This window comes from Ambystoma mexicanum, unplaced genomic scaffold, assembly GCF_040938575.1.
Source record: "Ambystoma mexicanum isolate Mex_15411 unplaced genomic scaffold, UKY_AmexF1_1 Mex_scaf90, whole genome shotgun sequence".
In the NCBI taxonomy this organism is placed as follows: domain Eukaryota; kingdom Metazoa; phylum Chordata; class Amphibia; order Caudata; family Ambystomatidae; genus Ambystoma; species Ambystoma mexicanum.
The window spans coordinates 834572-906660 of NW_027182511.1; the positions used below are offsets into that span (position 1 = coordinate 834572).

Genomic DNA, 72089 nt, shown 5'->3' on the forward strand with positions numbered 1-72089 from the left:
CAGGCCTCTTGTGTGGAGACGACTGGTGTGTGCACCCCATACCTCCAGGGATGCGTCCGTTCTGACCGTCTCCTGATGAGGGGGCTCTGGAAATATGCGCCTGCCTACAGATGCGGACACCCCACCAGCGAATCGCTTGATGGAACCTCTCGTTGATGGTGATCTTGTCCTCGAAGCTTCCAGATACCTGGATCCAACGGGCGTCGAGGAACTCTGCAAGCGGTCGCATCCGCAGCCTGCACAGGCGTACGAGGTATATGCATAATGACATCATGCCGAGGAGGGACTTGATGGACCTCACCCTTGTGATCTTCAGGGTAAACAGCTGTTGTACCTTGCCCAGGATGGCTGCTATTCTCTCCTCCGACAGGGACGCCAGGCACGACACTGTGTTGAGCCGGGACCCCAGAAACAGCGCATCCTGCGATAGCACCAAGCAGGACTTCGCAAAGTTTATCAAGAAACCCAGTTCCATGAGTAGCCAGACGGTCCCCACCGTGCGCTCGATGTCGGTCTCCCTAGACTTCGCTCAGATGAGCCAGTCGTCCAAGTAGGGGTAGACGTGAATCCCTTGCAGGCGCAACCACGCCGCCACTGTCGCCAGACACTTAGTGAAAACCCTTGGTGCAGACTTCAATCTGAAGGGAAGGGCCTTGAATTGGGAATGCTGCCCTTCAAAGCGCGGAAACTTGCGGTGTCCCTTGTGAATGGAGATGTGGAAATAGGCATCCTCCATGTCCAGTGACGATAGGAAATACCCTTCTTCCAGTTGATCCTGCACGTGCTGAAGGGTGACCATCCAAAACTTCTGGGACCTGATGTACTTGTTGAAGCAGCGGAGGTCTAGTATGGGTCTCCAACCGCCCGTCTTCTTTCTGACGAGGAAGTACTGGGAGTACACTCCGGAGCCTTTTTGTGATGAGTTCTATCGCGCCCTTCTTCAGCATGGCCCGTACCTGCAGCAGAAGTTGAGGGACGTGGTTTTCCTTCCTGGCCACTGGTGGAATGCTTGGGCACTTCCGTTGAAATTCCAGGGTGTGCTCGTGGGCCAGGGCATCCAGCACCCAATGGTCGGTGGAGATGGACTTCCACACACTGACGAAAATCGCCAGCCGGCCTCCCACCAGGATGCACGGGTGGGGGCCCGACGTCATGGCCGGTTCAATCCTGCTTTACTGTGGGGGCGCCATATCCAGCTCAGTCTATAAAATGCTGAGTCTAACAGTAATCCAGTCCCATGGCATGGTAAATGAACTGGATGCATGCATGTCATTTCGCCAGGCCAGCAGTGGCCTGGATGTTGTATTATGGTATGACGTCTGAGAAAAAATGTGTAGCCAATAAAGGAAAGCTGCATTGTAATTAACGTATGAAAAACACCAAGGGTGCATGCAGCAACATACATATAGCAAGTGAATTCCTGCTGCATGCACACAAATGCACACGTTTGTGTAATCATCCTACCCTCCACCCCAGTGTTTGAGAGAGGTATAATCGAGGTTTTCCTTTTGCCCTAGCACACATGAGGTCTGGATGCAATGCAAATTCACAAAAACAAAACTTGGTCAGATTGAAAGAGGAGGAATAGGATAGGAGTTCTGCCTGGCCACTGTGCTGCTTATAGGCTGGACTGGAGCCTAGGATGGCCGTGCTGGGGGGAGACAACAGGTGTGCATAATAAAGGCTGCCAAAGTGGTTTGAGTGTGCTATACAGGACCACCTTACATTGCACTGCATTGAGGATATACAGTCACTAGTGGTTACTTACCCACAGGGATGGGCTCGCCTGGCTGGCTGTTGCCGGTAGCTCCGCGCTAAGGCCTGACTAGAATGGATACTTGAACAGCGACCTGCCTGCAAAAAGAAACAAGGTAAAGATGACGAAAACCCAATAAACACAGTATATATCATATACATACAGTGCATGGCTTGCAATAAAGATATGATGGGCGCCGAAGCATCTTCCAATAGCTAAAGGGCTAAACCATAGATAGTTTCTCACAAAAAAAGGAGTCGAGCATCCAGGTCCATAAAGGCTGTATACAAATTGACAAATTGAGCTAAAAAACAATAGAGAATGATTTGTGATGTGTTGATGTATTCCTTGTTTCTTTGGAGGTTGATGTATTCCTTGTTTCATCTCTGGGGTTAGACGGCCAAAGGGTGGTGTTCAACGCCCTACCAAATGAAAAACAAACATTGGCAATGCCAACAGTTTGGCCTTTTGTTTATAAATGGGAAAGACATTTGCCAGATGGTTTTAACTGCCCATTGATGATAGCAGGTGCAAAATGGTGCGAGTACTCGGGCAACTAATAGCACCGCCAGGCAAATGCCACATTTTTTCTATACAAGCCAAAACTATTGGCTTTGCCAATGCTTGTTTTTAAGAAGACTTCAGTGAAGGACATGCATAGAGTGGCTGAAGGCAGACCTGGCTAAGACATTTGTATGACACTAGTAGCACTTTACTGCTTCATTTAAGTAATTAACTCTTATAAAACTGCTTTGCAAAAATACTGGCAGGAACTTTGAGTGCAAAGTTTGAAGGTAACGCTTGATTAAAGCGAGCTGAAAGAGTTCCCATTAGGTGGTATTTTGGGCGTGGAGGGCCAGGAACTATGTGGGAATGGCCATAGGGATGAGTGTGGCCATGGGCACTCAATGGGTGGGCAAATAACTAAACCACACCTACAAGCTTTGTGTCCCTCCTCATGCCATTTTTCCCTAGCTGTACTCTAATGCAATAGTTTCAGCTTATAGGTGGTGCAATAGCCAAACTAACAAGAGGACCCTGGATAAATATAAGACAATTACCAAGTGGCACTAAAAAGAGTAACAAAGCACTTTTAATTGAAAGGCAACATACTCAAGCACCGTCAGCTATTCCACAAGTGCCTGCAAAAAGCAGGTCAAACTGTGGCTGACTTTGTGAAGTGACATACTCAAGCACCATCTGCTATACCACAGCAATTGCCTTAAAAAACCAGGTCAGACTATGGATGACTTTGTGAAGTGACATACTCAAGAACCATCTGCTATACCACAAAAATTGCCTAAAAAACCAGGTCAGACTGTGGATGACTTTGTGAAGTGACATACTCAAGCACCTGTCAATCATGCCCTTGTGAGTGGCAATCACTTTACTCACTCCTCCAAACGCCAACGCACTCAAGAACAACGTTCGAGTTATCCGTTTTTTTTATATAATAAAGTGTGAATGTTCCACTCGCCCCTGCAATTTCCCCGTGGCTCCCCTTTCTGCTATCGGCCCCCCTTTCCTTTCCACCCCCAGGCATATCTGGTGAAGGCCACCACCCTTGAAAGTGGCTGGTGTAGCCTAGTGGGGCTCCTGTGTTCTCTTGAGAGAGGAGGTAAGGTTCGCCAAATTATCCCTGGGGCTCAGAGGAAATCATGGCTTTGGAAAATGCCACTCAAATGGCAGAACAGGGCCACAGGCAATTTTGCTTGCAATGTGGTTCACTTTAAGACAGGCTGTGTTACTAACATCATGGACGTCATTTGGGGTTGCCACGGGTCGCAACTTGATGTTGGGCTATTTCCAAAAAGGGTGCTTTCTATTTGTGTTTTTATTTGTGTTTCTTGTTTTTGTGAGCACTCAATACTGCCAGCTGCGTCGTGCTCCCTCACAAAGCATTCTGAGGGAAAGATAGAGGGCTGCTCCCTCACAAAGCATTCTGAGGGAAGGATGGAGGGCAGATTCCGCTTAAAGCATTGCCATTGCTTTCAGCGCAGTCTAAGGGCCACACCGGTCTAGTTCTTTTGCATAATGAAGGACACAGGTCCTCAAAGGTATCCTCGTTTATGACTGAATAGCAGGATGAGGGTAAAGTGCCTCTTCTGAACATAGTTGGGAGGAGCAATATGATGGTGAATGTCAATGGAGAAAGACAAATGCAATCAGGTTAATTAAAAAACACCAGGTCCAACGAATTACTCAAAGGTGTTATAATTAGCAGAGGAATAACCACTAATGGAAAAAGGCAGGTCCAGACAAGGAGACCGTTTTTCGAACAATCATAAGGGCTAGGGTGGACCACACAGCATGAGGAAGATCAATGAAGCAGGTGGTCAATGAGCCATCGTTCTGGCTTATTTTCATGAACGCCCATGCAGTGGAGCTCCATGCAGGTCATTTCATGGGAGTACGTCAGTAGGGCAGGTCTGCTGATTGCTGCAGCTGAACATGCAATGGAGCTCCATGCAGGTCATCTCATGGGAGTACGTCAGTAGGGCAGGTCTGCTGATTGCTGCAGCTGAACATGCAATGGAGCTCCATGCAGGTTAACTCATGGGAGTACGTCAGTAGGGCAGGTCTGCTGACTGCTGCAGCTGAAAATGCAATGGAGCTCCATGCAGGTAATTTCATGGGAGTACGTCAGTAGGGCAGGTCTGCTGATTGCTGCAGCTGAACATGCAATGGAGGTCCATGCAGGTCATTTCATGGGTGTACGTCAGTAGGGCAGGTCTGCTGCTTGCTGCAGCTGAACGTGGAAACCTCTATACTTTTCTGGGTGGGAATGTTCTCCCTCGGGAATCTACATGACATGGTTATACTTCATGCGTTCAAGTGCAAAAACCGTTTCTGTGTGGACCTTTGAAGATTATGGGGGTCATTACATGTACGGAGGTAGGGGGTTAATGGCACCGGTAAGGATGCCAGTGCCGTTAACCCCCTCCTGCCGCATTCCAAGGTCCCATAGCGGGTCCCTATAAGGCTGGCTGGTTTTACCAGCCGCCCTTAGCGGGACCCGCTAAGGGACCAGGGAGCTAATAACGGGCCAGCTATTTGTAGACCCGTTATTAGCTCCTTCCCCATTCCCATTCGAGCCCTATGGGGGCTCGAATGGGAATGGGGAATGGTTTTCAGAATGGGGACTTACCGGGTCCTCCAAGGTTGCAATGACCCGGTACGTCCCCATTCTGAGAACCCGGACCCGGACACGAGTCTGGAGGCAGCCGTGGCACTAATAGCACCATGGCTATCTCCAAACTCGTAATGAGGCACTATGTCTTGGGACTCGATTTGTTGGGTTTTAGGACTTCAAGTTGTCTTTAAACCTCATCGTATCACATAGGCCAGGGGTACAAATTTGAAGTTTCAAGCTAGTAGTCAGACACCAAAGGCTATTCACCTCCCACCTCTCTACATGCACAGCATTTCCTACTCACCAGGAGTCAATTACCACTTGCCAATGTCTAGTTGTGTGTGCACATTTTGAGGCCTGATGTACATGTTGGTGAGCTTTCGTGTATATGCACAACAATCATCTTTAGGTGCTTGATCTTTTTTTGTGGACACCTACAATCATTGAGGCTAAGTGGATTTGTTTCTACAGTGAATGATGTGCACCAAATCCAGGTTTTTAGTATGTTTTCCTTTGTACCCCCACACCTACCAGGTCTTGGAGCTAGTGAGATTTCTAGTATAAGCACTGTGAATGTTCTCCAGGGGTTTGAATTGATTTTCTTGTATAGTCCAATGCACACCCAATCACGTATAAGACCTTGAGAGGTTATTTGTGCATGACACACCAAATCACGTTTAGGAGATTACATTTTCTTGTATAGTGCCCACAAATTGCCTATAGGTCGTTGTGCGGTTTTCTGGTATAGTGGACATTGCAGACCGGGTCCTCTTTAGGCACTCAATTGATTTGTTTTGTACCACATATAGTGATTAATACTTTTGCTGCTTTTGAGATTTCTTTTATGGTGTCCACTGGGTCACTCCTAGGAGCATGTGTTTCTTGTTCAAGGCTCATTCCATAGTAAGGACTCACTGAGGACTTGAGTGGGGTTGTGTGGGGTTTCAGGTACAGCACAAGCTCAACTAAATATAACAAAGGCATTTGTGAACTCTACAATGTTGGTTAGATGTTTGCTAAGTGTGCCAAGGTGAATGAACTAGAGTGCAAAGGGGACTGAGGGCGCTTCCTAGAGCAAGAGTCTCTGTTCCTGAGGACTCACTCCACCCTGTACTAGCAGTACAGTTCATTATTAAGGGAGTATGATTGACCTTGCACAAAGCAGAAGGTCTAGTTTTGTAGTGTGAGTGACTAATCCAGTTATCTCCCTATATGCTGGAGCGTTTGATCTTGTTCCTCCGTTATTAGGAAATCGTGGATTCTCGGGGTAAGAATGTTCTCGCTTCTCACACAGAGCTTCATACTCTGTTCACAAATATCAGGTGTTCAAGTGGTTGTCAATCATAAGAGCGAAACAAGTTGGTGTTTATTAAATGCAATCACGAGGGAAGCAAAGAAATCCACTGTCCTCATGCTCCCTCACAAAGAAGCATCGTTCAGTTTGTTTTATACACCTGCATAACTGTCAAATAATGACCATGAGCAAGTGACTTCATCACAAGTTTATTTGTATTTTGATTCTTGGGAGTACAGTAGTAAAAGCAAAAGCAGATGTAGGACTGCATTCAAAGTTTGGAGGTGTTTGCAGTACTAATCCCTTCGAACAGAATTAAATTACCACCAGTAGTACCTAGTGAATCTCCACCTGATTGAGCGAGTGGGTCCCATATGACTTCATTGGAGCATGGAAGAATTACCTCCAGAGGAAATAACTCAACCCATAATCAGGCGTGCTGAAAAAAGGAGGTTGTTTTATTGCTTCTTATTTTCAGTTTCCTTCAAATTCGTAATTATGACCTTAGTCTCATATCGCTGTGCATAGTGATACTTCCACTCTTCCACTTAAAATAGAAAAACAAAGCTTCAACCACTTTCTTTTTGAGTAACTTGCATCTCTATACATTTTTATTTTTTTACAAAATATATATGTACATTTAGTTAGGTGGATGTATTTTTGGTTCATCATAAAGTGTGTCTACATTGCAAGTCATCACTATGAAACAGATAATATGTTCAGATCTTCAAACCCACATATTCACACGAATGTTTATCTTGCTGTGCAAATTAAGATGCAGAATAGTGTGGCCAGGTGTGCAAATTGGAGAAGGGGTCATATTCAGGTTTCAACATTTAACCAAAGTGTGTGATCCTCTGTAACTCATTTAATCTCACTGTGCCTTCCATTCCAAAATTGCTGGTCCCTAGAGATGATTTATTTTAGATGGTATGCTATACAAAAATGTTGTAATTGCAGTTTCCTAATGTGGCCCATTTTTTGGGGCTGGGGGCTAGTGGGCCACTTTCGTTTTGCTGCCCAGGCTCCTGTGTTGTCCCAGTCTGACCCTGACCGCCAGAGACTGGAGAGTGGTCACCTGATTTTCAACAATTAAGAAGTGGCTTCCCACAGGGTCTGTCCATGATAATGAAATGACCACATTTGCAATGGAGATCCTGTTAAGACTACAATTGGCCCCTCCAAAAAACATCCCCAATAGCCATTAAAACAGGAAGCTGAGGAAGGTATAACCCCGGTCATTGAGTGACTTCTGAAACAAGGTATTTGTTAGCCCTTGTAACACCCCCGATTTCGCCCATAGAGCGTTGCCTTCTTTTGATTGCCTTTCATGTCAAAACACAGTTTTCATATGGCTCGGCAGTAGGAGCTATCAGGCTGTAGCAACAGAACAAAGAGTTCATTGCTAGGAACATTAGAAAGGAAGTGGTTGACAGGGTCTGAGATGGCTCAAACCCTTGTTGCTTTGGGAATCTACCAGGACCAGAGATTAAATGAACAATTGCGTAGTCTAGAGCGAGGTGGAAGGCTTATCGCTGAGTCGCAGTTCACCAACACAGACATGAGCATTGGGGTGTTACTTGTGAGTAGAAATCTTAGCACTGTGACTTGAGAGTGCTGTCCCAATGATTGAGGGAGGAGTATCCTCAGCAGAAGTGCTACAGTAGGACATTGCCTGCAAGTGCAAGACTATCTCAACAACAACATACTAAGCATCAGAAAAGTGTATAACAGTTGGCCAAGAATCCCCTGCAATGATTGTGTAATTCTTGAAGATGCGTGGCTCTGGTGAGACATATGGAAAGGCAGTGGATGGTAATGTGAAAAAAGAGCATGCACTTTCAAGGCTAAAGACCCAGCGAGTGGAGGAGTATGGGTACCAACCAGCAAGATTGTACCAGGTCCCAAGGCAGGCTGTAACTGGGTCTAGGTTACTCAATGATGTGTGGGAGGTGGGACCTTGTGGACACCCTGTTCGCTACCTGATTTCTGCCCCAGGTACATGCACTCACCTATGGCTAGGTATTGGTTCCAGTTGGAACGTATGGCCCCGGCAACCTCACGAGCTGCAATGTCTTAGCAAGGCAGCTAGAGGACAGGGTGTATTGTTAGGCAACAGAATATTCTAGGGTGTGGAGGCAACAGGTGTTACTTTGCAAGGGAATTTATTTTTTTCAAATGGAAGATGAATCTGTGCCGTTGGTGTCAGTACCATTGATAGATTTACATTTTGTCTTGCAGACAAGAACACAGAGACTTGATGTTTTCTTGCTCCTGGGGTTTAGGGACGACTGTTTTAGGGGAGGCAGGACACCCATGCGAGATGAGAGAGGGATGTCCCTTAGTGTGCCACAATTCAGCATGCTGCCATCAAACCATCATATTGATTGCCAATTTTGAAATGAAAACACTTGAACCAATCTCTGTAGCCTGGATATTCTTACGATCATCTGTGACAATATTAATAAACAACGTTTTCAAAATTACAAAGAACTGTGGGCTTCTTTCACATCTGATCCCATTGGATTCTGATAACTCGTGTTGCCCACATTGAGCAATGTGCTGTCTTTATTGTAGGCACTCAGTGTTTGGGTAAAATAGTACAGAGTAACCTGTGCCACTGTATATGGTGTTGTGAGTAGGACCAATGGAGATGAAGTGGTTTGGGTTGGAGAGCTGGAATGTTGATCAGGAAACAGTGATGAATGTCTGTATCGCCCCACACACCACTAGACACCAACACTGCATAACATCGCCCACACATATTATAATGCAGTAGGTATTTCTCCATACTGTGTGGTGGCATAGCAGCACATTTTGGAAGATCTGCAACAAAAAGGGCAAGTGGCAGTTGTTGGGATGCACGTTCAGATTCCAGCCCCTCCCAAATGATGTTGATTGTGGAAAGTGTACTAATACAGGGGAAATAAACATGGGCAGGTATGGGGGGAGACTTTCGGGTATAGATGAAAGGCACATGGCACGCTTATTATAGGACTTTATAAGGCAAACAACCAACAAGCTTTATAGAATGCGAGGTGAATACTTTGCATGCAGACAATATTTATATAGAATGGATATTTGGCACAGGCTGTGTTGGAAGCACAAAACAGCAAGGTTTTGTGGTTGAATATTCCGCCCCACCCCAGGCGAAGTAGGGAACACAAGCACACATGAATACATCTTGTTTGAGCTTTGCAAAATTAGAAAGGAATGTGACTGGCCCAACAGATGTAAGGGCTGTGGCTGGTTGTGAAGGACAAATCCATGGGAGCCAGGGCAGAGGTCTTCAGCTGCCAATAAACAAGCAGAGATTTAGGACACTAGTACCCCCCAAACCCCAGGATAATGGCCATCCTATTTGAACTACCAGTTACCCATAAGCAAAACTCCTAAATCCTTCACTATTTAGACTGATTAGTGGGACTTGCAGGAAACCCTGGCATGCCCCTGAGGGGTAGCTGATAAGGAGGAAGCAGAGGACAATAAAGTCTATGATTTGTACTGGGGAGAGTAAAGGATGATGCTTACTCTTAGACGATAACGACGGGGGGGCATGACGGGGCGTCTGAGTGTCTGGAATGAAAAAAGGGACCAGACGGACCATCACGTGATTAGGTCTTAGGGCAGGGCAGTGTTTTCAGAAGCCTACCCAATCATTTTACAGTGATCCAATCTTAAGAAATCACCACCCACGCATGAAGACGGAGTCAGAGACGACACAACCAATTAACTAGGGGTCTATGTTACGCTCACCTGGTTTCCACAGGGACGCCACCCAGCCGGGTTACTCGCTGGTATGCTTCTCAGCTTTGCCCAGATGTGGTCAGCGGGGAAGGTGCTGCCTGAAAATACAGGAGGACTGTGTTCAGACTGACCGACCGGGGTAAGTATCCTCCCTCCACCCCCGTATGATTTGTACTGGGGAGAGTAAAGGATGATGCTTACTCTTAGACGATAACGACAGGGGGGCATGACGGGGCGCCTGAGTGTCTGGAATGAAAAAAGGGACCAGACTGACCATCACGTGATTAGGTCTTAGGGCAGGGCAGTGTTTTCAGAAGCCTACCCAATCATTTTACAGTGATCCAATCTGAAGAAATCATCACCCACGCATGAAGACGGAGTCAGAGACGACACAACCAATTAACTAGGGGTCTATGTTACGCTCACCTGGTTTCCACAGGGGCGCCACCCAGCCGGGTCACTCGCTGGTATGCTTCTCAGCTTTGCCCAGATGTGGTCAGCGGGGAAGGTTCTCCCTGAAAATACAGGAGGACTGTGTTCAGACTGACCGACCGGGGTAAGTATCCTCCCTCCACCCCCGTATGATTTCAGCCCCTCAGGGCCCTCTCCTCACCTGGTGGTAGAATTAGGCGTGCACTCCGTCCTGCCTTCTTTGCAGGGGTGCTTTGTCTTTCAGGGGAGTGTGCGTTCCAGGTAATTCACTGGCGCCGGCCCGTTTGAGATTGTTCAGGTAGGTTTTATTGCTGTTCTTTAGTTTTGTTGCTATCTTGCATGCCTTTCTTTGTTTAGAATGTCTCTTTTTCCTCCCTTAGGTATGTGGAGCTTCAGCACGGCAAACTGGCTATGGTTGAGCCCCGCTGGTAAATGATGGCGCATTAAGAGCGCTATGATGCAGTAAGTAAGCGCTATGCGCAGCGCATGCGGAGTCTTGCCTTTGCTAACCTGTGTTTTCCTTCCTTGCAGGTCGCGGTGTTCTTCAACGCGAGTAGAATGTCCGGAATGGTGCCAGCCATGAGGCGACCAGCCAGGTAAGCCTTTTGAGCAGTTTGTAATTTACAAATGTCTCTACTGCTTTCTTTAATGTTGCCTCTATCTTCCTCTTTCAGGTCGTGCTGTCTGGGAGGCGTGCTGATTCAAGGAAGCTGTTCTCAGAAGCTGCAAGTGGTTAAAGATGAAGACTGCAGGGAAGATGCTGTTGCTAATGATGTTCCTTTTGTCTCCTTGCAGGTTCTGCTTCTCCGAGGTTCGAGGGAATAGTTGGACACGGTGAGCGTCACGCTGCAAGCTGCAAAGTAACGCGAAGCGTGTTGTCTTGCTCGGGTGTGGTTTAAATAGCCCCAACACAATGGTCCAGGTAAAGTAGTCCCTAGGCTACCACACCCAAAACACTAGACCGCATAGCTTAGTTCCTGGGAACCTAGCTATGTGGATGCCTCCATGTTGGCTGGCAACACAATAAGTAGATCCCAAGCACATGTTTCTCATGGTGTATGAGCCTGGCGCCATAGGTGCCAGGAGTGGCCCCAAGAGGGCTTTGGAAAAGGATGCCTGGCTCTAGAGGCCCGAGTCCTGACTCCACCTGGCCAATGGGTTTGCCAGAGGGGGCTTTGGGCGAGGGTCGTGACAGTCTATATGCGATTAGTAGTATGTAAATAGGCAGCAGTCAATGAGGGTGGGGGATGTACATTGTATATTGTATATGCCACAAATGATGATTCTCACAGTTCTAATATGCTGTTTGCTTTGAAGACAAGAGAGCTCTATGGCAATGGACTTATAATATCTTGTCGCCTTTTCCTTTTTGTATACAAAATAAAGTTCTTGCTCTTCTCACAAAAGGGTGCAACAAGCCTTTTTTCCTCAGAGGGTTGTTATTTTTTGGTCTGGTTATCGAGAGGTTACTCTACAAATTGGTGACCCCAACATGATCCCAGGCTCCCCAGCGAGGATGGAGGATTCCTGGCTGCACATACTCAGGGGCTGTGCTCATTTACAGCAACCAGTCCCTTTTGCACACCTTGGAGAGGTTTACAGGAGCTGTATTATCAGAATCCCTGCGTGTTCTTTGGAGCAGGTCGCGGTCCCGCATTGTGCAGGCCATTGATGGGACCCTATGATGGAGGATTTCGGGAGGGCACATAGATGCAAGTGCACCTTCTGCTGAGAAAAACTAGTGGGTTAAGAGAAGGGAAAGTGAGTGTTTGACGGCATGAGGAATGGTGTGAGCACAGTAAGTGATGAGTGAGTGTGGAAGACCACGTGGCATTATATATAGATTGGCTTGATTATAATATAGAGGATTGTGGTGTAACAGGACCCTTTAACTAGGGAAGAGGATAGCGCTGTGTAACAAAGGAAAAAGGATACGGATTGTGGCTCTGTACATTTAGTGGGCCTGGGATCCCTCTGCCCATTGTAAGGGGGGCATGAGGACGAGAAGTAGTTGTGGTAGAGGCATCAGTAACAGGGAATTGTAAGAAGATAGCAGGAGTAACAGGGGAGAACAGCCCGTTGGTTCTGGGGGCGACCAACAGAAGTATTCTATAGTGGTGACAGAGAGGCGGCTACAATGGAGCCGGTAACTCAGCCGGAGTAGTTGTGTAAAGCTTTTCCTTTGTATCAAGAAAAAATTCTTAAGTACAATAAGGAATGGTTACAGAGGGTAAAACGTTCAAAAACAGGAAGGAAGTACTGGAATTGTGGAAACTTGTGGAAGATTTGAAAGATGTCCCTGTCAATCAAACTAAAACAGTTAATGTGCTGATCACCACCTATGTCCCAACTGCAACCACGCCTACCACCCCGAATGCTCCAGGCCCCCTTGGCTCCAGGATTCCCAGCAGGAACAGAACAGTCCCTTACCGCGCTAGGTTTTTGCCCCACCCATACTACGTCACGATACACACATCCTACTTATGTCCTTTTGCCTGCTACTGCACCCTCACCGCCCACACAGGCCCAGTATCATAACCTCCCAACCCTTTGGCGACTGTGAACGCGAGAGTTAGAGCCCTGGAAGAAAGAGATGGGAAATCAGAGAAGGAGTTGGAATAAGTGTTTAGAAAGGTGGAAGAGGAACTAGCCAGGTTGAAGTTAGACAGAAGAGACAGACAACGAGCACCTGTAGGGTCTGACAAATGGAAGGCAGAAGACATTTTGTTTCAAATAGATATCACTTTTATCAAGGATGTGCACATAGAGAATGGGAAGGAGGACATAAGGAGAAGGCAGGCAGACAGGTTGGATTGTGGGACGGTACGATCTGACGAGTACTATAAACACTCATGAGCAGGAGAGGATGAGTGGGATACGGTGGATGAGTTGGAAGAGGAGGAGCAGCTGCCTGCAATTTCCCCCATGAGTTGAGTAATAGCTATGATTGTATAGCAGTAGTGAAAAGATCACTTGCTGGGAAAAGAAAGTGACTAAGGCGGTGGGGGCACAGTTTCCATTATTGCAAAACGGACTGGGGATGGCCCAGTATATACCATGGGCCCACGTAGACAAAAATATTTTAATGAAGGTACTCCCGTCTCTCACTTCTGGAGCGGGTAAGTGGATATATGCCCTTGAGAAGCAAATGGCGGGTACAACCCTGGCTGTAGGGGATCTGATATGTTTATTTGTTTCAACATCAGGGGATCAGTCTGATGAAATTTGGGTTAGGGCTGTGTATCTGGGAGTGAAGTTAGGGGATGATAGCCATGATGGAGCCCATTTTAATAACATTAGGATCCAGGTATGGGTGGCACACGTATCCAGATATGCCGGATCTTCAATCGATAATGCAGCAAACAGTGCGAGATGATGAGGACCCTGCACAGTATATCTCGCAAATACAGAAAATGTCAAGGGTAGAGACAGGAGACTCCTGGAATCCGGGTGACCTTATTCTTTTATTTTGTAGTGAAAAGGGAACTTCTGAAGGAAGTGCAGAATACTCTTGACAAATAGTGGGGACGGAAGCTAAAGGATGTGCGGAAATACATTCTATTATTGTACACCATTGCAAATGGTTAAAAGAAAAAGAGAAGGAAATGGCTCAGAGAGCACAGATAGAGGAAGCGTAACTGGTACAGAAAAGGTTAGTGAAAGTTGCTTTGGAAGGGGCAGGGACAGCGGTACAGACAAAAGGACAGGTAGAGACAATGGTGGTCAGGCAGAAGTACGAGCAGCGACTGGTTGGGGAGGTGAACACACCAGACTCATTACCAAAGGGGATTTCCAGCAGGGATCTGAGGGGGGAAGAGGGGTTTTTCAGTGAAACAGGGAGGACGAGATGGGTTTGGACGTATGGGACCACGGGGGGAGGTGCAGGACAGTCTCGGACATGTGGATGGATAGGCAGAGCAGACAAGTAGTAATGTACCTGCTGCAGCCATACCCATATCTGCAGGGAGGCGAAGACCTGTATCCCCAGCCTTAGATCCAAACACCCCAGCAGTCACTTTTGGTGTGCCACTGTCAGCACCCCTCCCCCCTGCTCCCCCACTGTCATTTCCGCAGCTGCCATCCCCAGGTTCTAGTGGTGCACCAACACATGTGGTACCCCTAGGGCAGCAGCAGCAGGGTCCCCAAGTGCAGAATAGTTCTCCAAATGCAGAATAGTTCTCCAAGTGCAGAATAGTAACACAGTACCCAATGGTACAGTGACACACTTCCAAGGGACCACTATTGTTGGAGGAAACCCATTCATGTTTCCAGGAACAAACACATATAGCGACTAGGACAGCCCACAGAGGTCTTTAGCGTGCCCAGTTCTATCAGTCACTGCCAACCCACAAGTGGAACCCTCGGTGGCCATGGAGGCAATACACCATTAATTTTCATGGTGGATACAGGTGCAACAAAATCATGCATTATTGAGGAAGGATTCCCTTTGTCAGGCGAGGTAATGGACATGCAAGGTGTCTCTGGGGCAGTACAATCGGTTCCTTTTACTTTTGAATTACCATTAAAATAGATGACAGAGTGATATGGGCCATGTTTGTTGTTTTCCCCTGTGACCCCATCAATCTGCTGAGCAGAAATATCTTAAGTAAACTCAGGGGAGTGGTGTGTTCGACCCTCAGTATTTGTTACGTGACGGTCACGTTGCTCATACACTCTTTCAGAAATTAAGCAGTGGTGAGAGGAATACCAGTCGCCCCTGATTTGTTTATTCATGGGATCACAGTACTTCTCAGTACAGTACTGCAGGTGGCCAATCAGTATTGGCGGGTGCCCTCCAAATATTTATGACATATTATGGCCCTTTAACTCCAGAGCATTACAGTCCCATCCAATTCTCCATGCCATACGGCTATTTACCATGTAAAGAAATCAAAGAGGGGGCAAGTTGGAGAATCATCCAGGATTCATGACCCCTTAAGGATGTGGTACAGGCAGAATTTCCTGTGGTATATAATCCTGCCACAATACTGTGCAACATACCCATGGCGGCTACACACTTCACTGTCGTGGACCTGAAGAACACCTTCTTCTCGCTCCCATTACATCCTGATTCACAATACCTCACTGCGTTCACATTTGCCCGGAGGCGATTCTAACATTCTAGTCTCCCACAGGGGTACTGTGAATCCCCCAGTATTTTTAACAGGGTTCTGCACAATGATTTGGATAATAGTCAAGTGCCCAGTACCATCATTCAATATGTGGATGACTTGTTGGTGTGTAGCAACATTAAGCAACAGTGTACGGAAGATTACATCATATTATTGCAGTTGTCCGACACAGGATACAAGGTGGATAGAGTGAAGCTGCAGTATTGTCAGCAGGTGTTGTATTTAGGGAAATTGATTTCAGTCAACGGTAAGAGAGTGAAATGAGAACACACAGCCTAACAAACAAAAAATACTATTATTTGGACTGACGAGATGCTCACCAGTTTTCAGGAATTGAAAAATATTTCTACTGCCCCTGTTTTGTCCATCCCTGATCACACTAAAGAGTTTTACCTTTTTTCACACAGTTGGCCAAATGATGATGGCAGTACTGACACAACCCAGCTCTATGGGCCATAAACATTTGGCATACTATAGTGGTATGTTAGATTCCGTCATACAAGGACAGTTTCTCTGTGAACAAGTGTTAGCTGCAGCTACTTTTGCTATTGAAAAGTCAGCCACAATTGTCATGGGCGCTCGGTGACTCTGTACATGCAGTGTTTGCGATACTGGAGAGGTCCAAGTCCACATTAACTCCACAGAGAGCCTCAGCATATGAAGTTACCCTGTCTAGCCCATCTATTCACATTGTTCACTGTAGGACAGTGAACCCTGTCACCTTTTGAAGATGCTGACGTTCATGACTGTCACGCATGAAGGACCGGATGAGGACATTCCTAAAGCGCGTGATTATGCCGTACATTATGCAGAGGTGTTTTTTGTTGACGGCTCAGACTGTTGATCAGGAGACTGGCCAGCGACATATTGTGGCATCAGTGGTCCGATTGGTTAATGGAGAGTACAGGGGTTTCGCCCAACGGAGGCTACCGGGGCATTACTTTGCCCAGGCGGCATAACTGATTGCTCTGAATGAAGCGCTAGAGACAGCACAGGGATGCCGAGTAACGATTTATTCAGACTCGGCATGATCACAACCGTGAATTTCGGATTGTCGAAATGGAAGAGAAGAGGGTTTTCGGAGAGCTGACGAATCTCCAGTATTGAATGCAGCCCTCTTAGATAGACTGATCCATTCTCTCTCACTGCCAACACATGCCACAATCGTCAAGTGTGTCACCCATACTAATGGCAGGGACTTCATTGTTCTTAGCAATGAAGCCCCAGACACGGCCATGAAATTGGCTGCAAATTTACCAGTGGCAGATATCCCTTAACACCCAACACTTGTTGGTATGCAATTGTAGAGGTTCTGCATACTGTGTTACCCGTTACTGATGTTATTGAATTACAGGCCCAAGCATCTCAGAGTGAAAGGTTACTGTGACAAAGGAGGGGTTATTCAGTCTCCTATGGACCTAGTATGGAGACAGGGTAGCACAGCGAAAGCGGCCATGCCCCAGGAATTGGTTTTAGTAGCATTTGATCAGTTCCACTACCCCTCACAAGTGTCTAAGCAGCATATCACTGCCGATATACAAGAGGATTAGTATGTGTCAAATATACAGGAACTACTAAATGTTTACATCTAACTGTGCGATTTGTCAGACATACAACACTGGGCACACCCTAAGGACATTGAGGGCCACACTGCCACATCCAATCAGCCCATTTTGAGATCTTCACATTCATTTTTCAGATAAGGAATAGCGGTGTAATACCTCCCTCTATCTCATAGTTGTGGTGTGTCCTTTCTCCCATTGTATTGAGGCTGGTCCATATGCACATACTGATGCCAAATAGGCAGCTACATGTTTGGTCAGAGAAGCGTTTCCCTGATGGGAAGTGTGCAAAACTCAAAAGTGACAATGGCTCCCACTTATTCAATTAGCTGTTTAAAGAAATTGCAGCTCTTTAAGGAATTAAACACAAGATGTGCTCCAATTACCATCCCCAGCCCAACAACATTGTTGAAAACATGAACAGCCTCTTGAAGGATAAGCTGTCTTAACTGTGTGCCACACTTAGAAAAATTGGGTCTATTGCTTACCTTTGGCCATTTTCAGTTTAAGGACCCAGCCCTGTAAGGACCATCACCTCTCCCCTCACAAGATAGTGACGGGGAGATGCGCACATGACACTATCCCCTGTCTATAGGGCATCTGAGGCTCACAGGGCTGCATCAATTCTAGGAGAGGAGTTCAAATCATGTCTCACAGAATTAACAAAATGTCTTTCTTGACAGATTGCACCATGACGAGCGGAAGAGGACAACAGCACTGCACCAGGTTCTGAAAGCCCGCCACCACTCCAGCTGCACCCGGGGATGTAGTGTTTGTCAGAAATGTTGTCTGCAGGTGGAGTGAGCCACGCTATAATGGACCTTATACGGTAGTGTATGCCACTGCACTTGCGGTCTAGGAGAAGGAACTGCGGTATTGGATACATCTTTCTGATGTCCGGAAAGCATCCCGTGCACCACCTCCTTTTATGAGTATATTACCTGAAAGTGTTTTGTGAATACAGATACAAAGAAAGAAACACATTTTATGACCACTTCTAAATTGTATTAGTTGGGTTTTTAAACTTCTATTACTGAGTTGTCGATTCAATATATTTCTATGTATATGTGTGCAGTATGGTATTAATACAGTTATTCTAGTAATTGTGTACATTCAAACACATAAATGATATTTTCCATTGATAATACACTGTTTAATTGTTCAGCTTTCAGTACACTCTAGTTGTTTTTTTTTTAGGTCTCGCTGTGTTACAGTCTTTTTTTATCTTGGCTAAGTATTTCAGTCTGGTATATTTTTGTATTTGTCAAGTGAGTTTATATAAGCTTGGTGGTGAAACAGAGGTGTAACAGGAGCTATGTCTGCTCCCTCATCCCCGACGCATCAGTGGTGCCCAAAACATTAGTTCCCTAGGAAATGTAATTCTTGTCAACTGTGTTGGGAGCTAGCTGTCAGGCGGCATGGAATGTGTGCTTGCACCGACTGTTCAAGCCTGCGCTCCTAGTCACCTGATTAGCTGGCACCCCCACCAGGATGCTAATGTGAGTCTGGACATAAAGCCGACTATAGACAAATGCTAAAGCTGCAGACTGTCATCTTTCACCTAGCTGCAAAATGAGTGTTGTTCTTTATCATGGAGCAACAAACATGGGCATCTGATGCAGTTTGGCTGTCTGCCTAGCTGATGTAAACATGTGTTTCATAGGATAGGAAAGCCGGGGTCCTATAGATGGCAGATGTATTGCTTCCAAATGGATGCTCACAGACCAAAGCAACCTTCAATTAACCAACAATTAAAATGTAATAACATCTTGAAAGGCCATTTTATTACCTGCAAGTATGGACTGAAGGGCGGTAATACCCATTTTGTATTAATCACAATTGTTCACAGAATGACTCATGTTGTGTTTGAGTAAGAAAGGATGTTTTCAGTTTCTATTATCATTAGGGTTGTTTATTGAGTGTGGAGTGAGCGCTGGGAAGCAACAGAATGCTTTACAAATCATAGGGGGGGGGAGTACATGGTGAGGGAAGCAGAGATACAAGGGAGCTCATACGAGGGGAGTATGCAGAGAGGGAAGCAGAGATACAAGGGAGCTCATAGGGTGGGGGGGAAGTACGCAGTGAGGGAAGCAGAGATACAAGGGCGCTAACAGGTAAAAGCGGGCAATTTGACAGCAAGGGATCTACAAGCAACCAGGAAATACGGGGGCGGGGCAGAAGCTGATCGCCCAGTCTCAGGTTAGGTGAAAAGTGTAGGGTGTGTGGACCCCAGACAGTGGGCGCATCTACATGCCATTCACACTTCAAAATCAAAGCATTTCTATGAAACTTTTGGGCTTATGCAAGTGCAGGTTGCATCCACAAAGACATGTAAATGTATGCAATTTAAAACTGAGGTGTACGTGCTTTCAAACCTGTGTGGCAATCCAATGACAGAAACATGTACACTTGTACCACTGACCTGCTTAAAGAACTGGAGGGCAGGCGCAGTGCTGCCGTGTCACAAATAAAGAGGTGACGGCCAGAAGGTTTAGAATCAATCCTAACCTCTAGCATTGCTCTGGGCAACCCTCCAGACCATAGTTCTTCGCCTACCAACCCATTACAGAAAGGGGAAAGGCCATATGCAAATCAGGCGTGGTCCCACCCCCAGTGCTGCCATGACAGCAACGGGTATAGTAAGTGCACGTGTCAAAAAGAGGAGGAAGGCACATGTGAAAAGAATCCCATCAATGGCGGCTCGATGCCTCCCTGTTTGCCACCTAACCCCTCCCTCCCCCCCCAAGTATGGAAAAACATGCATCCATTTTAGAGGGAAGCTGGATACATGGCACGGCGTGTGTTTGCACACACATGAACCCACGCGTGGCATCCGAAGCAGATTTCTGTTTTCTAATTCTGGTGATAAAATTAAACTATTTAATTGTGTGAGGATGAATTGTTAAGGCAGGAAGAACTTCCTATCACATGCAAGTTAATGTTTTGTAAAAAGCCTGCACTTAGTCGGCACTATGATCCTTAGTGTGTGACGTACACAATTGAATATATCGGTTGTGTCATAGGAATATATCATTTGCCCAGTTAGCATTGGCATCCCACAGAGAGAAAAAAAAAACATTCAAGTATATATTGTTATCATCAAGGCATGCAGAACTTTTAAAGACAAGACTGCACTGATGAACTGCTGAAGCTTCCTATTGAAACTGTGATCACCAATTTATTGTTTTAATTGACTGGGAGTAAATGTTTCCCACGAATATGAGGGGTGGGTGGGGGGACTGAACCTAGCGAGAGAGCCCAAACTAACCAAAGGTTTTTTTTAAAGGTGGGGGAAAATGTGTTAATGCAATAGGTTAAAGTGGTGCATTTTACAGCACACTTCATGTGAAACATTAGGTCAAAAGCCACACTGTCTGCAATCAGTTTTGCAGGATAACTGTTGTGATGCTTTTCCCAAGTTGCAGGTAGCCTGCCTGTACTAAATGCATGTAGAGAGAGCTCTCTGAGGCACCATATTCTATATGATGTCATAGAACCTTGCTTGCTGTGTTTCTAGTTTGTGTTCTATTTATGTCAGTTGGAGAAGTTACAGAGAGGAAGGGAACCTCTGCGTTTGCTGGGGGTCTTTTCCCATTTATTAGCTATTATAAATACATCCTTTGAACCTTACCTGTCACCTCCTGCCTCTTCATAACAGTAACACTACAAATTCCAACTGATTCAAGTCACCAAAAGTGAACATGAGCATTTTCCAATGCATTTCCATAATGCATTGTCCCACCATATATGCCAATACAAATTGTGTTCATGCTGGCTGTGCCAGACATGTCCCTGCTGGCTGCACACAAATATGCCAGTATTCCCATGTAACATACTCAAGTCCCACAATTCTTTCTAAGTATGACGAGTGGCTAATCTTCACAATTCTTTCTAAGTATGACGAGTGGCTAATCTTCACAATTCTTTCTAAGTATGACGAGTGGCTAATCTTCACAATTCTTTCTAAGTATGACGAGTGGCTAATCTTCACAATTCTTTCTAAGTATGACGAGTGGCTAATCTTCACAATAAGGCTAATCTATTTAGCGTTGAATAAGACGCAAATGGATTGAAACACGTGTCGGCACTAGACATATGAAAATTAGATACAACGACATTACGCTGAATTAATGTTGTTGGTTGGCACTAGCAATGGAAAAATAGAGACTGACAATAACATCAAGAAGAATTCATGTGGTTGATTACAGAATGTGTGTTTTGAAATATACCTTTTTATTGTAAAAGTGTGGCTGTGTGAAAGCAGACACTAGTAATATGAAATGTATATACTAGTAACCACATCAAGTAAAATTGATGACATTTAGAATACATTTGTGATTTAAACAATGTCCCTTTGTAGTAAAACATGTACTGATGTAAGACACTTATGTTTGCTTGATCTTTGAATCCAAGTAAACAATTATTCATGCCACAGTGTGAACCTATGGCCATACAGGTACCACCAATGTTGGCAAGCCTAGCTATGTAATAACACTTACCATGTTGGCACTATCTCATTCACTCACACACACATACAGATATAAACTCGTGCTTGTGCACATGCATGTATACATACATCCAAACATGTATACTTAATTACATTTCTTTTCTTATCTGTAGCCCCGGTCTGGATTCTGCCTGCCACGAGGGCCATACAGCTCCAGTCCTGCATGTGCCCTCTAGGATAAGACTGTGATTATTAGCTTGTTCCTTTAGGATAGCACTGTGATTATTAGCTTGTTCCTTTAGGATAGTACTGTGATTATTAGCTTATGCCCTCTAGGATAAGACTGTGATTATTACCTTGTGCCCTCTCAGATAGTACTGTGATTATTAGCTTGTGCCCTCTCGGATAGTACTGTGATTATTAGCTTGTTCCCTCTCGGATAGTACTGTGATTATTAGCTTGTGCCCTCTCGGATAGTCTTGTGATTATTAGAGTGTCCCTTTCGGATAGTATTGTGAGTATTAGCTTGTGCCCTCTCAGATAGTACTGTGATTATTAGCTTGTTCCTTTAGGATGTTGGCACTATCTCATTCACTCACACACACATACAGATATAAACTTGTGCTTGTGCACATGCATGTATACATATATCCAAACATGTATACTTAATTACATTTCTTTTCTTATCTGTAGCCCCGGTCTGGATTCTGCCTGCCACGAGGGCCATACAGCTCCAGTCCTGCATGTATCAGGAACCAAGAAGCAGAGAGCTTCCTGATTCGGGAGGGAATAGTGCAGTGGTGCCAGAGCGACTTCTTAAGGCCACCCAGTGAGACCTAAATGTGTGGGGGAGGTGCAGTAGAACTCCCTATGCACATTTAGGCCTACAGTTCCCTCGCCTGCTTCCTCAATCAGGTGTGCAAGGTTGGGAAAGCAAAATGCCCCCTCCACCACACCTTGCATGCACACAGGGAACTGAAACTGTCAAAGGAAAACCATATTTCACTTTGACAGTTAAAACCAGCCCAACCGGGCTTGCTCGGGTGGTTGCAGCAAAATGCCCCCCAGCCTTACAGGACCCATTGGGGATACTCACCCGGGAACTGAAACTGTTTCGCAGTTAAGCCAGCCCAGGAGTTTACACTCAGATGCAGCTGCAGGAGCAATCAGCGTTTTTACTAGTGGGTTTTGGCTGGCGCATAATAGCCGATGTTCGCGGGATAAATCGCCCATTGTGGAGGACCTGCCCCGGCGGCCACTACACAAAATAGTGAACTTTGTTGAGAGGTGTGTTTTGTAGGATGAGAATTTATTGCATCAACAAGACAAGTCCAAACATACTGCAGAATAGTGCAAGCGTTTACCTGGCCTCATCCAAATGCTGATCTTTTTAGTGCAATGAAAGCCAACCGGCTGCAGCATAAAATACATATTATGGATGGCTCTGCTTTTTCCCCAAAATAACATGGTTTTGTTGAGAAAAGAGAGAGTAACAGGAACAGGTGTCAATCATCTGCTTTATTTTGGCACAATTATGCCTTCATCATAGTGCGTAGGCAATCCATTTTCACACCCAATGACGATTTTCCTGGTGTCAGAGTTCGCTTTGTACTCGCATGGGTGGGTCCCAGAATTGCCTTTGATCTTGCAGGTCGTGACACTGAAAGGCGCATTACTCACTCTCAGGTTAGCGCTATTTTTGTAAGGTGTGCCGCCATTGCTGCACACTGATTGGATGGTTTTCTTGGGGGCGTGGACAAACGTATTGGTCTCTTTGCACTTTGTCTTCGGGGGGTCTTGGTTTGTCATACACCTTTTGTGCATCATTGCACCGCAGTAATTGTTTCCGTGGTTTGTCTTCGGATTGTCGTAATGCTGTCGCTGGAAAGTCTGAGGGCGACTCTCTCCAGCAGGGGGTTTGCAGTATGTTTGGGAGAAAGTGCCGGAGAACGCCCCCAGCAGGAGGAACACCAACAGTGTTGTTTCCAGAGCCATCTTTATGACCAATCAACTGGAGCTAAAGCAGAAGAGAAAGGACATTAGACAGCGATTGGAAATATGCTCTGCAACAATGATCATTAATTCATCAAAAAAACATTCTTTAACTTAATTTAGCAGAATAAGGGCACAGTTAATGTACTTACACATTTTGTAGACTAGAGCCACAGGTAATTGGTTGACACAGCCAGGACACTTACACTGTATATTGCATTTATAGACACTTGTAATATATCACAAAAAAATATTGTATTAATGAAGCTGCAGCTCAGCTCTGAGGAGCAGCACATAGAAGAGAAATGATTTTAAAGTACTGTTAATATTTCCAGTTACTACTAGGGTAACAGCGGTACTACTAACCAACTTGAGCGCACAAAACATGTTTTACCGCAAGAGAGACATCGCGAAGGACTCCCAGGCTAGAAAGGTAGAGTCACAAGGAACTGTAGATGGATAACTGTCATCAGCTGGGATATATCCCAGTGTGGGGTGCAAAGGAAAATCTCAAAGACTGAGAGCAAAGCTCAACTTATCGATGGTGCCAGCAGAACCCTGAGGTGAAATACACCCTTTTGATTGATTGATTGATTGATTGATTGATTGATTATTTATTATACACTTACACGCAGTGTTTCAAAGCGCAACTATGCATGGGAGGGGGAGACATAGGGATGACAAGACAAATGATCTTACTAGGCATGGTACATTCAGTTCATGCAGGTGAACAGAAAAAGAAGAGCTTAGGCGGGGCAATAGGGTCAAGTGCGCCCAGTCCCTTCAGAACATGGGTTAAGTGCAGAGAGATACCACTCTCATGGGTCGTAACCAAAGTGCAGTAGTGCTGTGGCAAGTGCAAGGCCCGGGGGCAAGTGCAGGAGACTGGCGAGGAAAGCTTGGGACTTGCGACACTCTGAAGGTGCACCAGGCAGCGAAACTGAGCAGAAGTAGAGGAGAGAGAGCGAGAGAGCAGAAAGAGGAGGTTATCAGGGGAGGGGGAGAGAGGAGGAGGAGGAGAAGAGGAAAGTCTTGAGGAGTTTCCAGAACTTAAGGTGATCTGGCTCAAGACGGAGATAGGTAGGGGGGCTGTTCCAGAGGAGGCACCTGCAGAGGATAAAGTTCTCACCCCCAAGTCTCTGCTTGGAGAAATGGCTCACCCGCAGTTGGAGGAAGATGAGCAGAGGGCTCGGGAAGGCGAGTATTTAGGAAGAGAAGGTTGCATATAGAGTGGCCCGGGCCCCAGAAAGCCTTGTGGACAATGCAAAGGGTCTTGAACTTAATCCTTGCAGCCATGGGGAGCCAGTGAAGGGATTTTAGCACCGGCGAGATGAGGTCCCTGGGCTTGAGGCCAAGGGTAAGTCTTGCAGTTCTGTTTCCGGATGAGTTGAAGAGGACGGAGAGTAGAAGAGGGCAGGTTGTGAAAGAGGCTGTAGCAATAGTCAAGCCTAGAGAGGACCAGGGCTCTAGAGATGGTGAGCTTCTGGGGGAAGGTGAGAAAAGGTAGAATACCTCTGAGAAGGTGCAGCTGGTAGCGATGTGAGACGAGAAGGAGAGAGTGGAGTCGAAGATGACCCCCAGGTTTTTTGCCTCGTTGGTAGGTGGAAGCGCAGGGCCAAGGGAGGCAGGAGCAGGGGTCCCGATGAGGACAATCTGTCTTACAGTCAGGTATGAGTGAGGAAGAGGCCAACGGTAGCCTGAAAGAGAGCTGCGTGTCACCCACGTAACGCTAAAAGTTGGATGTGAAGGTGTCTATCATATAGGCCAGGGAGCTGCATTGTTGCCATTGAAAAACAAGGGGGGGTAGGTTAGGTCCCTGGGGAACACTGCAAGTAGAGAGAGTGATAGGGAAGAGATAAAAGGCCCTAGTTCCACTTGGGATGGGCTGTCTGAGAGAAAGGAGAATTGCCACGCCAGGGCCTGATCAGTGATGCCCAGGATATCACAGAGGCGTGCGATGAGGGTGTTGTGGTTCACCGTATCGAAGGCAAGGGAGAGGTCAAGTAGAATGAGGACAGAGGGACAGTTAAAATCAAGATTTGAGATCAGCTCTTCACGTGTGTTCAGAAGAGCAGTTCCTGTGCCTCTGGATGCTCTAAAGCCAAACTGGTGGTCATAGAAGACAGCCAACAGATTCCGTGTGGAGGGTAAACTGGGAAATAGCCAACTTCTCTAGGAGTTTGCCCAGAAAAGGAGTGATAGAGATCGGGCTATAGTTGGCCGGAATGGAAGGGTCAGCAGAAGGCTTTTTGAGGAGAGGGTGCACAAGGGAGTGCTTAAGAGCAGTGGGGAAAACTCCATTGGGGAAGGAGGGGTTGCAGAGGTCGGCTAAGGCTGGGGCGAGAGAGTCAATGTTGTCCTTGGTGGTTTTGGAGGAACAGGAGTCCCACCTGCTTGGAAGAGGCTTTCGTAGACAAGACTTGTCTAGTGACCTCCTCAGGTGTGATAAGAGTGAGAGAAGAGAGAAGGGGGGGGGTTGAGATGGCCAAGGGTGGTACAAGAGATGTTACTGCATGAGGTGGTGAGGAAGAGAGTGAGGATAGGATATCCTGTGTTTTTGAGTTGAAGTGTGCAGCCAGGGCCGAGCAAAGGGCCTAGGTGGGTGAAATGGTGGAGGAGACTGCAGCAGGGTTGGCTGATTCCTTACAGACTTTGAAAGGTTCATCCATTTTATTGGATGCCACAGAGATGCGGGCTTGAATAAAGAATCTTTTCATGGAAGCCTTTGGATGGGGCGGCAGGCCAGTATGTCAGAGGATGCCCCCGGGAATCCCATTTCTATTCGGCTGCCCTGCACTTGCGTTTAAGGGCAGCCAGTTCGGAGTCATACCAAACGTCGCACTTTTGGTAGGGTTCAGTCATACCCTCATGACAGGGACAAGAATATTAAGAGTTTTGGAAACTGAGGGGTTAAAGTGAGAGAGGGGTGTGTCAGGGTGGAAGTCAGCCACAGGAGTGGAATGTGCAGAGTAGGTGGAGGCAAAGGCAGCTACTGACACTCTTTTCATGGGTCAGATGACCTTGAAGGCAGGAGACATAGTGCTGGGCTTACCGATGCGAGAGGTGAGGAGAGCTTCAAGTGAGAAGAGAGGAGAGCGTGATCAGTACAGGAGAGTGAAGTAGTGAGAGGGATAGATAGAGGAATTTCAGTTGAGATGAGAGCATCCAAGGTGTGGCCAGTGCTGTGCTTTGGCAGTGAGGGTAAGATGGAAAGAGAGAGAGAGAGTCGCAAAGGTTGCAGAAAGGTCCTGAAGAATCAGGTGAGTTGGGATGGATGTTCAGATCACCCAGTAGGAGGAGTCGAGAAGAGGAAGAAAGGAGGGAGGAGGTCAGGTCAGACCATTCTGAGAGGAAGAGGGAGGGCTGACCAGGTGGGTTATAGAAGGTAGCCAGCAGGAGTGAGGAGTTAGGAGAGAGGGAGAGCCTGCAGACCAGGCACTCAAAGGATGTGTAGGTCTGCATGGGAATGACAGACACAGGGATCCATTCCCAAAAGATCAGTGCTACTCCCCCACCTGGTGTGTTTAGTCTAGGCAGAGAGAGTATCTTGTAACCTTCTGGGAGAAGTGTGTCAAAACTCCTTGGACCAGGTTTCAGTGAGGGCAAGAACATCAGGATCCAGGAGGTCAAGGAGGTTGCAGATGTCAGAGGAGTGTTTGACAGCTGAGCAAGTGTTAAGTGTGGCAATGTGGAGCAGATTGCCATCGGTGAAAGGCTTACGGATGGGAGCAGGTTACAGTGGTCCCCTCACCCGCATAAGTGACAAGAGTGTCTGAGGGACAGAGGTAGAAGGGGGCAGAGTAGTCAATGCCGGCAAGGGAGCCAGGACCATAGTGATTGAGAAGGGAGCCAGTGCAGTAGGGGCCGCAGGGGGCAAGGGAGCCCCAGATACTGTGTTAGTGGGTGGCAGGTTCACCAAGGAGGAGGAGGCTGATGGGGTTGTCAATGTGTGGGGTGGCAGCAAGGATACCGCGGCGTAGGTTGAAAGGTGGTTATAAGGCGGCAAGGGGGCCATGGTGGGCACAGCTGGCAAGGGGGTCAGGGCTGCGGGAGGAACTGGTGCAGAAGGCAGAGGGAGGGTGAAAAGGCAGGGGAGGAGCCTATCAAAGAGTAGAAGGTTGGGCTGAGGACACCGTACAATGACGGTACCATTGCGGTAGACATTAATGATGACCCTGGAGGTGGAGAGGGCAATTGATGGGTGAGGAAGACAAGAGCGTTCATATGGAGAGTCCATAGGTCGGGTGAGGGAACAATAAAGTGTATGTCGGTGAGAGTCTCTCTGGCAGAGGCAGAGACATGGGTGCCTGCAATCGAAGGAATGGGTTAGAGCCCAGTATGTCCTTCTTGAGTTTCTTCCTGGCGGACCTGGTCAGGGGAGGAGGATAAGAGATAGAGAAGCAGTTAGAGAAGATAGGCGAGATAGAGAGCACCATAGTGAACTGCAAAGAGTAAGGTGCACTTAACCAGGCTGAGGTTACAGAGGTGCGGGGAGAGCTGTAGGTAGAGGTGGGGAGAGACAGGGCACAAGACTGAGGAGGGCGGAAGGGAGTAACAGAACAGAGTGTCAATGGGAACTGAGGGGGGTGGAGGAACAAGCAGACTGGACATACTCATGAAGCAGGTTATGCACACTGCTACATTACACATTTTAAAACAGCAGCAGGACATCAATATGTGCACACAGCCAAAATATGATTTTTTTGTGGGTCAACAGGTATATAAGCAGGTTAGTACTGGGGTGTGGCAGTAGGGTGAAGTCCAAGATACAACAGTAAGAGGAAAATGTTTTCAGAGGATAGTTAATAAGGTTTTTGGGAGAGACTCAATGTTCAGAAGATGGTGCAGGCAGCATAGAAACAGGTCCTCACTTACGTCATTGCTGAACGGGTGGGGGGGAGGGTCACATAGCCCAGGAGTGCCAGTATAGGGAACCCCACCTCCAGGTGCATCATGAGGGGTTGGGAAAGAGGGAGGCCACAAAGCTCAGCCAGGACCAGACAGGAGAAGACAGGGCCGTAGCTGTGGGCCTTTGAAAAGGGGGCCAGCTAAAGCCTGCCGGTCCCGGATAGGCCAAATTAAGGAAGAACGAGCCTGTCAAGAAGAGGGAGGTGAGTGAGGATGACGTCCGGGGGCCTTCTCAAAATGAGAAGAAGGCGGCCATCTTCAAAATGCTGCGTAGTGCCAGGAAAACAAGGAGCCATGTGAAAGTTGCACACATAGCCACAATGCAGACTGCCTCAGAATGATGGTAGGCAGTATAATACGCAGCTCAATCCCACACGGTTGTTGGTGAATTTAGATGAGCATTTAAGAATTAAAAGCACTCTTTCATAGCAACGCTATTTGTGATCTAAAATGAAAATCCTACCACAAGTGCTATTTTCATAATAAGCTGCAAGGATTTCAAGCTCCACGATTTATGCCGCTTCCAGGTGATGCGACAAGGGCTGGCAGTTAGGAGGTCCCCATCTTCGAACTCTTAGTGCTGGTGAAGATCTGAGGCTGGTTGATGGTTGTTCATCTGCAATGTTATTTTGTGTCAGGCACCCCCTTCAGTAGCATCCCTCTTCCACCCCTGTACGATCCTCATGGAACAATAATGCAGGAGGTGGGGATGGGAAAGAAGACAGAAGAATACACAGTAGGGTGTATTCACAACATATATGGGAAGCTCGCTCAGCATCCCTTCACCCCCACAACAGCACATCAATATCACGCCTCCTCCCACACCACCTTATGTGTATGCCCCTCAATCAAAACACACAATTCATGCATACTTCCACTGTCCCCATCTACCTACACTTGTGTCTAATGCCTAGAAACAATGAGCTTGCCCCGTAGAGACCGAGAGTGAAGTCTGAATGCAGTAGATGGAGAAACACAGGAAGAAGCTGTAGACCGGGAAGACAGTGGAATGAAGCTGCCGTCTGAAGGAGCTGCCAAAAACCCAGCTGACCACGAGAAGCAGAAGAGAACCCAAGAGAGTGGAAGGCTTGAGATGCCTCGTGGAGCGAAGCCGTGCAGCCCGACTAAATAAAGGAGAAGCAGGAATGCCGCAGACAGTGCAAGGAGAGACGGGGGATTGGAAGGATGCACAGAGATTCGGAGGAGCTTGAGGAACATGCCACACAGCAGGAAACCGAAAACAAGGTACAGGTGCTGCCGTGGTCCATGAGGGGGGCAGGGAACCGAACCAGGGGAACCTAAGGAGGGTCGAGAACCCAATACGAGTGGAAGTTGATAATGCAGGGGTCAAGGAACCCAAGAGATACAAAGAGACATACAGCATCAGTAAACACTTTTCAGGAGAGTAAACCAAGTGTCCTGGAAGACCAGCAAACAGGGATCTGGGACCCAAGTGAATCTCAGAAGCAAAGCTGGTTAAGAGACACAAAAGCAATATAAGGGAAAAGAAAAGCTGGATCTAACTGTATAACATATCCTACGTGGAACAGTACCTGGCTGGAGAGTACACCAAGTCTGTTCTGTTTGACAGAGCAACACACCAGGGTCTGGGACCCATATGAAAGTGGACAAGGCCCGCAAAGGCAGGGCACAAGAGTTATGGACCCATACAAGAGGAAGAGACACTTTCAAGCGTATGTGGCCAAAAGCATGTCAGGGAGAGCCCGAGGGGATAAAAAGAGGTCTGGGACCCACACAGGAGAGAAAGGAATGACAGAACAAGTCGAGGAGATCCTGAGACAGCCCTGAGGGATCTGAGACCCATGTGAAAGAGTCTGAGAGAACACTAGACAGCGCCGAGGGATCGGAGACCAATGTGAAAGAGTCGAGGAGAACCCGAGAGAGAGAACAAGTTGAGGGGGAACCAGTGACAGCCCAGAGGGATCTGGGACCCATGTGGAAGAGTAGAAGAGGCTGAAAACAAGGGTTGAGAACCCATTTCAAAAGGACGAGATATTTGCTAGAGTTCTGAATTCTACAGTCAAGTCCGACAGGATAGTGTACCAGCCTTGGCTCTACAGTTTGAGGAAGAAACAAGGGGGAGGAGACCCCCCCTTTCATAATTGGGAACTGGGTCACTGATCTTTATAGGGCTGTGACCAGAGAGCGAGAGAAGCCTCATTCTGCATCAAGAAGAGGCCCACTTTTTTCTCAGTTAGTTTAGTGTAAGGGATGGAAATAGGTTTAGACGCAGGACGGTGGGCATTATACTTTTACGGACTTCCTAACAGAGTCTTTAGGGTTTTTGTGGAGGTAGGGCAACCACTCATAGAAATAGGGCAAGATAGGTTTTTCCTTTTATTTAATTTTATAATAAAGCCTTTGCCAACAAGCATGCCACCACTGTGTCAGACTCATACTTCTCCACCCTTGCAATAGAAATAGCACATTTTGAGTTTTGGGTCCTAGGTGGAACGCCAATAGGCCGAAACATTTGGTATATACACACACACAGGTGGAGTGTGGTATGCAAGGGTAGACACATAGCTTGCAATCGTTGTTTGCCTATGTGTGCACTCAATCCATTCTCGTGGCAATGCCAAGGCATGAGTACCCAGAGCACACCTGCAGGTGTCACTTTGATTTCATGCGATCCTATGGGATTTGGAGGAGAAAACTGGGAATTGAACTACTAACCTTGAGAGTGAGTTGCAGCATTCTCACTGACAAGCTCGCTAACAGTACACACACACGCACGCGTACGCACACATGCCCGCCTAGTGGCTGTGGGGGAGATGAGTTTCACACAAAGAGTCTCTGCAGTGACCTGCACACATATTGCATGTGTAATGGGCAAATGTACCGGGAGGATAGCTCAGTGGCAACCTGCTCGCCTTTGAAACAAGAAGACACGAAGCACCACAGGTTTGATACCCGGGTATTAAGCACATTATAAATATGCAACTAAGAGACATATTCCTGTAACAGTGCCGCGATGCCCACAGGAAATAAATAAATGTGTGCGGGGGATCTTGCACGTGGAAGTGAGGGCGAAGGCAGGGCACATTCCAGAAAGGGAGAAAGTGGAAAGTAAGGGAAGAAAACTGAACAAAGAGAAGGAAACAGCAGATATACACGGCAGGATGACCCGGGCAGCATCTGCGGCAGAGCAGAGAGAGAGAGAGCCAGCAAATTCCATAGCGGGTAAAGCAGAGTAAAAGATCCTGGTGCCCTGCATCAGCCTGCAGCCAGGCACTGCAGATACAATTGCGTCTAGTGTGCGGGAGAACAGTGGCAGACATGATGTCCACGTTCCTGGTGCACAACACCACATTCACCATAGTGACGTGGTGTCCCTGACATCACCATAGCAACGTGTCCCAGACATATGGGCAGAGGGAGACGAGTAAAAGATTATAACTAAAGCAATAAAACAGGGAGCCTGTAGCATGCCATGGCAGAGCTTGCAGCAGAAAGTCCAGGAGGCTGATGATGGAAACCCTGACTATTCATGAACAGGGGAAGACACAAGTGTCTCCACGATTAGAGAGAAGGTCGGACTCTGAATTGATTGGGAAAAGGAATAAGCAAAGCTTTAGAGCAGGGTCCTACATCTCATCTTTAACAAAGTGTCCACAATGAGAGTATGACTCCAGCAAGTAAGGGGATATCAGATCAGAAAAAGGAATAACTCAGCAGGGAGGCAGTCAAGACCCCGAGACTGGCCTAATGTGAGACTGACCTAATGTGAGACTGGCCTAATGTGAGACTGGCCTAATGTGAGACTGGCCTAATGTGAGACTGCTCACAGCTTTCTTAATTCTGTTGAATAGTAACAGTTACTTCAAGACACGGCAGGTGGAGAGATGTGGATGTGGAGAATCGCTTTAGAGCGATAATCAGAATAGGAGGGGGGGGGGCTCTGGAACTCAAGGATTTCGATAAAAACATACAGAAGACCTGAGAAGTAACAGAACTAGAAGGCAAGAGCTTCCCGTCTGGATTCAAAATTGATATTCTATTTATCGGTCACTTGTTAGCGGTTATACAATAAGCACAACTGTTTCAAAGCGCCCATGGGGCAGCACCCCAGGGGGAGGTGGACAAAGAATTACAGCAAAGGTAAGTCATTGAATTAATGGTGCAATGTGTCCCGATTTGCCTGAAACTAAACGCAACTACTTCATGTCATTTCCCGACCCCCATGTAGCTCCAAGAAGCAGATGCGTTCATTCTTCAACAAACACCTATCGAGTGCAAGATACGGCGAGGCCAGGGCACTAATACTGGACTAGAGCGCTGCTAATCCGCCATGACTCAGCTTAGAGGGGCGGGCGGGGGGCGGTTTGGGGGCGTGAATGAAACTGTATGGACATGCACACACTGCTATTTGGGGGAGGAAGTGGCAGGACTTTTAACGTCTCCTCCCCCGCCCACCGTTGATGCGGGACAGTGACGTTTCGAGGAGGGGGGGGCTAAGTAAAGGAGTCGCTGGACACACCCTAACGTAACCATTGTATAAGAAGTGGGGGAGAACAGGAGCGTCTGCAATACACGACGACCGAAAACTGCGTGCACTGACGCGAAGCAAGACTTCAACACCCAGAATGCACCGGCCCTTCCATGCAATCCCAGTCAAAAGGCAACCAGCGCGCTTCCCCCAATGGATCCCAAAGCACCATTCGGCTCGCACAAGAGCGGCACCTACCCGGTGACCCTACCCCTTCTTCCCGCGACCAGACCCTGCTCTGCCCCGCACGGGCCACCCACAGCACCCACAACCTCCCCTCCCCCATCCAGCAACAAGAGCAACCTGGTGCAAGCACTTCTATGAACATTGCCCCGAGCATAAGGTTCCCTTCCCGACATTCGCTATAAATCCCCATTGCATTCTGGTATCTGTGGTCCCAAGGGGGAAGGGCAAGCATGGTGCTGGAACGCGCACAACGAGGGGCCACTGGTCTGCAGCAACATCTGTCCTGGGAGGATGGGGGGAGGGGCAGTCTCCCCAGGGCAACACCTGTAAGCCTCCCACGGTGGAGGCCACCTGCACAACACCCAAAGGCCACGTTGTCTCAGCGGGCACGCGCCTGCAGTACTCTGCCCATTGCCATCCCCTTACACAACACCCAACGCACCCACCCGCGCCACCAAACATGGGAGCTCCCCGCACCGCGTTTGAACCCATCAATAAGCCACGCACGAGGAAACCCTCTCCCCAACTGGGGCCAGAGGCTAAGCACAGGAACCCCTTAAGCACTGCTGCCACAGTAGCGGCCGCAAATACTGATCAAGACCCCCCCACCCACAATCCCTTTCAGCGGACCATCGCTATGCCAACCCATCCCATGTTGCCCTCAATCTGAAATGAGCATCTCTGCGAGTGATGCGACCCCCCCAAACCCCCTCCACAGCGGTACCCCGGCCTCTAGTGGAACACACGCCATGCGAACTGAACCCGGACTCAGCCTGGGTCCTCACTGCACCATATGACAAGAGTTAGGACACACCCTAGTGTTCATCTTTAACCACACAAAGATGAAGCGCCGTCTGCAGCATGCACTCAACAGACTGAGCTAGGATACGGCCTTTACATTGCAACTATAGGTATATGCTTACCAACAAGGCCACAGAACCAATCACTAAATAGTAGGTGGGAGCGTGGCTTTATTGGAAAGCTGGGCAACTTCTCCAATAGTTGCAGTTGATAATGGAGAGGGGCCGGGGGGCATGGTTGGGGCGTCCAACTATTTACTGGGTAGATAATTCAATTGCAATGCTTTTGCCATGGAAGCAGGACACGGCCAGGGGGGCTCAGCCCTTCGCCCCATGCCCCAGAATGATTCGTTCAGTACCACAGGTGTGCAATGATGGCAAGTAAAACATGTACAGCGCTTAGAAACGTGCGGCATCTAGGCGATATACACACGGTATGAAGTCACCAAATGATTCTTCTCGGTACGTTTAACAGATGCACGGCTCTGTTGCTTCCGTTGGGTGGAGGATGGGAGACATCTCGGTGTGTTTGTGCGTGGTTGCATGGCCTATGCATTTATTTGTGTGGCAGAAAGGAGCGTTTGAACTCAAGAGTTGCGGGGATCATTAATGTACAGTACAACACCTGGACATAGCAGAACCAAACACGCGAGCCCTGCAGACCCTCAACTGTGACAAGTAACACACGGTAGCCCCCGCCAACCAATGGGAGGCCGCCACGCGCATGGCACAGACCCTGGCACTCTGCCATGGTCACCCGAATGCATGGCCACACACGGCTGTGGCACTGCCCCTTACTCAGTCTAAGGGACGACCATCCCTCGCCTACCGGCCGCAAGCCCCCCTGAGCGGCACCCACCCATCACCTGCCCACACGGCGCAAAGTCTGATCCGTGCCCCACTACCCCAACTCCCGCAGACACTCCCCTCACCCTTCCACCCCACAAGTGATTGCTGGCATTCAAACGGCCTCACACATGGCGCCTAGGCCCATATTCCCACGGACCCACGTGTTCCCTCCCTCGGACCCCTTATCCACACAAGCGGCCTCTGGCCCGCATGCCCCCAAATTGCCAAAACTCTCTGCCTGCACTCATGCAACCGCCCATCCCCATCACCATCTTCCCCGCAGAGCCACCTCACCTCACCTCACCTCACCTCACCCCACCTTGCTGCTTCTAGGCCTCACGCGCGCTGGTGTTGTGTACTGGGTACACATGTTGCGCATGCGCGAGGCTCATGGAGCTCGCGCATGCGCGGTTGAAAAATAAAGGCGGTGCCCGGCAGTTGCAGCCGGAGACCGGAGCCATCGCACGTCTCCGGCGTGTGTCCTTGGTGCGTTTGTGCTTGAGTGCATGAGCGCGTGTGACATGACTCGCGGATCACCCGCGAATACCTAAAACTGGCGACGAGGCGGGATACGAACCACGACCTCGTTCCAACAACATCGCAGGAACGAAGCGCGAAGCAGTCGCGGACCGCTTGAAATAGCCGGCGGCCATTTTGAGCGCTCGAGTGAAGTCATCCAGTGGTTGCGGCCCGTTCTGGGTGCTCGTGCGCCATCTGTGAGTCACCAGCAACCAAGAAAAAAAAAATTTTTGGACACTTCACAGCCCAGCTGGAGCAGGGCTGTGAGAAAAGAAGAGACAAAGGTGGACAGAGAAGATCTTTGTCATAGCCGGGAGTCGGATTACCCATTTTTTTTTTGTCAAGACTTAACTGTGAGTACTCAGGAGGATGGGTGATGAATCAGGAGAAGAGGGTGCCGCCGCCCCAGGATCACGCAGAGTACGCACCACCCTAGCGCCCATGCCCGAGTTTGACACCACAGGCCCACCATCAAAACTCGGCCCCAAATGGCTCACGTGGGTTAAAAGACTGGAAATGATGTTCAGGGCCTCAGGGGAAACAGAGGATGAGGCAAAGATTGCCATCATGATGTACTCGGCAGGCACGGAGGTCCAGAAGATATACGACTCCCTTGAAATTCCAGTGGCAACATATGACGCAGTTAAGCAAGCGTTAAGGGATCACTTCCTACCACTAGCGAATGTCGATTTTGACAGATTTGTCATGGGGGCTGAAAGACAACGCAGCGAAGAATCGCTAGACCAGTTCTGTGCCCGTCTGAGACGCCTAGCGAGCTCCTGCAGGTGGGCCGATGAGGAGGAAATGGTCAGAAACCAACTACTGCAGGGATGCTGCTCTGGCAAACTCAGGAGGCAAGTCCTCAGAGAACCGGGACTAACCCTCCGGCAGATCCTAGACATGGGAAGGGCGCATGAACTGGCGGAGGCCAGAGGATCAAAGATGGACGCAGCCAGCGTCCCCAAAGGGGAGGAAGAGGCACTCGCTGTCAGGCGCTTCACGCCGGGAAAGGCCAGATGGACACCGAGGGCGGAGGAAAAGACCACGAAATCGAGCTCTTCTCCATCTTGCTCAGACTGTGGGTATGATCTCCCTCACAGGGGTGAGTGCCCAGCCAAGTCGAGGACATGTGGCAGATGTGGGGCCCCCGGACACTATGCCAGGATGTGTAGGGCCACTATGCCCGTGGCAGCCAACAGGGGACCAGAGAGGATCACAAGGTATGGTGCCCGCAATGTGAAGGGCATTTCTTCTCTGGAACAAGAGGTACAGGACATGAACATCGCCGAAGAAGAAGAAGAGGAAGAAGAAGGTGAAATTTTCTGTATCTCCAGCATAGCAAGTGGCCCCGGAACTCGACGTAAACCCACATGCACCGTGAATATTGGAGAAGTCCCCACTCCAGTTCTCATCGATACGGGGGCATCGGTGTGTGTGCTCGCAGACAGACACTATAAAGCCCTAGCGGGCCCGCCGAAACTCTCTCAATCAAGAGCCCAAATATATGCATTTGGCGAGGACGCCCCCCTACCTATCCAAGGAGTGTTCATAGCCCCGGTATCCCACGGCGGGAGCAGCATCAAGGCGAGATTTTTCGTCACGAGTGTAAGTCCGCATTCATTGCTGAGCTGTGCAGCCTCGGAGGCGCTTAACTTGGTGCACTTCACTTTCGCTGTATACCTGTCAGATCTGAACGGTCTACTGGCACGTTTTAATGGTCTCTTCAGAGGGATAGGGAAACTAAAGGCTGATCCTGTGCGGCTCCACATCGACAAGTCGGTCAGACCGACGGCGCTAAAACACCGCCGCATTCCTTTCCACCTGAGGGCCCAGGTGGAAAAGGAACTTCAACTCCTAATTGAACGAGACATTATCGAGAAGGTCGAAGGGCCGACGCCCTGGGTTTCCCCGATTGTTGTCGCCCCAAAGCCCAAGCAACCGGAGGCGGTGCGCATTTGTGTTGACATGCGACTGCCCAATTTGGCCATAAAAAGGGAGCGTCACATCACACCAACTCTGGACGACATCGTGGGAGAGCTCCAAGGAGCTAGAGTCTTCTCTAAGTTGGACTTAAGAGCCGGGTACCACCAGCTGGAGCTCCACCCGGAGTCCAGATATATAACGACCTTCACTACCCATGAAGGACTATATCAATACAAGAGGCTCAGCTTCGGGATATCCTCCGCGGCGGAGGTATTTCAAAATTCCATCAGAGGGGCTCTGTCAGGCTTGAAAGGAGTCATAAACATGTCGGATGACATTCTTGTATTCGCCAGGTCGGAAGCGGAACACATCAAGCGCCTGGAGGACACCTTTCGCAGACTACACGACCTTGGGCTAACGCTGCACCAGGAGAAGTGCGAGTTCATGAGGGACAGTCTGGAGTTCTTTGGATTCGTTTTTCACGCAGGGGGCATATCCCCCGATCCGAAGAAAGTAAAGGACATCAGGGAGGCTTCGTCACCCACGTCCCCGGCGGAAGTTCGCAGTTTTTTAGGCATGGTGACGTATTGCGGACGGTTCATTCGTGACTTGGCCTCCATCTCTGAACCGCTGCGAGCCCTCACCAGGAAGGACGTGGCATGGGCATGGACTGGAAAAGAGCAGAGGGCATTCACAGCCATCAAAGAAGCCCTGTCCGAACTTGACACTATGGCATACTTTAACCCAACCCGGGAATCGGAGATAGTGGTGGATGCCAGTCCCGTAGGGCTGGGAGCCGTTCTTCTGCAGGCAGATCAACAGGGAGCGATGAGGCCCATCGCGTATGCCAGCAAGGCACTAACCAGCACCGAGAGGAGGTATTCCCAGATTGAACGTGAAGCTCTCGCAATATTATGGGGCTGCAAGCATTTCCGGATATACATCCTGGGGAAGCCGGTCGTTGTTGTAACGGACCACAAGCCACTGCTGCCCATCCTGGCAGGTGCGTCATCCAAACCACCACCGAGGATAGAGAGATGGATGTTATCCCTCATGGAATACGGAGTGAAGCTGGTATACCGCCCAGGGACCCAAAACCCTGCTGACTACCTGTCCCGCCACCCCTGTTCAGGGCGGTCAGGGGAGACCACGGAAGTTGCGAGTTGTGCGGACTCCATTCATTTAGTTGTCGAATCGGCACTGCCCATGGCACTATCAAGGGATGTAATTGCCAACGAGTCCAACTCTGACGAGGCATTTCTGAGGGTGAAGGAAGCAGTAACATCAGGCGCATGGAAGGACCTTCTCCTGAACAATGCCAGGAGAAATGCAGAGGTGCAGAAGGACCTGCAGGCCTTGTGGAGCGCACGTCATGATCTGTCCGTAACGACTGACGGACTGCTGTTGAGAGGACACAGGATCGTGATACCCAGATCCCTCACGGCGAAGGTCCTTCAGTTGGCTCACAATGGGCACCAGGGGATGACCAGGATGAAGGCACGTCTCCGACTGAAGGTCTGGTTCCCGGACTTAGAGAAAAGAGTTGAAGAGTTTGTGAGGGCGTGCATCCCATGCCAGGCCACCAGCCCAGCGGACAGAGGGCCGCCAGTGCAATCCATGGCAAGAAGTGAACTACCCTGGGGGACGGTCCATGCTGACTTCGGCTCCACCGGTCGAGGACTGTACTTCCTGGTTGTAACCGACCAGTGGTCCCGTTATCCTGAAGTAGAACTAGTCGAATCCACGGCCAGCGATCATACCATCACAGCGTTGGACAAGATCTTCGCCACCCATGGCTTTCCCGTGGAATTGTGTTCGGACAATGGGTCGCCCTTCCAGGGGCAAGTGTTTGCCCGATACTGTGAAGACAAGGGGATAAAACACAGGAAAGTCACCCCGTTGTGGCCAAGGGCCAACGGCGAGGTAGAGCGCTTCATGCGCACCTTAAATAAGATCTTTCGCATTTCCGAAAATGGAGGGGAAGACCTCCGGAGGAACCTGTTTGAATTTCTCCGGGAGTATCGGACAACCCCACACCGATCCACGGGAGTTGCCCCGGCGGAAGCACTCTTTAGAAGAATACCGCGAGGGCTCATACCCGAGACCGAAGGGCGGGAACCAGGCGTGATAAACAACGAGCAGGTGCAATTGGAGAGAGTGGCCAGGAATGAGAGAGAAACGACACGGACACGGCTACCCGAGAAACAAATAGCAGTGGGGGACACTGTCTTAGTACGAAACCGAAGGTCGGAGGGCAAGTTATCAACAACCTATGAGACTGCGGACCATGCTCCGGCACTAGAGAGTGGGTCAGGACAGGCAGAGGGCCCTCCAATAGCCGACATGCAGCCGGCGGAAGTACCCGAGGAGACGGCGCCACGATACCCGAGCAGGGCAGGGCGAAGGCTACCACTGAGGTTCAGAGACTTCATTATGGACCCAGCTCCCTAGACGGGACGGCGTGGACATGTCCTGTTCCTGATGACAAGCAAGTTTGGTGTTAATGTTTTGTTCATGTGTTTAACTGTTTTGTTTCTGGGGAAAGAGGAGGAGTGTTGTGTACTGGGTACACATGTTGCGCATGCGCGAGGCTCATGGAGCTCGCGCATGCGCGGTTGAAAAATAAAGGCGGTGCCCGGCAGTTGCAGCCGGAGACCGGAGCCATCGCACGTCTCCGGCGTGTGTCCTTGGTGCGTTTGTGCTTGAGTGCATGAGCGCGTGTGACATGACTCGCGGATCACCCGCGAATACCTAAAAGCTGGGTCCGGTACCTGAATCCCGTGTCCTCACAGCCAGTCCTGGAAAATAGAGGGGGGGGGGGGTTGCCTTATAAAGAACCTTTTATTGGGATGGGCCGACCTTCCGTCACCACCCTGCCCTTTTCTCACCTTGGGGTTCCTCCCCCTCCCCCAGTCTGCGTGGGATTCCCCATCTGCTGCTAGCCAAGGGCGAATGGGGGAAGAGGGGGCTGCAGGGGGGCTGCTGTGTGATGGACTATTGCAGCGCCCCCTCCCACCCCCCCTCCGACTCCCCCCAGGCCTCCCCTGGCGCCGGAATCACTGGCAGAGCTCAGGCAGCAAAGCTGCTGTGACACAAGTAATGGAAAGAGGATTAGACCACAGGCGATTCTCTTTGCCTTTCTTTCTTTCTTTCTTTCTTTCTTTCTTTCTTTCTTTCTTTCTTTCTTTCTTTCTTTCTTTCTTTCTTTCTTTCTGAGATTCAGAGAACAGCAACTAGAATTCAAATAGTTAAGAGGTAGAGTGTTATATTCAGACAACGATATTTAAGTTTTCAAAAGCATTATTAACTGGGCGCTCTAGGGAACTGGTGTGGGGGTCTTTTTACAGAAAACAAGTGCCTCGGGCGAGGGGGTGCGTATTCACCTCAGCGCAGAATACGTGTGAGGACAGTGAGTCACATTTCACAGCCTGGTGAGGGCAGCCAGGCTACCAAACCTCTGCCACGTGGGTCATGTACAAAGAGCCCCTATTAGTGCCAGCTATGGCGTTATCCTGATTAGCAGAAATTACGGGCCAGACCCACCCCCGGCAGTTCCGTGTCATCAAATCAAAGCCATATCGACGGTGGCAAATGTCCGGCAAATAAGGCAAAGCCCCCCCCCCCGCGCCATAGATGCATGCACTCATTACATAGACCCGTTAGTATCTAACCACACAAAAGCGCCCCCAGCGTCAGATAGCCGGGACCAGCTGCCGGGGACCCCTCATCAACCCGAGGCCAGGCGAGACCCCCTAAGTCCTAAGAACCCTGCACACGCATTTACTGTTTACAATATGGAGGGCTAACTCTCCATGTATGATGTCTCTGTAACATGGCTCTTAATAGCCATCTCGATGCCCGCAGTGGCGGAAATGGAAAAAATGTGGTGGGGGAGGAGTTTGGTGGAGCGGTGCCCGAGGGGTCGTGGTCTAGAGGGGACGGGGCTCTAGTGGACATCCAGCAATGCCCCTCCGCTCCCCGCGCGCCCCTTTAGGAGCCCTCCTCCTCCTTCTTCTTGCTGATAGATTTTTATCCATCAGCTGTGATTTTTGGATCCCGAGGCTTCAGCCTCATTACTCCATCTTCTCGGGGTGAGTATGTAGTGGTGGGTTTGTATTCTTCTTGGTCCGTGTGGTCTTGTCACAGTAGAGCTGGTTTCACAGGGTCTTCGCAGTGATGGGGCCCCTTTAGGAGCCTCACACGGTCTTCATATAGAGCAGTCTTCTATGCGCATTAAAACATGCCATGTGGGCATGTTTTAATGAATAGTTTTACCAGCCAGAGCGAGCTAATTGAATGGGTTCAAATCCCAGCTTCACAGCCGATTAGTAAATCTTGTGACATTGGGCACAACGTTTTCTTTTACTGCGCCCCATCTGCCAAAATGCGGAGTCGGTAGAAGCGACTTTGAAAACACACCAGTCCTAGTGGAAATGCAAACCAATCGAATGCTCATCACACACTGTTTAGCTTCTTGTAATGCAGCCTCCCACGATGCACCTGAGAATCAGAGGCTGACTTAACTCCTTGTTGCGTCCGGTGATGACCACACATATGCAAATTATGGCAGATCTTTCACTGTTTCAGTTCAGACCCGCCCTGCATCCCATTGAGTGTCCAGAGGGGAGGCTCATGTGAGGCGGGTGCATTTAATACGAAAAGGGCGCCTGCGGCGCCTTCTCCCAGCTTGGGGAGCCTTTGAAAGACTCCCCAGAGCTGGCTGGCAGGGGGCAAATGGCAGCTGAGGGGGCTTGGCGCCAGGGCGGTCGCCGGCCTGCCGTCGCGTGTGCTTTTCTTTTTTCTTTTTTTTTTAACTATTCCAGCGCGGTTCATGGTCTTGGGTGGCTGACTCTGGCCGGGATCCGGCTCCATATCTGGTGCCGGATCTCGGATCCGCCGAGAGCCGGCCCAATGACCAGCACTGGATGCCCGTCAATAAAACACTTAACATGCAAGTGAAATGTGTCATGTCAAACGCCGAGCCCAGAGACCACCTGCTGAAAAGGGCAGCAACGTGAAGCCTGCTCCGTTATTGAAATAGCGCTATGCAAATCAATAGTTACTTCTTTCTATTTTCTTTGTGTGATTTTTAGCTTGTGCCCTATAGGATGAAACTGTGATTATTAGCTTGTGCCCTCTCGGATAGTAATGTGATTATTAGCGTGTGCCCTCTAGGATAGTACTGTGATTATTAGCTTGTGCCCTCTCGGATAATACTGGGATTATTAGCTTGTTCCTTTAGGATAGCACTGTGATTATTAGCTTGTGCCCTCTCGGATAGTACTGGGATTATTAGTTTATACCCTCTCAGATAGTACTGTGATTATTAGCTTGTTCCTTTAGGATAGTACTGTGATTATTACCTTGTGCCCTCTAGGATAGTATTGTGATTATTAGTGTGTGCCTTTAGGATAGTACTGTGATTATTAGCTTGTGCCCTCTAGGATGACACTGTGATTATTAGCTTGTGCCCTCTAGGATAATACTGGATTATTAGCTTGTTCCTTTAGGATAGCACTGTGATTATTAGCTTGTGCCCTCTCGGATAGTACTGGGATTATTAGTTTATACCCTCTCAGATAGTACTGTAATTATCAGCTTGTTCCTTTAGGATAGTACTGTGATTATTAGAGTCTGCCCTCTCGGATAGTACTGTGATTATTAGCTTGTTCCTTTAGGATAGCATTGTGATTATTAGCGTGTGCCCTCTCGGATATTACAGTGATTATTAGCGTGTGCCCTCTTGGATAGTACCGTGATTATTAGTTTGTGCCCTCTAGGATAAGACTATGATTATTAGCTTGTGCCCTCTAGGATACTACTGTGATTATTAGCTTGTCCCTTTAGGATAGCACTGTGATTATTAGCTTGTGCCCTCTAGGATAGTACTGTGATTATTCGCTTGTTCCCTTTAGGATAGTACTGTGATTATTAGCTTGTGCCCTCTCAGATAGTACTGTGATTATTAGCTTGTGCCCTCTCGGATAGTCTTGTGATTATTAGCTTGTTCCTTTAGGATAGTACTGTGATTATTAGCTTGTGCCCGCTAGGATAGCACTGTGATTATTATCTTGTGCCCTCTAGGATAGCACTGTGTTTATTAGCTTGTGCCCTCTATGATACTACTGTGATTATTAGCTTATCCCTTTAGGATAGCACTGTGATTATTAGCTTGTGCCCTCTAGGATAGTACTGTGATTATTCGCTTGTTCCCTTTAGGATAGTACTGTGATTATTAGCTTGTGCCCTATAGGATAGTACTGTGATTATTAGCTTGTGCCCTCTCAGATAGTAATGTGATTATTATCTTGTGCCCTCTCGGACAGTACTGTAATTATCAGCTTGTTCCTTTAGGATAGTACTGTGATTATTAGAGTCTGCCCTCTCGGATAGTACTGTGATTATTAGCTTGTTCCTTTAGGATAGCATTGTGATTATTAGCGTGTGCCCTCTCGGATATTACAGTGATTATTAGCGTGTGCCCTCTCGGATATTACAGTGATTATTAGCTTGTGCCCTCTTGGATAGTACCGTGATTATTAGTTTGTGCCCTCTAGGATAAGACTATGATTATTAGCTTGTTCCTTTAGGATAGTACTGTGAATATTAGTTTGTGCCTGTCACGCCCCCGTTAGCGGCCCTGTTAGCGAAACAACAAACACTTCAGGTTCCCGACAGACTAGGTCCCACTTACCTATGTAGGTCTGCCGACGGCGAGTGGGCGACGGCACTTGGCACTCTCGGAAGGACCTGCGTCCAATGCGCCTGGTGCGGTCTCCTTTCCTACATTGGCGAATGCCGTGGCGGCTTGCCCCCGGGCTCCCGAGGCACCGGCACCACTGGGCTCGTCACGCAATCCGCCACGTGACCAGGAAGGGACCTGGTCGGAGCAGTGAGACGTGGAGCATGCGTCACGTGACTGAATCATGTGATCACCTTCATATTCAAAAGGAACGTACTGACTCACATTCAGGGCTTCACAGCGGACTTTGTTAGTAATGTTTGGCGTTCTCACAGATTTTGTTGCTCTTGATCTCGACCACGGACTGCTTTCTGGATTCCTCTTCTCTTTCCTTTGGTACTTTTGCATTTGTTCTGGCGACTTACTCGGATTTTTGACCTCAGCCTTCCATTGGAATTGTTATTGGATTATCCTCTGCATTTGACATTATCTCTTGGTGCTCTGACCTCGGATTGTTTACCGGACTGATTTTAGCCTCTCCTGGCTCCGCCTTTGACTCATGTTTTTTCTCCTGCATCAGGCGTTATTACCACCCAACTAGAGTGCCATCCTGTGTAACAACTGTGGCCTACCGCCGTCGACAAATGCAGACCCCTGTCCATTCACCTTATCCTGGGTACCCTGTCACCTGTATTGGGTAAGCCTTCTGTAGTGATATTGTATTGCTCTGATTGGGATTGCTTCCATTGTCTAACCTGGTTGCTTGCCTTACAGTGTTCAGGGCGGTCTTTCCGGCGTTCCTGGTTCCAGGCTGACGGCACTCTACACCTGTGGCCTCAAAGACTGCACGGGCAATAGCATTGCTATTTTGCTCGTGTGGTACTTGGGGACGGAGGTTTCATCATCTACACGACCATCAAGTCCTAACAGACTGTGAAGCCTTCTTTGGTCATCCGTGCGATGGAACCCTCTGCCGGGGACCCCGTGGCTGCTCTAATGCAAGCCGTTACAGCCCTTAGAACAGACATGGCTGCTGCCACAACTACCATTCACCATCGCCTGGATTCCTTACAAAGTGCCCGCCATTCACTACCGGCAGACTCCGAGTTTCGAGATCCCACACCCCCAAACCCGGGCCCTTCCATGCCCCCAACACCACCGGGTCTCGTGTTGTTACCTACCCCATTCCCTTTAGCAGCCCCAGAGAAATATCAGGGCGATCCCAGGAAGTATCGTACATTTATCAACCAATGCAAGCTCCACTTTCTCTGTTGACCCCAGGTATTCCACGACTCAATCACCAAAGCAGCCTTTCTGCTTTCCCACCTGACAGGCATAGCAGCCACCTGGGCGAATCCATTCCTGGAAAATGATCATCCGGTTCTCTATGATTTTGACCTCCTGGTGAGTGAGATGGCCAACGTATTTGATACCAAGTATAAAGCTCAGTCCCGGGATCTGGAATTACTGGATCTAGCTCAAGGTAGGCAAACCCTGATAGAATACATCACGCGGTTTAACCAGTTATCCGCAGAAACATCTTGGTCCCATCTCTCCTGGCCTCTTATTCTGACCTGGTAGATTTAGCACTTCAGGTAGACGCCCTGAGAACCAAGCGTCGGGCAGAAGCCGGCTTTTTTGTCAGTCAATCCCTTTCTTCCCCAGAAAACACCAGTGAACCCATGCAAATAGGAGGGATACGAAGCCCCATCACCCAGACCGAGCGAGAACGCAGAAGAACAGATAATGCCTGCTTCTATTGCGGTCTCAATGGGCATTATGTCAAAGAGTGTCCTCATCGCCCAAAGAACAGGAACTCGGGTTTTCAGAAAGCTCCCCCTTGAGAATGGGGGACAAGGCGAGCTTATTACAGAACTCCTCCGAGAACGTTCCGACCTTCGGTCCTATAAGACCAGTCATAGTCCAGGCCATATTACATCCTACCAGGGATTGTTCACATGCAGTACACATTGTCATAGATTCAGGGGCTACCGGTTGTTTCATAGACATTACGATGGCCAAGATAATGAATCTTCCATTGATAACCAAACTACACCCCGAACCAGTACAGGTCGTCGATGGCTCCTCCCTCGTTTCCGGTCCGATCAAACAACAGACCGATCCTATGGAGGTGATCATCCAGGGGACCCACAAGGAAACAATGTCCTTCGACCTTATATCAACCCCATAGTTCGGAATTATATTGGGCATTCCATGGTTGAGGAAACATAACCCAGTTATAAACTGGGGTACAGGACAGTTTTTATTTGATTCAGAGGTATGTCAGCACTATTGTTTGGTGGATGAGGAGGGCATTACCAACCCTGCGAGATCTCTTGGGGCATTGGATTCTTTAACGTTAGGGGAGGACAGGTCACCCGAAGTGTCACATACGGTGGGAGCCACTTTATCTGGTGTACCCTCGGTTTACCATGATTTCCATGTTGTCTTCAATAAAGCATCAGCTTAGCGTTTGCCACCTCATAGGCTGTACGACTGCCCCATTGATCTGGTTCCTGAGGCATCGATCCCCAAAGGCTGTATCTATTCTCTGTCACCATCAGAAGAAGTAGCTCTGAGGGAGTACATCCAACACGCCCTACACCTGGGCCATATCAGGCCATCCTCCTCACCCGCATCCAGCTCCATCTTTTTCGTTTCTAAGAAGGAGGGAGCCCTTCGTCCCTCTGTGGACTACAGCCGGTTAAACTCAGTCACCATAAACAACCGCTACCCCATCCCGCTCATTTCGACCCTCTTAGATAAACTAACCCATGCTTCCATCTACACCAAGCTAGATCTCCGGGGGGCATACAACCTGATTCGCATGCGCCCTGGGGACGAGTGGAAAACAGCATTCTGCACTCGCCAGGGATTGTTTGAATATACCGTGATGCCCTTTGGCTTATGTAACGCCCCTGCTACCTTCCAGCGTTTTATAAACAATGTGTTTAGTGACATCCTGGACATTTATGTTGTGGTATATTTAGATGCTATACTAGTGTTCTCCCCTACACTTGAGGAACACATTGTTCACGTCAGGGAAGTGTTATCACGACTCAGAAAGAACGCTCTATTTGCTAAACCCGAGAAGTGTATGTTTCACACAAAAGAGGTCGAATTCCTGGGGTTTTACATGGCACCCTGGGGGTTGGCGATGAACCAGTCGAAAATCCGTGCTATCACGGACTGGCCGGTCCCTGTTACGCTCAAGCAACTGCAGTCCTTTTTAGGGTTTGCAAATAAATACTGGCGTTTCATTTCCAACTTTTCCTCTATTGTTGCCCCACTAACAGCCTTGACAAGTCCTCTTGTACACTTCAAATGGTCTAGTGACCATCAGGTGGCATTCGATACCCTAAAAACCTCTTTTACCACAGCTCCGGTCCTACAACATCTGGATTCGGAGCTCCCTTTCATTGTGGAGGCGGACGCATCCTCGTTTGCGTTAGGTGCAGTTTTGTCCCAGCCTTTCCCGACCACCGGTCAGCTACATCCAGTGGCTTACCATTCGAGGAAGTTCACGCTGACCGAAACACACTACACGGTCACTGAAAAGGAGCTCCTTGCCATAAAAGATGCTTTTCAAGTTTGGAGACACCACCTCCTGGGGGCCAAACACCAGACAGTCGTTTACACCGATAACAAGAACCTGCAGGATCTGGCATCACTAAAATGTGTTAACAGTAGACAGGGCCGTTGGCATCTCTACTTAGCAGCTTATGATTTCGTGGTTAAACACAGGCCAGGGGTGGTTCATGGTAAGGCGGACGCCTTGTCCCGTTCACCAGTGGGGGTATCTCCTCCATCCTTTCCAGACACACTGTTAGGCAAAGGACACGTAGTATGTGCTTGCACTCCCTCGCAATCCATGTTATCCGCCATTCGCCAATGGGTATTACACCACCCTTAGTCTCTGACTGAGTGGGATCCTGTTTTTCAGGAGGGGTTGCCATTCATACAAGGGAAACTGTTTTTGTCCACTAATGACACCCGTAATCAAGCCTTGGATTGGTCCCACAACGCACTCATCAATGGTCAACCAGGGCAGCGACGCACCTTAGATCTGCTGAAACGCTGGTGCTGGTGGCCATCGATGCAACGTGATGTGGAAGCGTACGTGAATACCTGCTCAGTATGCGCCCAGTGTAAGACTCAAAGGGGCCGCACACTAGGATTATTACAACCTGTGCCCATACCTCCAAGGCTTTGGCATACGGTCTCGATGGACCTGATCACTGACTTACCTCGTACACAAGGCTATGATATAATTTGGATTGTAGTAGATTCTATCACTAGGATGGCCCGTTTTGTGCCCTGTAAAGGTATTCCTACTGCTCCCTCCCTGGCCCGGATGTTCTTTAGGTCTGTCTTTTGTCTATTTGGCTTGCCACAAGTTATCGTGTCAGATCGTGGCTCACAATTCAGATCTCGTTTTTGGTTGGCTCTTACCAAGCTCCTTGGCATCGATGCACGCTTTTCCTCTGCCTACCATCCTGAGAGTGACGGTCAGAGTGAGATGGTCAACCAGGCTTTAGAGCACTACTTATGTTGTCTATCCCTTCAGTACCAATATACCTGGCTTAACTCACTTCACCTTGTGGAGTTTGCATAAAACAATGCTCTACATTCCTCTACAGGCTTTCCCCCGTTCTTCTCCCTTTTTGGCCAACACCCACGCACTCTACCATTCCCTGATTTTGCCCCCACCAGTACTCCTGCTGCTAACGCTTGTGCCCATGACCTGACCTCAGTCCATGCCCAGACACTCATCCATCTCCAAGAAGCCCAGGCTTCCATGAGGACGGCTGCTAACAGGAAGAGGACGGATGCCCCTGCCTATCGTGTGGGTGAGCGGGTTTGGTTGTCCACATGCCATTTGCACATACCGGGTTGCCGTAAATTGCTCCCATGTTTTGTCGGCCTATATCGGGTATCCAAGGTACTGAACCCAGTGGCTTATTGCCTCGCTGTCCCCTCTAGCTGGAGATTGCACCCGGTTTTCCATACCTTGTTACTTAAGCCATGCCCTGATCCAACTCGCATTGTCTCTCCTCCTGCTCCTGTTTCTGTAGAGTCCCAAGATGAATTTGAGGTCAGCGCCATCCTGGGTTCACGTCTCTTTAGGGGTCGTCTGCAGTACCTAGTAGACTGGCTGGGTTATGGTCCAGAAGAACGATCTTGGGTTCCCTCTTCCGATGTTCATGCCCCGTTGTTAGTGGCCTGTTTCCATAGGGATCACCCTTCCAGCCCACGGGGTCGTGGGCCTTTGAGGGGGGGCTCTGTCCCGCCCCCGTTAGCGGCCCCGTTAGCGAAACAACAAACACTTCAGGTTCCCAGACAGACTAGGTCCCACTTACCTATGCTGGTCTGCCAACGGCGAGTGGGCGACGGCACTTGGCACTCCCGGAAGGACCTGCGTCCAATGCGCCTGTGCGGTCCCCTTTCTTAAATTGGCGAATGCCGTGGCGGCTTGCCACTGGGCGCCCGAGGTACCGGCACCACTGGGCTCGTCACGCAATCCACCACATGACCAGGAAGGGACCTGGTCGGAGCAGTGAGACGCGGACCATGCGTCACGTGACTGAATCATGTGATCACCTTCATATTCAAAAGGAACGTACTGACTCACATTCAGCACTTCACAGCTGACTTTGTTAGTACTGTTTGGCGTTCTCACAGATTTTGTTGCTCTTGATTATCTCGACCACGGACTGCTTCCTGGATTCCTCTTCGCTTTCCTTTGGTACTTATGCATTTGTTCTGGCGACTTACTCGGATTTTTGACCTCGGCCTTCCATTGGAATTGTTATTGGATTATCCTCTGCATTTGACATTATCTCTTGGTGCTCTGACCTCGGATTGTTTACCGGACTGATTTTCGGCTCTCCTGGCTCCGCCTTTGACTCATGTTTTTTCTCCTGCATCAGGCGTTATTACCACCCAACTAGAGTGCCATCCTGTGTAACAACTGTCGCCTACCGCCGTCGACTACTGCAGACCCCTGTCCATTCACCTTATCCTGGGTACCCTGTCACCTGTATTGGGTAAGCCTTCTGTAGTGATATTGTATTGCTCTGATTGGGATTGCTTCCATTGTCTAATCTGGTTGCTTGCCTTACAGTGGTCAGGGCGGTCTTTCCGGCGTTCCTGGTTCCAGGCTGACGGCACTCTACACCTGTGGCCTCAAAGACTGCACGAGCAGTAATATTGCTATTTTGCTTGTGTGGTACTTGGGGACGGAGGTTTCATCATCTACACGACCATCAAGTCCTAACAGTGCCATCTCGGATAGTACTGGGATTATTAGCTTGTTCCTTTAGGATAGCACTGTGATTGTTAGCGTCTGCCCTCTCAGATAGTACTGTGATTATTAGCTTGTGCCCTCTCGGATAGTACTGTAATTATTAGCTTTTTCCTTTAGGATAGTACTGTGATTATTAGCGTCTGCCCTCTCGGATAGTACTGTGATTATTAGCTTGTTCCTTTAGGATAGTACTGTGATTATTAGCTTGTGCCCTCTTGGATAGTACCATGATTATTAGTTTGTGCCCTCTGGGATAAGACTATGATTATTAGTTTGTTCTTTTAGGATAGTACTGTGATTATTAGCTTGTGCCGTCTCGGATAGTACAGTGATTATTAGATTGTGCCCTCTTGGATAGTACTGAGATTAGTAGCTTGTGCCCTCTAGGATAGTACCACAATTATTAGCTTGTGCCCTCGAGGATAGCACTGCAAGACTAGCACTGTCCAAAATAACCTCAAAGACTCTTGGGTTCTACCGTTGCTGAAGAAACATATGTTAGACTCCTCTATCCCGACAAACTACAGACCAATTATCACAGTTCCCTTCCTCCTTCAAATAATTGACAGAGTAGCTTATCTCGAAATTCAGAACTATCTTGAAACAAACCACTTACTAGGCATCCGCCAATCCAGATTCAGACCACGACATGGTACCGAAACGGCATTAATTGACGAGTTGAAGAATAAAGGTAAAACAGCTATGCTACTCCTCCTCGGCCTATCGGCAGCATTTCACCTGGTGGATCATGCAGTATTATGCAAACACCTAGCGTCAGCTGCCCATTTCTCAAATGATACCAAAGCCTGGGTACAATCCTTCCTAGCCAACCGTACGATGAGAGTATTCTCCACATCAGCATCCGCAGACCCTATCCAAATCACCTGCGGTGTTCCACAGGGATCATGTGTCTCACCGACAATGTATAACATCTTTACTAAGCCACTTTTCGACAAATTGCACAGACTGGGTGTCACCTACACTAATTATGCAGATGACACCCAGATCCTCATACCCCTTTCGGGCAATTTTGACATAGACACGGCTTTGGTACACAAAATATACCTCCTCATTCAGGCATGGATGTCATCACATGGCCTCTGCCTGATTGACAATAAAACAGAGACCCTGATTCTGGGCTTGGACGCTAACCTAAAAAAACTCAGCCCCAGCTATGCATCATTCAACATTGACGGCAATGTAATTAAAGTAGTAACGGAGGTAAAAACACTAGGTTTTTACCCTGACTCCACATTAACACTACAAAAACAAGGTAGCGCCACGGCATCCTCCACTTCCTACATGTGCAAACTTATTAGGGCCTGTAGACCCTTCCTTTCCAAAGTTAGCTGCATCACACTTGCCAATGCACTAATAATGTCCAAATTAGACTACTGCAGCACTCTATACATAGTGGCCAACAAATACATCTTAGATAAAATGCAAACATTACAAAATAATGCCCTCAGAGCAGCTCCGAATATACCCAGCAGGGAGCACATCTCTAACATCAGAAGAGACCAGCACTGGCTAAAAATCAGTGACAGGATCCTTCTCAAAACTGTCTCCCTCACCTTTAAATGCCTGAACAACGCAGCACCCCCCTATCTCGCAGACAGAATGATCAGAAGAACCTCAACCCGCCATACGAGATCATCCAATTCCCAGTGTTTAGAAATCCCTAGATTTAAACTCTCCCAATCTGGTGGGGCCAGCTTCCCAGTCAAAGCAGCTTTATCCTGGAACGCACTCCCCTCAGCCTTTAGAATTGAACAGCCTTACATCAGATTCAGACACAAAATGTTTCATTGGCTTCGAACCAATGACAACTAATATCGGCCTGCCTTGCTGTACTGCTATACACATGTGACTACCTGACTATGCTTCTATCTCCTCAGTTATCTATTGTAACAATTAACTGTACTGACTATTGCACTTTCAACTTTCCTGTATGTATAAAGCTATTACTGTAACCTTACTATGTTGTAACTAAGCTTTAAACATACCTGTAACTGCTGCGCCCAGCTACCTAAGGGTTTGGTGTGCATTACCAAATAAACAAAGAAACAAACAAACAAACAAACTGTGATTATTAGCTTGATCCTTTAAGATAGTACTGTGATTGTTAGACTGCAACCCACTGCAATCTCACACAACCATCTCTCGCACAACAACCTGCACACACTTCACAACACTGCAACAACACATAAACCGCACCAACAGCACACAAGGACTGTCATTGATCCGATACCGAGTTGAAGCTGCCAACAGAACACGACTCCTCTCACTATCCTACTCCCGCTTCACCTACTAACCCATCCCACCTTCTCGTTTGCAGATCCGCCAGAGCGCCTCCGGACCAACTCCGTTGGTAACAATGCGCGGTACAAATACCTTTAACGTATAGCATTTAACATTTAACACCCTTAGAGATTAGCACAAACTGACCAGATTCACATCTAGAAAGCATCACAATAGGATGGTACTGTGATTATTAGCTTGTTCCTTTAGGATAGTACTGTGATTATTAGACTGCAACCCACTGCAATCTCACACAACCATCTCTCGCACAACAACCTGCACACACTTCACAACACTGCAACAACACATAAACCGCACCAACAGCACACAAGGACTGTCATTGATCCGATACCGAGTTGAAGCTGCCAACAGAACACCACTCCTCTCACTATCTTACTCCCGCTTCACCTACTAACCCATCCCACCTTCTCGTTTTACAGATCTGCCAGAGCGCCTGCGGACCAACTCAGTTGGTAACAATGCGCGGTACAAATACCTTTAACGTATCGCATTTAACATTTAACACCCTTAGAGATTAGCACAAACTGACCAGATTCACATCTAGAAAGCATCACTATAGGATGGTACTGTGATTATTAGCTTGTTCCTTTAGGATAGTACTGTGATTATTAGCTTGATCCTTTAAGATAGTACTGTGATTGTTAGACTGCAACCCACCCTAGAGATTAGCACACACTGACTTGATTCACATCTAGAAAGAACCACAATAGAATAAGTACTGTGATAATTCGCTTGCGTCTTCTAGGATAGTACTGTGACTATTCGCTTGTTCCGTTGGGATAGTATTGTGATTATTAACCTGCACCGCACCCTCAGAGATTAGCACAAACTGACCAGATTCACAGCTATAAAGCATCACAATAGGATAGTACTGTGATTATTAGCTTCTGCCCTCTAGGATAGTACTGTGGTTTTTAGCCCGTGCTGCACCCCCAGAGATTAGCACAAACTGACCTGATTCACATCTAGAAAGCACCACAATAGAATAGTACTGTGATTATTAGCTTGTGCCCTCTACGATAGTACTGTGATTATTTGCTTCTGCCCTCTAGCATAGTACTGTGATTATTAGCCTGTGCCGCACCCTCAGAGATTAGTACAAACTGATCGGATTCACATCTAGAAAGAATCACTTTAGGATAGTACTGTGATTATTAGCTTGTGCCCTCTAGGATAGTACTGGGATTATTAGCTTTTTCCTTTAGGATAGTACTGTGATGTTTAGCTTTGTCTCTAGGATAGTATGGCAATTATCAGCTTCTGCCTTTCAAGAATAGTACTGTGATTATTAGACCACGCCACACCCTTAGAGACCACCACACACTGTCTAGAATCACATCTAGAAAGCACCACAATAGAATAGTACGGTGATTATTGGCCTGTGTCTTTCTAAAATAGTACTGTGATTATCGGCCTACCTTCTAGGATAGTACTGTGATTATTTGATTTTGCCTCTTCTGAGATGGTGCTGTAAGTCTTAGCCTGTGTCCCTCAGACTTGAAATACATCTAGAAAACACCACAATAGAACAGTACTGTGATTACACACTAGTGCCTCTCTAGGATAGTACCAGGATTAATAGCTTGTCCATCTATGGGATAGTACTGTAATTAACGGCCTCTGCAGCCCCCGTACAGATTTGAGGATACCAGTTTCAAATCACATCTAGGAAACACCACAATAAGAACAGAACATTACTAAACTGTGCATCTCAAGGATAACACAGGGATTATCACCCTGTCCCACACCTGGAGAGTACTGTGACTATTAGCGTGGACCACACTGGGATAGCTCTGTGAATACTGACCTGCGTCACACCATTAGAGAATTGGCAAGAAGGCCATTAAACCACTTCTAGAGGGTGCCACATTAGGACGGCCCTTTAAGTATTAGCCTTGCCCTGCCGAGAGGGTACTGTGATCATCGGCACTGACACTCTGAGATGGAGCTGTGAACAGTAAACTGTGTCACACCACAGAGATTTGTTTACTACTGTAAGCATCTTCCAGGGAGAGTGACATTAGGGACAGCCACTGAAATACCCTAGCGATATAACCCTAGCAGACCTCTCCAACCGGACAGCTCAAACTCGAAACAGTGACTAAACTACCCTAGCGATATCACCTGACTAGACCTGACAGGCCACTAAAATACCCAGCGATATAACCCTAGTAGAACCCCCCAACCGGACAGCCCAACTCAAAACAGTGACTAAACTACCCTAGCGATATCACCTGACTAGACCACCCCAGCAGATAGAGCCCGAGCTTATATCAGACAATCCCCACAACCAGTCCAACACCACAAGACAGCCGGACCAAAAGTACAAAGACCACCTCTGCAACAACAAACCGAACAAAAACCAACCAAAATAAAAAAAAGCTCAAAACTCAAAATGCCACAAAAAAGGATTGGACCAAACGAAAGACAAAGAGCAGAAAGAACAAACCCAACTGAACACCGAAGACTCACAACTGCAGAACACACTCCAACAGACAAAAATGATTACAGAACCAGCACGAGAGAAAAGAGAAATCCCTTTATCTAACATCATACCTCGTAAATAACCACTCACCAGAACGAACCGACCGAACACACAAATCAAGAACGACCAGCAACCAAACACAACCATGCAGAAGAAGAAAGGACAAAGCTAGAGATAACAAGAACATAATCAACACCCTAACCCCTTACATCACCAAATCAAGAGGACCGTCCGCTCGACAGCCACAACACTTATAAGAGGAGCCAGATAAAAACAAAAACCCAAGACTGAACCTAGAAGAACCTTTCGGCAACACAGACACAACTGCACCAACACCTCAACTAGAGTTCTACCTGGAAGGAAACCTTAACACCAGTCAGAAGACAATGCTGACAATAAAGCACAAACCAAACTATATCTTTAAAATGAACTGCAACCTAATAAACACAAGATCCATGTCAAAACACTCAACAGAGATATTCAACCTTCTCTGCGACAACGGTATCAGCATCCTATTCATCACAGAAACATGGCTGGATGACAACTACAAAATCACACTACAAAGCCCCCCCCACCACCAACTTCAAATGCTTTCAGTTAAACAGGAAAAAAAAGGAGGAGGCCTCCCAATAGCATTCAAAGAACACCTGAAAGTAAAAACAGACAAACCACTTAACGTTATGAAGTGCAAATCCATGGCCATACACCTATTGGAGAAAAAAACCAACATTAAATTCATACTGGTTTACAGACCACCGACATACGATGCAACCTTCGTTGACAACTTCATAGAAGCCATCACCAACATAGCCATCAAACACGAACATCTAATAATCCTGGGAGACTTCAACATTTGGTTCCAAGGAAAATAAGCCAACTCTCAAAATTCATTAATTAGGCAATTAACAACCATGAAACTACAACAGTTGGTCAAAGGGGCAACACACTCGGCAGGACACACCCTTGACGCAATCTTCACCAAGAAAAAACGTATCACCATGGCACCACCGATACAAATACTTTGGCGTGACCATCTCATCATTCCATTCGTGATCACACTACCAACTCAAGTCAGCATACAGCCCCTCAAGATCCCAACCACCACAAAAAGAAACTGGAAAACTGTCAAAGAAAGCAAACTAAATGAACAACTAGAGATGAAAAAAACTCCAACAGCCGAACTGGAGAAGGCAGACCTAGACGGGAAAGTGGAGCTACTCGACAAATGGATCGCTGATTCAATTGACAACATCTCCCAGGAAAAACCATTTACCCCCTCAAGAAGAAGAGCAATGGCAAAATGGTTCACCCCACTACTAAACATCATGAAAATGAAGAACAAGAAACTGGAATTGAAATGGAGGAAAGAATACGACCAAAATAAGACAACCCAGTTCCAGAGACAAATCCGATCATATAAGAAGGAAGTTCAAAAGGCAAAGAGAAGGCATTATGATGACAGAATCAGCACTACCACCAACACTCAAAAAGAAATGTTCAACATCCTAAACGAAATGAGAAACCCACCAAGTTGCGACAACACTCCAATACCCTCACAGTAACTATGCAACAACTTGGCAGATGATTTCAAAAAGAAAATCAACGACATTTGTCAAATCATACAAAACTGACCAACCAACCCTAACACTCAAACAAACAGACCCAACGAGGAGCCACAGCACAAACTCCAAAGCATCCTGGAACTATCAGTAGAGACATTCGCCAAGCTGGTAAAACACAAGTAAGCAGGATCACCCATGGATTCCTGCCCCCCTGACTTTTACAAATCAATCCTCGCACAAGGAACGCCATCAGAATATTACAGAAACCTCCTAAATCTGTTGCTCACAACAGGGACTGTACCATGATCCTTCAAATCAACATATATTAAGCCACTTTTAAAAAACACAAGTGGCGATGTGGAAGACCTCTCCAACTACAGACCAATTTCAACCATCCCCTTCCCGGCAAAACTCCTAGAAACAAACGTATACAAATGAACCCAAGAACATGTAGAAAAACACCACCTGCTAGACCAAGCACAAGTCGGCTTCAGATGCGCAAGAGGAACAGAATCGGCACTACTATCCATCTGGGACAACCTAAAAACAAATGCAGACTCCAACACAACCTCAGCTCTCTGTGCAGCCTTCGACACAGTGAGCCATGACACCCTAATCAAAAGATTGTAAGAAATAGGTATAACGGACATGGCACTACTCTGGATTAAATCATTCCTAGCAGACAGAACAGAAACTGTATGGATGAAACCTTTCAAATCCACTCCATGAGTTAACAACTGTGGAGTACCACAAGGATCCTCACTATTACCACTAAACTTCAACATCTACCAGACTTCAGTAATCAGGATCTTCAAAAAATACAACATTACAGGCTACAACTACGCAGACGACATTCAAATCATCTACAAAATCGAAGATACTCAAGACGATCACTCAACCCTAGTAGAATGTCTAAATGAAATCTTTGACTGGATGAATGCCAACAACTTGAAAATCCAGGAAAGACAGAAATCATGGTTACATGCAAAAACCAAGAGGACAACACCTACATTCCCTGGCCAGCAGAAATGGGAACTGCACCCACACCATCTAAGGTAGTAAAAAACCTGGGAGTCCTAATGGACAACGCTCTAACCTTAGAACCACAAGTAAATGCACTAATTAAGAAATGCTTCTTCCTCCTTCACACAAGAAGAATCCTATCTTTCCTCTCCTTCACCCACAAAACATTGACAATTGGCACCCTCATCATGTCAAGAATCGACTACACAAACAGCCTCTACCTCGGGATGCTGGAATGCCTCCTGAAGAAATTACAATGCATCTAAAATGCAGCACCAGACTCCTCCTCAAACTATCAGGAAGCGACCACATCACTCCAGCACTAAAAATACTACACTGGCTCCCAATCAAACATTGTATAAAGTTCAAAACAATATGCATAACACATAGGGCAATCAGTGGACAGGGAGCAGAATTCCTACAAAAGAAAATAACAATCTACAAGCCACCGAGAATACTCAGATCAAGCAACAAAATCCGCCTGGAACCAAAACAACACGTCAAGAAAAAACAAGGAGGCTCCTCTTTCTCCTACCTAGCCGCAAAAAGCTGGAACAACCCCCCGAAAGAAATGAGAAACATGAAAGACCACCTAAAATTTAGAATGCTTCTAAAAACATCTCAGAACCAAATTGAAAGAACTAAAACAAACAGGAAACACAAAGAACAGATAGACAGAACATATTCTGAACAACAGAAGAGTTTGCAGTCTTAACGTAACGGAGGAAGTCTTAACACTTGGACGTTTCTCCTGCTGCGTCCTCCAGCACACAGCAACGTCGTGCAAATCAACTGCTGAGCTGATATCAGCTGATGCATCCTCCGCGCCTGCCAGCCCCTCCTCTCCCGCTTTAAAGGGAGAGGAGGCCGACCACCAGGCAAAGCCGCATCACGGCAAAGGCCATCGGAAAAGGCCTCTGCAGCTCTCCGCAGCTCTCAGCTGCTCGAGGTTGCCGGATGATGGCACTCTCTCTCCACAACAAGGTAAGGGTCCTGCAAGCCACTGCCCACCCTCTACCACTCCACTATCGCTCGTCTACAGGAACAAACGCCTCTGCTCACGCCTCCTGCTGGGCCGGATCGGGTATGCCACCGCAAACTGCTCTCTAAGGAACTCCGCCTGGGGGCAAGAACCCTGCAGCCCTCCACACACCATGCACCCCCGGACTACCTCTCCGACTCCAGGCATCCAAGCGCCTCCAGCACTTGTTACCGCACCCTCTGCCCAAACGTACAAGTGTGCTTAAGGCGTTTGCTGCTCGCCACTAGCGCTCACACTCCATCTCATTACATTCTCAAATCTCCTCCCTCGCCAGCAAGTAATCAGACAAACGTGAACACTCGGGCCTCTGACCAACAGGTATTGCCTGCTGCACCTCACCCAGTGTTGCCCACTGCCATGCCTAATATTGTGTCTTTGCCTTCATTCATGCCTGCTGCTCCTCATCCAGTGCTGCCCACTGCCATACCTAGCACCATGCCCCCTAGCCATGACATACCACATAAATGTGCTCTAGTCAATGTACGCTCCTTGCCAGCTCACGCACTGGATGTACATGATCTCATCACCATGGACAACCTTGATCTGCTCTTTCTCTCAGAGACTTGGCTTAAAGATTCCGCTCGCCCATCCCTATCTCTTGCCATCCCCTCCAGCTACACCATTTTCAGACAAGATTGGGTAGACCAAAGGGGAGGAGGAGTAGCTGTTATCTCTAGGGCCACGCTTGCCCTCAGACAGATTGGAGGTCAGCTGAGTCACAACTCAGACTACCTCCGTCTCAAACTATGGCTCACGCCCAACCATACCATCACGCTCCATGTCGTCTATCGCCAACCAGGCCCAAATTCAGATTTCCACGACGCCATCACCCATGCACTCTCTGAAAACCTCAAAACCTCATCACAAATTCTGCTTGTAGGCGTCCTCAATCTTTGCCTAAATGACCCTAGGGACACCAATGCCATGGCCCTGCAGAAAGCTCTATCCACCCTTGGGTTCTCCCATGTTATCTCGCAGCCCACACACACCAAAGCTCGCACCCTTGACTGGGTGTCACACCATTAGTGCTCCCTCCTGATCTCCGATATCTCACCTATCCCATGGTCGGACCACCACTGCATCAAATTTGACCTCTCTTCCAAGGGGCCTCCGAGATCAACTATCCCACTCCCAGCTGCTCTCGCGAGAAGTGCACGTAAACTCACTATGGAAAACATCGCTCCTTACCTCGCGGTTCCCGTGCGTAAACACCCGTTCCCGAATGACCTGGAAGTCCTAGCATCCACTTTCAATCAAGTCAACACCTTAGCAGTGGAGACAGTAGCCCCGCTCACCCACAAAAAGGCTAGGAAAGTTAAGCACTCTAACGCCTGGTTCACCAAGGAGCTCTTAAAGCTTCCCTCCAAAAAAAGGGCTGCCCTAGCTAACTAGAAAAACCACTTAAACGATACTACCAAAGCTGTTTTTAAGGCTGTCTCCAAAGACTACAAAAGAGCCATCATTCAGGCTAAAGCCTCCTCCTATAACACCAGGATTGAAGGCACCAAGTCAGGAACTAGGGAAATATTTGCTATCTTCCGAGAGCTGGAGTCTCCTGCTCCCTCCCCCCCCGACTATCCTAAAAGATGACACTTGGTGCAATAAAATTCAAAATGCCATGCTAGACAAACTGGAAATCCTTCACACCAAAATCCTAGCACACCAAAATGCCCTTTCCAAACTTCTTGACAACTGTAACAGCACCACTAGGGTGATAGCCCCCTCCACCCCCGCGCCCCTGTTCGACTTCAAAGACATGAGTGAACTTGAAGTCACTGCCCTCCTTAACTCCATTAAACCTTCCAACTGCAAAGGAGACGCCTACCCAGCGCAGATCATTAATGACTGTGCCCCCCTCTGGTTCCCCTCATCACAGCATTCATAAATTCATCCTTCCAGGCTGGACACGTTCCAAATGGACTCAAAGAAGCTTGGGTCAGACCGCTCCTGAAAAAACCCTCTCTCGACCCTTCGATCCCTGGAAATTATTGGCCCATTACCATGGTGCCTTTCCTGCTTAAAATTCTGGACAAAGCAGCTTACCTGCAAGTCCAAAAATGTATCAAAGACAATCACCTCCTAGGTCTTCGGCGGTCCGGTTTCCGGCCGAGACACGGCACGGAAACAGCTCTGCTCGACCTAAAAAATAAAATGGGCGACCTAAGAGACGTGGGCAAACCTGCGATGCTCTTACTCCTCGACCTCTCCGCTGCCTTTGACCCGATGGACCACAAGACCCTATGCCATCACCTCTCCACCGCAGCCAACTTCTCCCCGAAGGCCTGTGCATGGATAACTTCCTTCCTGCAGGATAGAGTCATGAAGGTTTTCTCGGAATCCTCATGCGCTAACCCCAGCCTCATCAAGTGTGGGGTCCCACAGGGATCGTGCATAGCTCCCACACTCTATAATCTATTCACTAGGCCCCTATTCAAAATTCTTGACGCACTTGGCATCTCATGCACTAATTATGCTGATGACACCCAGGTGCTGATCCCCCTCTCTGGTGACTATATATCTGACCTCAAAACCCTCAATGCCATTTACTCCACAATCCAATCCTGGATGGCCAAAAACTGGCTTTGCCTCAACAGCGAGAAAACAGAACTCCTGCTGATTGGGGCCCTCTCCTTGTGGAAACTAGATGAACAATACCAATCCTTCACAGTAGATAACATCCCTATCGCTGTTTCCAAAGTCATCAAGATGCTGGGCGTATACCTTGAACCTGACCTATCCATGAATAGGCAGGTCAACGCAATTGCCTCCTCTGCAGTGTACCACTCTAAACTCCTCAATGCAGCCAGACATTATCTTTCCCAGCCAAACTGCCTCACCATAGCTAGGCAATAATTGGGTCGAGGCTGGACTACTGCAATGCCCTCTTGGTAGGCACCTTCCAAAAAAACCTGGCCAAATTACAACTAGCTCAGAATAATGCCCTCAGGGCCGCAACAGGCATCTCAAGACGTGACCACATCTCCGAGGTCAGGAGTAAGGTCCACTGGCTCCCCGTCAAGGAGAGAATTACCTTCAAAACACTCACCCTGGCGCAGAAGTGCCTGCACGGTTGTGCTCCACCTTACCTAGCTCAAAGGATCAGCCTGCACACTCCCATTGGGCCCACAAGAGCGGCCTATACCAACAGAATCCTTGTACCTTCTACCCGTAGAGTGAAAGCGGGCGGTACAAGTTTCCCTAATATGGCGGCCACGCTGTGGAACTCCCTTCCCCCTTCCATCAGGGGGATTGACTCCCATGCAACCTTCAGGAAGGCCATCAAAACTATACTCTTTGTCTAACAACCTATGTTATGTATACTGTAACATGATTTTGACAATGTACTGCTCTTTTGCCCAAATGTTTTGAAACTGTCATGAAAATGTCCATTGTTAACCGTAACTTGTTTCTGTCTTCAAGTTTTCTGCTGGGGCCGCATTCATGTAACCCTGAATCAAGCCTCCCTAAGCCTTCTGATAGCGCCTCAATGCCTAAGGGCTGCAGTGCGCTTTACAAATGCATATATAAATAAATAAATAAATAAATAAATAAATAAATAAATAAATAAATATGATGGCACAAACAACACCCAAGACCAACTAAGGAAAACTACAAGAACAAGAGAGATGACGCTAGGTGGAATAGAACACTAGAGACAACCCCATGAGGACAGAAGTTAGAATACACGCCCAACACTAACAACAACCTTACCCACTCAGAAAGGATGTAGGATACGGGCATAGCTCGCAAGTAAATCAACCCAAAGACTAGGTTACTGCAAAGACAAGCTGGGATAAAAGGGCTGGCCAAATACAAAGATGGGAGCATGAAAGTAGCTAACTTAGCATAATGACAGAGATGAAACAGCCTTATCACGCTGAAATTTAATCACCGAAAGGAAACCACCTCCTGTAATCATGAAGGATACACAATAGGAATATGCATTTCTCTTAAACAACAAGGATACTAACCAACCCCCCAAAAACTATTAAAAACCTCACCACTCCTCACACACCTCTCACACTCTAACCAAACACAACCACACCTCTTGAAAATGGCAGCAACCCGCACGCACTTCACCACACCGCAACAACAACCATACCACACAAAGCCCCACACAACAGCACACAACAGACTCTGAACCGAATAACAAACCAAAATGCATGGCGAACAGTGTTAACCCAACTGAAGCTGCCAACAGTACTTCACAGCTCCCTTGCTCTTCTCCAAACCTTGTCCTACTAACATTCCTAGCCTACCCCCATTTGTTTCAGATCTGCCAAAGCGCCAGGGGACCACTCTGGTGGTGATAGTGTGCGGTACAAATATCCTTTAACATTAACATTTAAACAGTTCCATCCAAATATCCATAGGCTAAACTTACGTGTGCATGGAAGGATAGCTCAGCGGCAACATGCTCGTCTTGGAAGCCAGAAGACATGGAGCAACATAGGTTCGATCCCTGGGTCCGAGCTTAGAAACCTCTGGGTATTAAGCACGCTATAAATAGCATATCACATCATATCATATCATGACAACAAGTCCCAGAATGCAAAACTCTTCCCAAGACTTCACCAATCTACCTCTAATAAATTGGACAATGGAAATGTTTGCTGCACTTACACAAGTGTCCAATAAAACTGTAAACCGCATCAGAGCTTTAACAAAACATACTTGCTTGGCTCTTCACAAAGTCTATTGAGTGAGAGTATTACGTCATAACATCGGCAGTCAGGTACTGCTCACCCCCCCACCTGTCAAGACATATAAATCCCGCTTTTAGCACCCGCTCGGCTAAATAACTGAGGCCAGATCAGTTTTCCACATTTGTGGCATAACAAGGACTCAGTTTATTTATAAACATTTCACACTATCACATTATTACAATCCCAGATGATCGGCAGCACCTTTCTGTTTACACCTTCCTTGGCACCTGCCTTCCACCTTTCTCTGTCCTTCCTTTATTTCCAGTCAGCTCTTTTTTCCTTATCCATTCCTTTTGAGCATACTTAGGCCACCACTCCCGGAACCTCCCAGAGCCTCGATCTGGGCAACACACATTGGCCTGCACCACTGATCGGCTGCAGACATGGACGTCATTTAAGGGTCGCCAGGGTTTGTAACTGCGACCCCTCAGGTTTCCCTTGCTACCCCTGTGGTCTGCCTTGCAAACCCTAAAAACAATATTTTTTCTTTTAAAAAAGAATTGAGGCTCATGGGCTGTGGCCAGAAGCATGTGGCTCTTTGTTTCTGGAGTGGCCAGTTTTCTGATAGCTATAGCCGGTAAAATAGCTCAGTGGGTTGAGCACTGGATGCTACAATGTGTGTGTGATCTGTAGGTTGTAGGTTTGACTCCCAACATGGTCAACTGAGCTTTTCATCCTGCTGTGGTTGATAAATGAGTACCAACACAGGTTAGGTGATATTGTATGTATATTTGTTCTATATGAAGTGCTTAAGCGTAAGAGCTATATACTCACACATAATTGTCGTTTGGCCTTGGACGTCTGCTTGCATTCACAGTGATTTGGTAATATAGCCCTATACACACTGATATTAACGATACATATGGCGATCCATTCTTATATGAAATGTAGATTACTTTACAGTGATATCGTAACCATATTTTCTGTAGTGTATTTATAAACAATGCTATGTGATGCCACTTCCTGTTTTGTCAAGGGGTGAAAGGTTGTGTTCCATCGCTTCCCGTGATGTCACTTCAGGGTGGGCTCAAATGACATCACTTCCTGTGATGTCATCAGAGGTCAAGGGTTGTGTGATGTCCCTTCCGCTACCCGTGGCATTTTGGTGAAATGACGTCCCTGGCTGCAGGGAGTGCTGTTATGCGTTTCTTTTCCCCTGGCCGAAGCTGGAAGCTGACGACCACGGGTGGTGCCCCACCTCTTTATATCATGAGGGCCCTCGCCGAGTTAGGCTACCGGGGAGCCAGTGCCCCTTGTTCCTTTTTATCCTCCCTCAGGAGGTTAGTTTAGGCACTGCTTGATAGGCTTCCTTATCTCCTTCAGTGTAGCAACACAAATTTACTTCCTAGCTGTCCCACTGCAGTTGTGAGCTGCTGTGCGAGGAACAAACTAACCAATTCTGCCGTTTTGCTCTCAAATCAGGTTTTCATTTTCTTTTCTAACTTCCCATCTTGGGGTGGGGTGCTGTAGTCCAATTCCGATGTTTCTCTCTTTATCCTTACTCCTTGCCACTGCCTTCCATCCAAAGGGAATTAAGTTAGCTGATGTTTGGGGGTGGGTGTTGCAAGGGGAGTGCTTAATCTTAGTGCAATCACATGCTTTAAACTATTTTTCCTGTTTGGCATTCAAGATTCATGTGAACTGTGTAGGATTTCTGTACCAATTGTTCTGTAGGAAACATTGCATTGTGTGCCACAACATTGGGGGCTGGTGTAAAATTGTTTGATTTTGCTTTTGTTCATTAAATAATAAATTAATAATATCTCATTGATACCCACCGGCCTAGTTCCCAGTCCATTGTGACACGGGGTGTTTGTAAAGGTGGGTGCGAGACGAGTTGCAGGCCTACTCAAATAAAAGAACCTGTGGGTTATTCAAGATGAAAAGCATGTTTATTGTGCGCCACCTTCATTGTCAGGGGAAGGAGTCCCTGGCTGGAGTGTGTGGTGTTCTAAAACCGGCACAGAGAACAGAGAGAATCTGTGACTGACCCCTTGATTGTCCCAGCGGTGATGCTGTGATGCCCCCTGATGTCCATCAAGCCCTCTCCTGTAAGTATAGACATCCCCAGCCATAGATTAAATAAACCCTAACCTCTTCAGCATTGCCTTAGAGATCCCCCCATGGAAAAATCCCCTATCTTATTTGTTTGTGCAATTCAGTCATTTTCCTATTGAAAAATCCTGTACTTGTCTGTGCGTTGTAGTAATTTTCCCATTGAAAAATCCTTTGCTTGCCTGTGTATTTTAGTCATTTCCCATTGAAGAATCTCCAGTTGCTTGTGTAGATCCTAAGTATATTTTTCTCAGCAAATTAATTAATTTCCACATTTATTTCACGGGATTGGGATAGTTGGAATTTGAAACCAACTATCTCTTCCCAGTGCATTGTGAGTCGTTATATTTATAAAGTGTTCCCCAAAGAATTCATTTTATTGTGAGCTTAAAAACGAATTTCTGTCTGCATCTGTATTTTCTCCTGGCTCTGCCATCCTAACCTAAAAAACATTTTTCCTATTGTGAGCGATTCCTTTGCCCAGAACGCACCTGTTATTTGCATCTGTCATTTTAACAAAAAAGCGATGTTCTTATTGTGAGTTCCCTATTGCCTAGAGCTGCCTGCCGTTTGCAGCGTTAGTAAACACGTATTCCATTTGCATTTTCTTTTCCATTGAAATTGAGCTTCACCTGCTAAAAACTGTTTTTCCTAGTCTGTTCCTCTTCCCCTACTGTATTGTGAGAACACATTTCCAATTGCATTCCCTTTTCATTTGCCCATGTGTTGCATATTCTAAAATCGATGTTCCTCTTGTGTGCTGGCTAGTATGTTCTAAAACCCTATTTGTCTTCTAAGTATAAGCAGCACAAAGTACTTTTTGTGCTGTCCCATAGCAGTTGTCCTAACTAGTTAAGAACCCATTTGTCTTGATGCATAAAAACAATGTGTCCCTTTCATTGCTGGTTTCCCATATTGTTTCTGAAAGCCCCATTCAAAATCATATTTTAACCTTGTTTTCCCATTCCTCATCACTGCCTTCCATTCAAAGTTGACAAGCCTAGTGGAGGTCTAGGGGGTAAGGGGGCAAGGGTTGCTAGGACTCAAGAATCCTTTGTGTGCACATGAACATTCCTGTGGGTTGCATTCATTTTTCATGGTGTTTGGAACTGTTTTGATGGTAGTGGTGAGAGAAGTAAAAAGTAAATTCTTGTGCTATACATTTTGAGTTGTCTCAGTGTGCTGCTTGACCAAAAAGGACTATGAAATTTGTGTTGCCACACCTTGGTGGCCGTTGTAGCAGTTTATTCTATTTTCCATTAAATCTTAAATTAATAAAATATTCATTGATAACACACCAGCCTGGTTCCTAGTACACTGTGACACGGGGTGCTTGTGGAGGTTGGGTGCGAGACGGGTTGGAGGCCTCATAAAAAAAATCTAGATTATAAAGTTAAAAAGCGGTTTTATTGTGCGTCACATTAATTGTAGGGGAAAGAGATCCCTGACTTGCTTGTGCTGTATAATATATTGTGACAAACTTGGGGGCTCGCAGTCCAGGATTAAGATTGAGAACCTGAAAGAAAGTCAACTAAAATTGAGTCAACAAGTGAGGGCACATGCGCTTTTCAAAATCAGATCAAGCAATTGAAAGATGGGAATAACCAGTTGAATATTACGGATGTCCATTCCTAAACAGATTTTGACCAGGAGCGCCAGAAGTTGAGCGCTATGAAACAGCAGAGAGATCACCTCAGTCAACAGAATAGCACGCTGTGTCAGGAAAAAGATGGCCTGTGTCAGGAAGTGTGCCAGTAGAAGGCAGACCTGGAGAAAGGCGAGTCATGTTTTCAGGAACTGACTGGCATAAAAGTAGAAATTAAAAAATTAATGGGACATATGAGACAAATAGAATTTGACCTAGAGCAGACAACACAGACCAAAAAGGCACAGAGTGAGGAGATTAGTCTCCTGCAAAAAAAGAGGTCTGAGTATTCCCAGATAATGCAAGAGTTACAGAAAGCAAATGAGGCCCTTTGTGAGGAGAACAAGGGACTCCATGGCCAAGTAGTGGCACAAGGTAAGGTCATAGAAGCTAGCCGAGCCCTGGTAGCAGAGTAGAACACTCAGGCCGATGCATGCTACCAAGAAAAAGGGGCTGAGAAAGATAAATCAGAGAGATTAGAGAAGGAACGGGTTAGATTAAATCAGGCCTTGAGGAACCCGAACAGTTAGGGAATGGAAGGGCAACCCCTGATCACAGTGTGATGTCCTCTGTACCAGGGGCCTCAAGCCAGCTCACCACCTTATATGCGCAAGGTGCTGCTAACGTCATGCCTATGAGTTCACAAGACCAGGGGAATATGAGGCAGCTGGCCTCAATGATGCCTAGCAGGACTGAGCCGGAAGGCCAGCGCCCATCAGATATTCATGGATGCGCCTCTTTGCTTAGGTTTAAAAATATTTTTGGCGAAAACATCTGACCAGGAGGACTCCTCTGAAGAGAAAATCAGGGAGTTAGACTGGCAGAGACGCAGGTTACAACGGGACCATCTGGTCCACTCTGCGGATAAAGAAGAATCAGAGTTCAGTTCAGGCCTCAAAAGAGCATCTTGAAAACCTCCACCCATTCAGGGAGGTGGGGGGAGTTCTCCACCACCCCCGGAAGAAGGGAGGAGTCAGATGAGTACTCCCATGTGCAAAAAGACTAGACCCCGTCATTCTGGGAGAGACTACCAGTCTCAAAAAATCAGGGAGCGCCTAGAGAATAGGGACTGGACCACAAATAGTAGCAGCTCTGACTCTGAAGGCGAGTGGGCTCAGGTGCAGGGGAACAAGAAGGCTGCCAAACAAAAGAAAGCTCTGGCAGAAGACCCCATTCTGCAAATAAAAGCCATCAGAAACATCATTACTCCCTACCACAAAAATGCCAAGTACCCAGTCTGGGAGCATCTGGAGCTGCATGACCAGATGATGACGTCATTTGGCATAAAAAATTACCATAATTCCCTGGAGTTTGTCAAGTGGACATTCTCCCCGGAATACTCCAGCTTCTTTGCTGAGCTGGAGAATCAAAATCATTTAAGACGGTCTACCTACAAGGCGGCCATCTTGAAACACTTCTCCGTGCACAGGAACGCCTAGGATGCTCGCAAGGCGGCCTACAACCTGCAGTGGGGAGAGGATCAGGCACCGAGAGAGTTTGTGCAAGAATTGAAGCAGACATTTGCCCAGACCTCTAGACGGGTGTGAACAAATAGTAGGGAGTTTATTAATACTTATTTTCATGCCCTCCCTAAGTACATCATGACACAACTAATTAGAGACTTCCGTGATGAAAGGACCCTGGATTGGGTAATTGAACAGGCTACCCGAATCTATGAAGTCCAAAAGCCAGTGGAAAACAAAAATTCTCCCAAAAATGGCAAACAATCCAACACCCCCGCTGCTGCCAAGGTGGCAGAGGTGAAGAATACCCTCATTTTGGACCTAGAAATGGGGGGGCCTAAAAATACTCCTCCCTCTAATAAACCAAACGAGAGGCAGAGAAAACCCTCAGACCAGCCCCAAGCGGGGGTTAGTGAAGGCAAGCGTCCCCAGCCAGCACCATCCTCCCCGCAATGAGAGACAATGAAGGACTCTCCCAAGTCGGGAATAAGGCCAAGACAGAGTGCGGGTGAGCTTAAATGGGAGTTTATCAATCAGAATATGGCATGCAAAGAACTCTGCAAACTCCAAGAGCGCTCTGTCTGACAATAGCAAAGACGGGCGTTTTTATTTACAAAAAACGCCATAAGAACCTACATGCTATAGGGGGCAAAAGTTCGATGGGATTGGGTGGCGATGACTAACTATAGGTGCTGCTGAGATGTGGTTGGCCGTGGCTGGAGAACGTCACTGGTCAGCCTCGTGGGTTGGGCTGGGCCTGGCAGGTTGGCTGAGTTCATCCGGGCGGTGTTAGTAACACAGTACCCAATGGCACAGTGACACACTACCAAGGGGCCACTATTGTTGGAGGAAACCCATTCATGTTTCCAGGAACAAACACATATAGCGACTAGGACAGCCCACAGAGGTCTTTAGCGTGCCCAGTTCGATCAGTCACTGCCAACTCAGAAGTGGAACCCTCGGTGGCCATGGATGCAATAAACCATTATTTTTCATGGAGGATACAGGTGCAACAAATTAATGCATTAGTGAGGAAGGATCCCCTTTGTCAAGTGAGGTAATGGACATGCAGGGTGTTTCTGGGGCAGTACAATTTGTTCCTTTTACATTTGAATTACCATTAAAATAGATGACAGAGTGATAAGGGCCCTGTTTGTTGTTTTCCCCTGTAACCCCATCAATCTGCTGAGCAGAAATATTTTAAGTAAACTCAGGGGTGTGGTGTGTTCGACCTCCAGTATTTGTTATGTGAGGGTCATGTTGATCATACACTCTTTCGAAAATTAAGCAGTAGTGAGGGGAATACCAGTCACCCCTAATTTGTTTATTCATGGGATCAAAGTACTTCTCAGTGCAGTACTGCAGGTGGCCAATCAGTATTGGCAGGAGCCCTCCAAATATTTATGACATATCAAGGCCCTTTTACTCCAGAGCATTATAGTCCCATCCAATTCTCCATGCAATACGGCTATTTACCATGTAAAGAAACTGAAGAGGGGGCAAGTTGAAGAACCATCCAGGATTCATGCCCCCTTAAGGATGTGGTACAGGCAGAATTTCCTGTGGTATCTAATCCTGCCACAATATTGTGCAAGATACCCATGGCGGCTACACACTTCACTGTCGTGGACCTGATGAACACCTTCTTCTCCCTCTCAATACATCCTGATTCACAATATCTCACTGCGTTCACATTTGCCGGGAGGCGATTCCAACATTCTAGGCTCCCACAGGGGTACTGTGCGTCCCCCAGTATTTTTAACAGGGTTCTGCACGATGATTTGGATAATATTCAAGTGCCCAGTACCATCATTCAATATGTGGATGACTTGTTGGTGTGTAGCAACACTAAGCAACAGTGTACGGAAGATTGCATCATATTATTGCAGTTGTTGTCTGACACAGGATACAAGGTGGATAGAGTGAAGCTGCAGTATTGTCAGCTGGTGTTGTATTTAGGGAAATTGATTTCAGTCAACGGTAAGAGAGTGACATGAGAATGCACAGCCTAACAAACAAAATAATACTGTTATTTGGACTGATGAGATGTTCACCAGTTTTCGGGAATTAAAAAATATTTCTACTGTCCCCGTTTTGTCAACCCATGATTACACTAAAGAGATTTACCTTTTTTCACACAGACGGCCAAATGATGATGGCAGTACTGACACAACCCAGCTCTGTGGGCCATAAACATTTGGCTTATTATAGTGGTATGTTAGATTCTGTCATGCAAGGACAGTTTCTCTGTGAACAAGTGTTAGCTGCAGCAAATGTTTGCTATTGAGAAGTCAGCCACAATTGTCATGGGCGCTCAGTGACTGTACAAAGAACACGCAGTATTTGCGATACTGGACAGGTCCAAGTCCACATTAACTCCACAGAGGGCCTTACCATATGAAGTTATCATGACTAGCCCATCTATTCACATTGTTTGCTGTAAGACAGTGAACCCTGTCACCTTTTGAAGATGCTGACATTCATGACTTTGTCACGCATGAAGGACCGGATGAGGACATTCCTAAAGCGCGTGATTATGCCGTACATGATGCAGAGGTGTTTTTTGTTGACGGCTCAGACTGTTGATCAGGAGACTGGCCAGCGACATATTGTGGCATCAGTGGTCCGAGTGATTAATGGAGAGTACAGGGTTTTCGCCCAACGGAGGCTACCGGGGGCATTACTTTGCCCAGGCAGCATAACTGATTGCTCTGAATGAAGCGCTAGAGACAGCACACGGATGCCGAGTAATGATTTATTCGAACTTGGCATGACGACAACTGTGCATTTCGGATTGTCGAGATGGAAGAGAAGAGGATTTTCGGAGAGCTGATGAATCCCCAGTACAGAATGCAGCCCTCTTAGATAGACTGATCCATTCTCTCACACTGCCAACACTTGCTGCAATCGTCAAGTGTGCCGCCCATACTAATGGCAGGGACTTCATTTTTCTTAGCAATGAAGCCCCAGACACGGCCATGAAATTGGCTGCAAATTTACCAGTGGCAGATATCCCTTAACACCCAACACTTGTTGGTATGCAATTATAAAAGTTCTGCATACTGTGTTACCCATTACTGATGTTATTGAATTACAGGCCCAAGCATCTCAGAGTGAAAGGTTACTGTGACAAAGGAGGGGTTATGCAGTCTCATATGGGCCTAGTATGGAGACAGGATAGCACATGGAAAGTGGCCATGCCCTAGGAATTGGTTTTAGTAGCATTTGATCAGTTCCACTACCCCTCACATGTATCTAAGCAGTATATCACTTCCGATATACAGGAGAATTAGTATGTGCCAAATATACAGGAACTACTAAATGTTTACATCTAACTGTTTGATTTGTCAGACATACAACACTGGACACACCCTAAGGACATTGAGTGGCACACTGCCACATCCAATGAGCCCATTTTAAGATCTCCACATTCATTTTTCAGATAAGGAAGAGCGGTGTAATACCTTCCTCTATCTCATAGTTGTGGTGTGTCCTTTCTCCCATTCTATTGAGGCAGGTCCATACGCACATACTGATGCCAAATAGGCAGCTACATTTTTTGGTCAGAGAAGTGTTTCCCTGATGGGAAGTGTGCGAAACTCATAAA

At 47.5% G+C, this 72089-nt stretch overlaps 1 long non-coding RNA gene across 1 annotated transcript; it reads right to left on the reverse strand.

Moving 5' to 3' along the window:
- Nucleotides 1-23003: 23003 nt before the first annotated feature.
- LOC138563339 (uncharacterized) lies at nt 23004-40710 on the reverse strand. The gene is made up of 2 exons (XR_011299354.1): nt 40574-40710; nt 23004-23520 (listed from the first exon to the last, which is right to left on the reverse strand). It is a non-coding gene; the product is annotated as an uncharacterized lncRNA (long non-coding RNA).
- Between the last annotated feature and the right edge of the window lie 31379 nt (nt 40711-72089).